The sequence below is a fragment of the Pinus tabuliformis genome, chromosome 7 (genome assembly GCF_031772625.1).
Source record: "Pinus tabuliformis cultivar Carrire ecotype Pingquan chromosome 7, CPIR1, whole genome shotgun sequence".
In the NCBI taxonomy this organism is placed as follows: Eukaryota; Viridiplantae; Streptophyta; class Pinopsida; order Pinales; family Pinaceae; genus Pinus; species Pinus tabuliformis.
The window spans coordinates 759540639-759612727 of NC_142293.1; the positions used below are offsets into that span (position 1 = coordinate 759540639).

Below are 72089 nucleotides of genomic sequence, written 5' to 3' on the forward strand. Positions count from 1 at the left end.
GTTCCTTTTTCAAAAGGAACAACACTTGTGATTTTTTTGCTGTTCCTTTTTCAAAAGGAACAGCACTTGTGATTTTTTATGTTCCTTTTTCAAAAGGAACAACACTTGTGATTTTTGCTGTTCCTTTTTCAAAAGGGACAGCATTTCTGATTTTCGCTGTTTCTTTTCTAAAAATGAACAGCACTTGAGTGTTTTTGTTGTTCCTTTCTCAAAAAGAACAGCATTTGTGTGTTTTTGTTGTCTCCGAAAGAAACAGCACGGTTTGATTTCTGCTGGTCTTTTTCCAAAGGAACGACATTTGTTTGATTTTATTGAACTGCACCATTGATTTCCACTGCTCCTTTCTCTAAACGAACAACCGTTGTTGTATCTTTCCTTGAAACTGCACTACTCATATGATTTAAAACAACTTGTTCCTTCTCAAGGATGCAGAGTGCTAATGGTCTTTAGAATACAGCTATCTACTTATGTGATGGAAACAAAAGCACAGTATACGAAAATCGGTAAATCATAAATCGCTATCCTTATAAGCAACTGCCCTGAATTGATGAAAGGATGTAGGGAAAAGATATGCTTACTTATCACCTTTTGTTGCCATTGTTCTACTAACTCTGTTCTGATTGGTAATCTTTATCATGCTAATTTTTTATCTATTTTAATTATCATTCGCCAATAAGATCAAAGAGTTTATATCTTCCTATTGGGATTTTAAGACTTCTTCCACCATTCCTACTCTTAAGGAGTGCGGAACCACCCTTTGTGTATAAACAGGAAAGGTTCTCTATTAAAACCAAAGAAAAAAGAAGCAAGCAAAGCAGTTTTGTCAAATTGTAGGATAGGGAGTCTCATTACGAGCTGGCCTACCATGATCATCAGGATGGAAGCGAAGTGGCATTCCCATTAGGGCCACCACACCCGGGAAATGGTCCAAAAGGTATATCAAAATAAATAAATAACCCTTGGAACAGGAGGTCTCACCACGAGCCGGCCTGCCCACTATTCGCTCCTTCCTCGTGAATGGCACTATGACTAACTGGTTACCAAGCCTACATAGTGGCCTACAGTTTTGACATCACATAGCACTTCCTCGCATACACAAAGGACTATGGTTCCCGGGGTGAAATAAACAACTCTGCCAAGGTTATGGACACCTGTTGGCAGCAGAGCTCTATTAATGGTATCGAAGTCGTAACCTTTACACCAATGGGTAAGGAAATTATAACCTTTGTATCTTATAACGTGATAATTTAATTACCGAGCCATATACCGCATGACTATTTATTACCGCCAATCATTACGGAGCTAGTGACAGTGACCGCATGGGGCTCGCTAATTATGGCAAATGTCTATTCCCGAACTTCCATCAACTCACCACAGTCGCTTACGTATTAAAAGCGATTTAACTTTTCACCTCGATTCCAGTAATACGTTGTTTTTGCGAACATGGCATATTTTCATAAGTTGCTCCATAAAGGCCTCGTGGACAAAGCAGACGCTGCTCCTTTATTTGATGGCTGGGACAGCCTATCATATTGCGGGGGGGGAGTAACCTCATTATTCCCCAGAATACGTGCCAGCCCGTTATTTGAGAAGATCTTGTACTTGAGCACAGCACGGCTCAACGGTATGATCATTTGCCATTTTTGTTTCTTCTGCATGAATCGTCGTTCGAAGTTATTTCCATTGCATACGCCGTTGTATTTAAATTTGAATGAGAAACTCGCCACCAGCTTCTCTGCGTCTTAACGAACAGCTGCTGTTCCTTTGAGAATTTGCAAGTGAAGCCATGGGTGGAAGGTCAGTCCGTAGAGAACCATAGACATTGACTGTTTCAGCTGCAGCCCGAAGAATTCTGAAGAAAGCAGGATGGTTGACCTACCTCAACCGCCTGAAGGAGTCTAATGAAACTGTGGCGAAGGAATTTTTACAAAACCTGCAAGAAGAACATTCCACAATCAGAGGAAAACGAATAGAGGTCACGGATGATATAATAGCAAAAGTCACAGGACTACCGGCCACAGGGCCTGTATGGACAATAAAGAAGGAAAGGCTGCAGAAGATTGTGGAAATCTTTCAGGACGAGGGCCAGAGCTTAACAGTTCGAGGAAAAGGGGTGCTACCAGCAACGCTAGGAGAGCCATGGGCGGAATTGGCGAAAATTGTCCAGAGCTACATTACTTGCGAGGGCAGAAAAGACGTGGTAAGACCACAACATCTAAAACTCCTAGCTGTCTTAAAACAAAAATGTTCTATGAATTTACCTGCATTGCTTAATTCGCTATTGCATGATGTGGCACGAAGCATGAAAAAGGCACAGCACAAAGAATCTGTGGTTAGCCACCACGGATTAATTCGTTTGATAGTAAACCATAGTCTTACCCAGCAGCAGAGCAGCTGGGAAGAATTAATTGATATTATTAATAAAGGGACGGCCACGTCTGGATGCCTAGAAAAACGAAAACAAATTGATAGCACACCCCAATGCCCAGAGAAGCGAAAGAAGGACGCTTGCACAGAAGTGCAAGCTGAAAGACAAGCCGAGAAACAAGCAGAAAAGCAACTTGAGAAACAACTCGACGCTGGTACATCTAAGCAACCAGCAAAACGTAGAAAGTCGGCACGGCTTGCAGGGTTACAAGCAGAGCTGAAGAAACCCCGGGCTCGCACGAGCCAAGCAATAGAAATTATAGATGAGCAATCGGCAGAGACAGATACAGAAGAAGAAAGTAATGAGGACGTAGAACAGTCCACAGGGACAGAGGCAGAAGAAGAAAATAGCAAAGAAACAGAGCAGTCCGCCAAGGCAGAAACAGAAGAGGAAGACGAAGAACAGTCAGCGGAAACAGAAACAGGAGGAGAAGAAGAACAGGATGAAGAAGAAGAAGGAGACGAGAAAGAAGAAGTTGAGCGGCCTGAGCAGGAGGAAGAAATGGAACAGTAGGGAGGAAGCCCAGTACAAAACCCGATAGGGGAAGATGAATTGGCCAATATTCTGGCCAATATGGGCGAGTATGGCCAGCCCCTGAGTCCATCCAACCTCCAGGCCGAAGAAGAAACCCAGGAAAAAGATGCACCCAAGGAAGTGCATACGGAAGAAGCAGAAGTAGAAATTTCACCCGTCCATGATGAGAAGGAAACAGAAAATATCAGGCAGGAACGGCCCGTTCCTAGTCAGAAGGCACCAGAGGAGAATCCGGAGGAAATAAGGGCAGAGGAAGAATTGGCCCAAGAAACAACAGAGCCAAGAAAGGTTCTTACCCCGGATCAGCCACCTCAAGAAGAAAATCCGGAAATTAGTCACACTCCAACCCACGGCAAACAGTCAGCTATTCTTTCTGAGAAGTTGATGAAAATAAGGGAATTGCAAAAGGAAAAAGGGACACTGTTAAACGTGATAGTCAGGCTTCGCCAGCAGATTAGGCTTCTAAAAGCAAGACAAAGGGGGGTAGGGACCTCAACAAGAAAAAATCCGGCCACGCCAATAAGACCCCGTAAGAATAAAAGGCGAAGAACCGGGAGCCGTTCCACTACTCAAAATCCTGACAGAAGCCAAACTGCTGTCCCTAATGAAGCAAAAAGACAAACTGTTGTTCCAATTGAAACAGAAGGACAGACTGCTGTTCCATTTGAAAAGGAACAGCAGTGGGCTGGAGTTCGTGTTAAAATTGAAAAAGATAATAAGGTGGTTCAGATGGAGGCACCACCTTCGGGAGTAATAAGGGTTATGAATTCAAAGCAGCATCATAAGAAACTCCAAGTAAATCTCCCAGACTCCACAGATGCATGGAAAAAGGACCCAAGAATAAGAACCCTCCACCATCATTTGAAGCAGGCTCAGCAAGAAGCAGAAAAGCTCAGGGAACAAACGGTCCCCCGTGAAAAATATGAGGAATTACAGCAGCAGTTAAGGAACGTCAACCTGTCAGAAAGCCAAGCCTTCGAAGGATGGCGAAAGGAGCAAGAGAAATTTGCCAAGGTAACCCGTAGATTAGATGTAGTTATTAAACAAATGGATACCTTGTGTGCTCTGTACAATGATGCCCTAGCATGTAGAGCTCCTGCCAAAAATTATGCCCTGTTTCTAATGGAAAGATACTTACAATTGAAAATTAAAGCCGTTAGGGCAGGTGCTCCCATAGAAATTAACACTATATACGATTTTATAAACTGCTGTAAGCATTATGGGGTAAAAGTACAAAGGTTATTGTGTGAATTTTACCTGCATAACCTTGTACTAGAACAAGAGACCGAGCTGAACCCTGGCCCTTTTGTCGGAGATATTCAATTACAAGCATTCATTTCATTTACAGTTAATCAGATTAAATGGCTCAAAGCCTACAATGCATTTCAGAGACAAGAAAATGGATTAGACCTATGGGTAAGAGCTGAGCCTAGAGACCCGGAACAGTTATGGAGAAGTCATAGAAATCTCATGAGGGCTCCAGGCATGATTGAAGCATTAGGACCCATGCATGAAGCAATCATTCGGCAAGGGCTTGAATTATTTTCTTCTATTAAAGACCCTGCCATTGAAGCAGCTAAATTTCGATATCGGGTATCTAATCCAAATATTCAGCTCCGAGAGCCGTTTAAGTATGAAAATTTTAAGCATGCTGCTAACCGATTCCCCCTCTATGGTGAAATTGTTTTGAGGGTAGGGCCATCCTGGTTAGGATATAGGTTCGGAGTCCAATCATTTGGTATCCTACACCCGGATACCAAGCCCTGTATGAAATGCCCGAGGGCCAGACAAGCCATTTCTTTGATCATCTAGTTTCGCATCATGGGTGTAGGCCCCCACACGAAATTCCATCTCCAGCCTACTCCCTCACTGCTCTGCATGTCAACTACAATGTTTTCATGAGGCCATGAAAAAGGGTAAGTTGGGGGGTGTGTGGAGTACCAAGGAAGGTATGTTTCGATGGTCATTTTGGTATCTTTTCATCAGAACTCAAAAGCCTTTTGCATGAGAAATCTAGATAATGATAAGAATTTATAACGAAACACGAGAGATTAATGAAAAGCACTGATAGTCGTCATTTCTATGTGCAGGAGGGAGGAAATACGAGAGGTGGACATTCCAAAAGTAAAGACAAGGATGAGCTAACTGCTGTCCCTTTGACGGAAGACCGAAACGAACCAGATCACAACGAATCAACCTAAGAAAGGACGCGGAGATACCAGCACGAAACAGAAAAGGGAAGAAGTAACGCAGTATTAATGATTCTGCGAATCCCTCAGGATCTGAGATCCTGAGGGATCGCTATTTTACCTATTTTCTGTACCTAGATATCTCCGCCATCTTCCCTATAAAAGGGGTAGCACTGTTGGCTTCAGGGAGGGATCTTTTTGGGGGTGTAATTTCTTTTAAGGAAGATCAGGACTATGATCTTTATGTTCGGTTGAAGACTTGAGTTCCTGTAATTTTATTGCATGCTTTAATACAGACTTGTTCACTCTTTTATCTTTGAGCCTGGATCTATCTTAAGCGGTGTACCCCTGGAGGCTAAGGGCCCGGCTCTGGAGGACACTTGCTCTTGTATTATTACACGTGGTTTCCGTGTGGTTTGTTCATAGACGTAATCTGGTAATCTGTTGTGTTTTGAGAATATTCTATTACATGCTCTGTTGTGATTAAGTCATTTCGTGTTCTTGAACTTTATATCGATGCTATGTTATTTTACCAATTCTTTAAGCATTGATTAATCCCTACAGGACACTGTTACTTTATTACAGAATTCTTCACGATTGTGTTTTGCATTATAACAAGTCATCTGGAAAGATTTGTTTTACATGGGTATCGAATGTGACTATTCTTTATTATGAGATACAGTCGTATGTGTTTTAACAGAAGCAGATTAAGTATGGTGTGTTTCTAAGGTTCTATAGTATTGTTCCATCATATAAGATTGAGGGATTGGTGTTTTGATTGGCATGGTTAAATAGAGTTGTAGCTTAAAGAACTCAGTTATTACTTATTTCGATTACTGTTCTATTCTTGAACTGCTGTTCCATTTACTTGCTGTTCCATTTACTTGTTGTTCCATTTATTTGTTGTTCCATTTCAATTTGTTGTTCCATTTCCAGATTGCTAATTTGCTGTTTCTTGAGGACGGACTTAGGCTGTAGAGGACCCCAGCATCTGCTACTTGGCCCCCAGACCTCTGATCTGCTCCCATCAGCTATGAAAGGGATGTGTTATTGCTACCAAGCCCTTGGCTGATGTTCCATTTCATTATCACTTCTTTTATCTGTTGTTTCATTTCTAATCATTAAGAACGATCCTAGGCTGTAGCGAGCCCAGCATCTGCTATTTTGCTCCCAGACCTCTGATCTATTCTCATCAGTTATGAAAAGGATGGGTTATTGCTACCGAACCTTTGGCTGATGCAATACTTGGTGTGATTTACTCCTTTGAAGTAGTTAAGTTGTAGACTTGCATTAGTTTACTTTCGTAGTTGTAAATAGTTGTACTACAAGCATTACTCTGGCAAATGCTAGCCTCAGACTGAGACACCGTTTGAAATAACCAGACGATCCCGGATTGACATATTAATGTGAGGTAACTAGAGGTGAAAGAGACCCTTTTTATAGCTCTACAGGTATGATTGGTACGGTTAACACCAAAAGTAACAAGAAGTCTTCCAAGAATTCTTCTCCTATCATAACCTTGCCAGATTCCCCGACAGGAGATTCTTCCCCAGAGATTTCCACCGATATTCACGTTGTAGAGTCATATACAGCCAAATCAAAATGCGGTGGTAAGAAGAAAGGGAAGAAGAAAAATAAAACGGACAAAAATTCAAAAGAGAAACCTGAAAAATCGGAATCCAACGATGAAAAATGCAAACCTCATTATCCTTGTCTCGTTTGTGATGAAGAAAATTTTACAAGAGACTGCCCTCATCGTGCAGAGGTTGCGAAGATTGTCAAAGGTTCCCAAACGCCTGCTGTTTTGAAGGATCCTTTTCCAAGTCAAGACAGTAAGATGATAGGTTCTTCCTCGAGTGCCAATGAAGAACCCATACTGATGATGTCCCATGTTAGGATTGCGACTCGATCGCATGATTATGGTAGTAAAATTCCTGTTGATGGTAAAGAAGCAGAATCTTCTCATTCTAGCCCATCAACCTCTGCTCCCGGTTCCGATCCACTACAGATCGAGAAACCTAATCCAGACTTGGTAATCAAACCGCCCGCCAAGGGTATACTTCGAAAGTCAGATTTCAATCCACATGTGAGAGCAGCTCAGAACTATAACATTGTTGAGGATTTAGCTGTTTCACCCTCAACAATGTCGGCTTTGGAAGTGCTGCAATCATGTCCAGCACAGCGTAACTTAATTTTGTCGGCTATAGGAGCTGTTGATGTTCAGGACTCGAACCTAATAATTTTCGATCTAGAAAATAGTACACCGCGCTTACCTCATCAAATGGCTTTCCAGATTCCAGTGATAGTCAAAAAAAGGCCTATTCATAGGACTGTGATTGATGAGGGAGCCTCAACGTGTATTATGTCGATACAGTGTTGGAGATCGCTTGGTTCTCCTTCACTAAATCAATCCCCAACGATTCTAAAGGCCTTTGATGGCCGTGGGTTTCATCCTTTTGGCATTCTACAGGATTTACCTATAGGGGTTGAAGGAAAAACCGTTAATCTAGATGTGGAGGTGGTTGATGCCCCTCTAGATTACAACCTTCTCTTGGGTTGTAGTTGGTCTTACGCTATGACAGCTGTCGTTTCATCAGTGTTTCGGGTTAAAAAGTTTCCTCATAACGGAAAGATCATAACAATAGACCAGCTGGCTTACTTTTCATCTGACCCAGTCTCTTCTGAAAGTATTCAGAATGTCGGTAAAGCGAATATCCCGTATAAGGATGTTGGAGTAGGACTAGTTAAAGATGCTAGTTTACTGGGAACTTTTCCTTTTCCTTCGATCAATGCATCGTCCTCATTTGCAACCATTCATATGATTTCGTCAGACACCATTTTTTATGATGATCCTTGGATCGTTCCTTCTGAATCTGAGATACTCATTTGGTGATGTTATGCCTTTGAGTCCATATGAAATTGCGTATGAGGCCGTGCAATCGTTTACCGACCCATCTTCAACCAAAATTGACTTAATGAATGTGGTCCGTGAGGAATCACTTTTGACATCAAGCTCGGATTCAATCACGTTTTCTGAACTTGTTCACTCTAATGAGCAAATTCGTGAAATCCAAAGGGACAATAAGAATATGTATCGATTATAGGGACATTAATCGAGCCTGTCCAAAGGACAATTACCCAACTCCCTATATCGATCAAATCATTGATGATTGTGCCAGCAACGAAATATTCTCCTTCATGGATGGTTTTTCTGGATACAATCAAATCAATATTCTACCTGCCGATCAACCAAAAACGGCTTTCATTTGTCCATGGGGGACATTTTCTTATTGCAAATTACCTTTTGGGCTCAAGAATGCCGAAGCAACTTTTCAAAGGGCCATGTCTTATGCGTTTCATGACATCAAGCACATTGTGCAACCCTATCTCGATGATTTGCCTGCTCATTCATTACATCGACCTGATCATCTCATCCATTTATGAGCAATCTTTATGAGGTGTAGGCATTATCGGATTCGGTTGAATCCACACAAGTGTTTTATGTATAGAAACGGTTCGATTGCTAGGGTTTGTTGTTTCGAAAGCCGGCATTCGCGTCAATCCCTCGAAGGTCGAAGCTATTGTCAAATTGCCTCCTCCTTCGAGTCTTCGCCAACTCCAAAGTTTGCAAGGGAAAGCAAACTTTTTACGACGATTCATTCCTAACTATGCCGAGGTTACCAAGGGTTTTACCCGGTTGTTGAAACAGAATACTCCATTCTATTGGGATGAGATAGCTCAGAAATCTTTTGATGCACTAAAACACGCATTGACCCATGCATCGTTATTGCATCCTCCCAACTACAACCAGGACTACTTCTTGTATCTCGCCACCTCTCATTCCACCATTGGAATGGTCTTAGTTCAGGAAGATGAATTCGGTACTGAACATGTGATATATTACTTTAGTCGAACTTTAAATCCAACTGAGCTAAAATACTCACATGTGGAAAAATTGGCATTGGCAGCTGTTCAAGTTGTCCAACGTTTTCGTCACTACATTTTACTACGTAAAACTACAATAATTTCTGATTGCAACCCTATGATCTACATTTTGACCAAGAAATTGCTAGGGGGCAAGTACTCTAAATGGATTTTTATCCTGCAAGAGTTTGACTTGGAGTTTGAAAAATCTAAATCTAAGAAATCTTTAGTTTTTGCGGAGTTAATGTGTGACTTTCCGCATGCTGACATGGAAACTGTGGCGGAAGAGCCCATTGCGGATGAATCCTTGTTTCTAATCAGCACTTTACATCCATGGTATGGAGATATCATTGTTTATCTCCAGACCCAATCCTTTTGGCTAGAAATTTCAAGGTCAGAACGTCGGAAAATACGATTCCAGTCCCAACAATTCAGGATTATAGGAGATACACTTTATCGCCGTGGGGCAGACTCTATTTTTCGACGTTGTTTAACTCACAAGTAAGCTGTAAGGGTTCTAAATGACTGTCACTTTGGAGCGTGTCGCGATCATATGTCTGGGTATGCCACAACCCAAAAGATATTACGCGTTGGCTACTTCTGGTCATCTTTGTTTAAAGATTGTATTAACGCGGTCCGAAAATTCCACAACTGCCAAATTTTTGATCGAAAGATGCGCGCTCCACCTGCTCCTCTCCACCCTATAATTGTCGTTGGTCCTTTTGCAAAATGGGGTATCGATTTTATTACATGTAACCCTCACTCGGCTGGGGGGCATGTGTATATCATCCTTGTGGTAGATTATTTTACCAAGTGGGCCGAGGCGATGCCTACATTTGAGGCGGACAGCAAGACAGCTGCAATTTTCATGTTCAATCATATAATTGCTAGGTTTGGTGTCCCACAAGCGATTATCACTAATCATGGGCGTCATTTTCGAAACATTATGATGACTAAAATTACAGGCCAGCTTGGTTTGCGTCACGATAGTTCAACTCCTTATTATCCACAAGATAATGGTCTGGTTGAATCCATCAACAAAGTTTTAGTCATCATGATCTGACGAATCATTGGGATTCATCAGTCAAATTGGCATAACATGCTATTTTCAGCGCTTTGGGCGTATCGAACCTTAGTAAAAACATCAACAGGGTTCACTCCTTTCCAACTAGTTTATGGTCTGGAAGCTGTGTTACCCATTGAATGCGAAATCCCATCATTGAAAATGGCCATCGAGTTACTTCCAGCCACTTCCGAAGAGGAAAAAAGTTTGTTATACTTGGCTCAATTAGATGAGAATCGACGTGATGCTGCATTGGCAATCGAAACTCACGCAAAACGTATGACAGCTCAGTATGATCGAAATGTGACCCCTCGAAATTTTTCGGAAGGAGATCTAGTCTTAGTTTACGATCAAGCTTATGATGAATTAGGCACTGGAAAATTCGTTCCTATGTGGCATGGTCCCTATGTTGTCAAGCGAAAGCTAGCGAAAGGGGCCTATGAATATGTAGACTTTGATGGGGACTCTTTAGGTAAACCCAGAAATGGTCTTTACCTGAAGAGGTATTATGCTTAAAGAATGGGTATGGAGATTTTTAGTTAGGATAGTTTTTCTTTCTAGCTGGTGTGTTTTAGTTTAAAAAGTGTGCTTAGCTTAGAGAGTGTTTTTCGTCATCATTCCTGCTTATCTTGGTTTTACTCTTGGTATTGCAGATGTCGATGCCTCTCCAAACATACATTGGTTTCGCTGATGGTGCTTGTCGTAATACACGGAACATTTCTTCCGCAGCTTGGGTTATCTATTCGCCCTCTGACAAGTTGGTATCTATGCATGGGGTAAGCCTCGGTCAAACAACGAACAACATTGCCAAGTATAGTGCAGTGATTGAGTTATTATCTGAATCTATTTCATTTGGGATTCAGAGTTTGATAGTGAGGTTAGATTCTAAACTCGTTGTCTTATAGCTTAATAGAGTGTATGCCATTAGAAATCCAGTGTTATTGAGATTATTTTTGAGGGTGCGTCTCTTGGAACGTGAATTTGATTATATTGAATATCAGCATATTCCAAGATCTTTAAATACATTAGCAGATGCAATTGCTTCTCGAATGTTAAGTAGACATTTGCAATAATCATACATGTAAATTTAAAACCATTCCATAACATGATTTACAAGATAAGCCGGTAATAGTCATATATATATATAGGAGTGTGTCAAAAAATACATCGTCCTCAATCATAGGTTGAAAAACACCTTATGATCGGCAAAAATGATAAGTACAAAAAGCAAAAATGTCATATGTGCCTACAATAGGCAATCATCCTATCACTGGTGATGATCTCAATAAGAAACCACTACACAGGCCACCTTGCAAAGGAACCTCCTAAAAGGTCCTGGGACCCCAATCACATAGCGCTGAAGTTGACGAGGAATGTCATCTATGTTGGTCTCCAGAATATCTCCTGTCAAGCGCTCTAGATGACTCTCCAACTCGGCCAAAGTCTCTGCTGATTCGTCCTGTGGGGCTGGCGCGGCTGCAACTGGTTGTTTCCTCTCGTAAGGCCGGAGAGCGGCTGGTCGCTGTGGACCCACATCTGCATTTGAAACTTTTACTATCAGTTTTGGGACGATAGAAAAAAAAAAATAAAAAAAAAAATTAATAGGAAAATGTTGAAAACAATTTTACCTGAGTCATCCCATTGCTCTCCTGGTGGAAGAGCCATGTCTGGGTCACCACGAAAATCTACCCTAGCATAAGGGAAGTCCTGAATAGAAAAAACTTGGTTTTCCAACCATTGGAAATACTCAGGTTTGAATCGAACAACCTCTGTCCCCTCGTCCAGATGATGGGGCATAACTGCAACCCATCGTATCAGTTTGGGCTCTCGAGGAAGCCCAGCTCCAAAAGTAAGGTGCTGCGGGATCAACATTGGAACCCTCTCCAGACAAAAGCTCACAACCAAAGCCCCATAACCAAAGGTCTTTAGTTTTCCGTTCATGGCTCTGGTCAGTTGGCCTTTTACATTGGCCAACACAGCATCACACCAGTTGAAGATGGTGCCTCGAAAGCAGTCAACTGCCATCTGCATCTGGGATTCGATGGCAATATGTAATGCAGCACTCCCGCAAATTCTAGTGACAGTAAACATGATCACCATGAGTTCAGGAAGGGATATGGTTTTAATGTCTATCCCTTTGTCTCTAGCCTGGCTATTGCAGAACTCTAGCTGGAGGCTATCGACAGACTGGCCACCTGGCCTAGTCCCGAATAGAGTCAAGTCTTCGCCTCTCTTAGGCAAACCGGTCAAGAAGTATATGTCTGCCAGCTTGATTTCGAGCTGGTGGCCACCAATGAAGAAGCACTGGTCCTGTATGCTCCATCTGTCAACCAGCCACTGTAAGAAATCCACCTGGGCCCTCATGCCAGGTATGGCCCAGAATTTGTACAAGCCGCATGCCTTCAATGCATCAATCGAAGGTTGGTGATTCAACGTGGCAAGATCCATGTCCTCATGCTCTCGTTCACGCCAATCTAGCATGATGTACCCTCTACATCCAATAAAAAGACAAATTAGAATGCTAGAAATTAATTTGTTTGGGTCAAATTTGAGAATTTTTGGGTTAAAAACCCTTGCTGCGGGGACCGCACCCTCTGTGTTAGAGACAGTGCGTGGGTCCACACCTTGCCTACATGGAAGGTGCGGACCCCTGACTTTTTCCCCATTGAGAAAAAGTCGGGGTCCACGGGCTGCCAGTGTTACGCCTGCGGGCCCCCGCGCGCGGGTTTTTAGCCTAAAAACCCTCCAAAAAATGAAATAAAAGCCTAAAACAAAAAATGAAACGGTTAAAAATGAAGAGTAGGATGATGTGGATTACCTGGAGAAGACGGCGTTCGATTCCGACGGTTGGATTTTCCGCAATATTCACGGGAAGTTTCTGAACAAAAGCACTATTTTCTCACCCAAATCTCAAACGGTAAAAATGAATTGACGAAAGCCCTTTTTATAAGTTTTTTGAGTAAATAAATTACAAATTTGTTTATGTTTCACTTTGGAAAGGTAATTTTTGCAGCATTTTTATCCATTTCAAACAGGTATGAGCAATGTTTGCATTTTTGTTCAGGATAACGGATTATTCAGGCGAAATTTATCATTTTTGATGAAAAAACATCTAGAGTCACCTTTAAGCTCTTTTCTGACTCCTAAAACATGAAAAGATCGCCGAGTTTTTCTTTTTAAACTTGTTAAAACGGAACTAAAAAGACGGTCCACTTACAACTCTTTTCTGACCGTAAAAACATGAAAAGATTGTCGGATTTTTGTCATTTCAAATTCGATATTGGTTATAAAATGACGTGTTGTTGATCGCTTTTTTACTTTTTCGGATCAGGGGCACTAATTACAAAAAGTACTCCTTGGTCGTAGAGATCAAGTTGTTCTCTCAAGTATTATTTTATACTTTTTCGGGCTTGGGGGACACAAATTTACGAAAAAGGTCAACCCTGGAGTCTTCTTAAGTTTTTTCAGACTCTCTAAAATTGAAAAACGCCGAGTTTCTCCTATACTGGACTCGTTAAAATTTCACAGTAAAGGACCTGTTCAATTACAAACAGGAACGAACCACTCCTTCTTAGGGTTCAAATTTAAACTAAGTTGGACTCATCCGAAGGATGAGCTTATAATCAAGCAAATGTTATCCTCCTCAAGCTTGTCAAAAATAAAGAGGTACTTGCTAGAAATGGTGCGGGAAAAGAGAGAAAAATGAGCCTGTTTGTCATACTTTGTAACCACTCTTGAACACGACACTTTTATTCACCTAGGTTGGGAAATCCTTTTCCTAACAATTTATCAAACCACATTGAAAGTCTTCAGCCGGTTTCTGGATATTAACTTTGGGTCAATTGTCACCAAACCATTTGTTGTGTCATTATGTGTTCAAGAGGTCATTGCCAATAAGCCATTCATCTACAAAATATCTGTCATCCATCTTGACCATCCCTGAGTCAGTCCTTGCAACTAAATTTCTTCAAATTGATCCATGATTTCGTGTTGTGGGCTTGCCTGCGACGGATCGCTTTCTATCGACTTCAGCTCATTATCTAGAAAGATGATCTAGAAATCATCAGTACCTTAGAATCTGCATGCCTCATGGCAGGTTTCTCGCCTTTGACGACAGGTTGCATCATTGACCTTCGATCAAAGGATTCCGTGACATGTTCGACATCAACACATTTATTCACATCTCATGGATTGTACTGGGTACTTTAAGAGCCATTGACATCACTAGTGGTTTCTCTCACACTTGTTAACAGTTTACATCATTGATTGGTAATCAAGTGGTTTCTACCATGTTCGACATCAACACATTCATTCGCATGGATAGAATCGTACTGTTTCGAGAAGTAGAAATGAAGACCCTGGATCTAGTTTCTGCAATCCAGGCTACGAGGAATTTTGTATTCATTATATGATGGACTATTCATAAACAGATGGCTGCGTCCATACTGTGTCCACATGAGTCTATACTTGTGATGTATTACAAGATCACTCCTATATCATAGCAATAGCTAGTTTTCTAAGTCAGTTTTGATCTGAGTATGGGAATGCCTACCTCAACGATGATATGATCTCATATATATATATATATATATATATATATATATATATATATAGATATAGATATAGATATAGATATAGATATAGATATAGATATAGATATAGATATAGATATAGATATATATATATATATATATATATATATATATATATCGCATTGAATGTTTTTACAGGTTCCGACTGGGCTCTCCACAAGATGATCCTAGAAATGATAAAGTACTTCACTCTTCCTAAATGATGAATGAAATCCTCATCTACTACAGACTTTGCACTTTAGGGGGCAATCTGTTACACAAAAATATCGTCACCATGATTATTTGCAGTCAGTATGGGTCTATCATCACTTGTACTGTCCTCCTAAGCAAGTCTCAGGCCTCAGCTCTTCAAGTCAAGCTTTGAAAATGAGAGAAAGACATTGAAAATCAACAAAGCTCTGGTTCCGCACTTTCTCTCACTGTTGCCTACGGTCCCGCACCTCCTGTTTACAAAACCTGCGGACCTACCCGCTCTGTCCCTAAAGGAGTGGGTGTGAACCCCTGTGAAAGTCAAAAAGGCACAAGTTTATTCTAAAAAACTCACTTTGGGTTAATTCTAGATTATTCTAGAAGGAATTTTGACGTGGATTGGTCGCTCTTAGGTGGTTCATGCATCCCAAAAGAGAAGGAGCTAATCCCTTGATGAGAGGAGCTATCCCTTTGAAGGAGGGCTTTATCCCTTTGAAGGAGGACCTAGTAACTTCCCTCCATTGCACTATAAATTAAGGCATTTGGCTGGTTGCTAAGGAGGTTAGAAGCTGAACATTTTTTAGGGTAAATGCTGGTGGAATTGAGACTTCCTAGTTAAACTTGAGAGGAGAGATCACATACCTTTTTGGCTTCATTGGGAAGAGAGTGAAACTTGTCAAAGTAGAGGAGACTTCTTGTTGGACCCTGGGAGGAGCTTGTACAGCGTCAAGGCACAGGTTGTAAAGTTCTTCTTTGATTTGAATTAATACAATCAGATTCATTTTTCTCAACAAATTGTCTTATGTCATTTGTTTCATGAATTCCTTGATCTTCATGTTAAATATGTTTTATGATATTGGCTTTTCAGGTGCTATTTAATTTGTTTGCTTATTTGTGTTTGCAGATTCGCAATGAGGGAGCTCATTTGGATCGAAGGAGCGAGGCTTCCACAAACTTGCATTGGACCCAAGGTAGGCCTAAAACACTTGTTTGCCTTTGTTTATAAATGCATATTTAGAGAAAGATAGTTTTTGATTGGCTTGCTTGTCACTAGGTCTCTTTAGATTCTAGGAAGGTCTATCTTGTCCGCAAGATCGACTCATTCTGTGTGACAGTTGGTGATCAAGTCTGGTTGTACATCAACAAAGAAAGACTACAAGGAGAAGGTAAGAAGTTGAAACCAATTAGATATGGTCCTTTCAAAATACTTGACAAAATTTGTGACAATGCTTTCCGCCTAGCTCTACCAGCTTATATGCAGATCTATTCCGTCGTAAATGTTGAAAACTTGCGATTGTATGAGCCTTCATTGATTAAAGATCCCGAAGAGCAAGGTTAGTTGCCTTCCATTGAATATTTTTCACCCGAATATCTCAATGAGCTACAGGAGAACACAGTTCTTGATAGGAGGATAAGGACTTCGCAACGAGGAAATGTTGTGTATCTTCGAGTTGGAATCAAAGGTAAAAATCCAAGTAAAGCACGATGGATCAAGATTGGAAAAGTGAAGGAACTTTATCCTCACTTACTCGACAGCTAAAACCAACTTTTGGTGGTCCAAAAGCTTCCAGTTCGGTGGAGTGATCCAAAATGGATTCAATTTTTCCTCCATATAAAAGTCTTCAAATGCAGTTGAAAGTAGAATCAAGCCGAAGTGCTCGTCAATATGATTCCAACGGTGTGAACAGCGTGTAAATATGAGTTTGGATGAAGAAGTTAGGGCCAGCCAAAGTTTTTGGGAAAAATTAGGGCAAATGGTAAAAAGGTCAACAGGTCAAAGTGAAAGTCAACAGTTAATGCACGGTGACGTCAGCAGAACACATGGCATCCCGGGAACACACCACCCGTCCAGGATGACGTCAGTAGGTGTAGTGACTTGGAGGCATGTGATTGGACAGAATGGGCAAATATTGTGCTGACACGTGGCAACCCGGATTTGCCCAATGTTGGCATGAAATCCCAAAAATTTGGGGTCAAGGGGGATCGAACCCCTGACCTCTCAGACCGGCAGCGTTTTGGATGGAATCCCTCACCGAACGGGCTATGGAATGACTTGTTATGGATGAGGATAAGGTTACATTTATTGTTTGTAGAATATAGCCACCGAAAGAGAGCCGGACAGTCGGGGTCAACCCCACGACCACCGTCACCTTACCGGATTATGAGCTATGTAATATATACGCAACCATATTAAGGGTCAAACCATATCAACATGTTAACATATGAATGTCACATACGATATATAATATCGTAATATATATTACGATATATCAACTATATCCAATTCCACGATAAATGCAATAACCGTTCCATGTAAAATGCCAAGAGGTCGGGCGGGGGTTTCGACCCGCCGACCTCCATCCTCCATATAAACGCCTTCACACAAAGCCTCTTGCCAATGCGCCAAGCCAGACAGACTTTCTAACAAGTCATCACAAACACCTTTTTAGTTCTGTTGCAAGTACAATCTGCCCAAAGGAGCGTGCACGATTTTCGAGGTGGTTTTTCCTCCACAGAGGTAGTTTTTGTCAGCAGAAAGTGGTTTTCACGGGAGCAGAGGTGGTTTTGGATTTCTCCAGGGGGTTTGGAAGTCACAGAGGCCAAATATGGGCAAGTTTATACTCGTTTGACTTGAAATTTCGAGTTGAACACAATGGTGAGATCCTTTTTCTCATTTGAGTCTTTGTTTTTGAGCTCATGTCTATAAAAGCATTTTGAAGACTAATAAAGTGGTCACACTGGAAGCTAAGGACCCAAAGAGGTAGCCAGGAAGTTTGGTGAAATCCGTTGTCAAATTGTCGCTGTGTTGATGCGTATGTTTATGTTTTCAATTTACTTATGTGTTTATGTTATTTGCAATCTTTTCGATCTATTGCACTAAGTAACATGAGCAAATTTCACATAAAGTCTATAATACCTTTTTCAATTACGGATCATTAAAAGGCTTAAATCATCAATGTCACTCGGGGATAGGATGTCTGAGTGGCTAACATGTCTCCTGAGGGTGTTGTTGCTGATGTGGGTGAGTTTGTTTGATATGTTATGTCGGTTCAATTTCCTTAAGGTCACCAAGGAAGTTGAATCCCTTATAGTAGACTCTCTCGTTGCATGTTTACCTCGGCTGGCAAGTTGCTTAGCTGGACTTAGGAGGAGGGGGTGTTACACTTATGGGCAGCGAAGAAGGTTTCTTCTGGGGCAATGAAGGAGGATTCTTCTGGGGCAGTGAAGGGCAGGTTCTTTTGGGAAACAAAGAAGGTTTATTCTGGGGCAACGAAGGAGGTCCAAGATTCTCTAGAGGAAGCCAGTGAGATCATAGAGACCAAGTTTCTCTAAAGGAAGTCAAGAAGAAGCGGTGAGAAGGATAGAGACCCAGTTTCTTTAGAAGGAGTTGAGGAGATAAATTCAAGATCAAGAAGAAATTCGAGAAAGAGAAGAGGTAGAGAATCAATGTTAGTGACAAGGTTCTTGGGAGGATACTAGAGTCAAGGGTCTGTGTCATGGTCATGATACTCATCAATTGAAGATCTAGAAGAAGCATTTTGATCGGGTTTTCCTCTCAAGAGGTGAGAGGTTTTGGCCCTGGATGTGCATATTTGTAATTGTCTTGATGTAAAGAACACAATAATAACATAATGAAGAAAATAAGTAAGAGTATATCACAAGCAATTATCAAGCAGATAAATCTTTTAATTATTCATGCCCTAGATTACTTAAGAGGGTATCAGAGCTTGGTGATGAAGTCAACAAAGGACATTCAATCAAGAAGATATCAATAAGTGGAAGAAGGATCATAGTAGATTCAAGGGAAAGATCTTCAAAAAAAATCTAGATCGAAGAAATCGACACCTACAAGAGTCTTGAAATTATCTTCAAGAAGGAAGTAGGAAGAAAGAACGAAACCCTAGAAGCACCTCAGAGATCATCACTCATTCATCACCAAAGAAGTGGAAGCTCTTCAAATCTAAGAAAGGTTAGATCGAAAGGAAAGCTTCTCTCTATTGAAGCAAGGATCTCATTTGAAAAGGATCATTTGAAACAACAAGTTCGTCATCAAGTTGAAGATTCTATCTTCATAAGTAAGTACCTTTTATTATAATCTAATCTAGTAAAAATGACTTCATGTTTCAAGGAGAACCATAAGATGGTTGGGATATCAAACTTCCTTTCATGGAAAAGAAGAATAGACATAATCCTCGAAGTAAATGAAGTCATTGATCATGTCAATGGAAATGTTTCCAACCCATCTAAAGAAAAATAATTATCTGAATATATGGAGAGGGATCTCAAGGCTCAAAATATTCTTAAAGAATTTATTAAAGATCCTCTCATTTTCTATGTAGCCGAGCTAGAGACATCTAAAGAAATATATGATAACCTATGAGAAATTTTCTTTGAAAGCATGATAGGAAATATCATATCACTTAGATATCATCAATATAAATTGAAGGTTTCAAAGGATGAAGGATATCATCATGCCTCTCAAAAGAATCTCAAATAAAAGGTCAGTTGCATTATCTAGGAGAGATGGTATCTGATAACAAAATGATCTTCGTTATTCTAAATGCATTGATTGATAAACAAGGTAACCTCATATCTACTAGGGAAGAGGAACCTATCTCAATCATCAAATTGTGGTCTCTCTATAAGGAAGAAGAAGACATGTTGAAGAAAGGAAGTAACAAAAGACCGAATAGAAGGGATCAATCAACAAAAGGAAAATTTGGAAAGTTTGATCCTCAAAAGAAAAAGAAGAACACGACTAAGGAAATATGCTATGATTGTTAGAAAATTGGGCACTATAGAAGAGATTGTCCTAAATGCAAGAGGGATAGGGAAGAATCCCACATTACTGAAGAAGTGAAAGAGCATGAGTCAAAGAAACTTAAGAATGAAGAATTAAAAGATCTCTACTATGATTTAGATGATCTTCTTCACTATAAGGTACTTTTCACTTGTAATTTATAGATAGGAAGCAATGTAAATAAGATAGGATGCATCAAATTAGAAAATTACATCATGATAGAAGCATTAGAAGTAAGATCTCGTGACATGGGAAGCAGAAAGAATGTCTGGAATAAATTCTATTGTTTACAAAGAATGAGAGCTCTTGGAAACATCATTGAAACCTCCAGTGATACTTATAGAAAGAAGTAGAGGTCATCATCGACTGGGATCATCATACATTAGTCAATAAAGAAACATCTGTTGGGTGAGGATATGAAAGATCCTCAATTTTCTCTGATGGAATCCTTATCAAAGGATTCACCGATTTAGAAAGCAAGCAAGATTTTCATCAGGAATTTCAACTCACGGGATTCAAGAGATGATGGTATGATGACATAGTAGGAAATCATGTTTAAAGGTTAAAATTCTTTCATTCAAATTAAGCTACTACAGGAAGTCTGGATGATCAAAAGGAATATGAGGTATGCATGCTTACATAGGATATTATGAAAAGTCATGTCATATCGTTGTAGATAATATGGATCACTATTTCCATCTTGGGAAACATGATCAAAAGAAAAAGGCATCTCCTCCTCTGGACAATTGCAGAAAATCATAAGTCACACTAGATGAAATCAACATTATATGTTCTCATATGAATCATGAGGAAAGATGACTACAATTGAGGAACTCTGTTTAGAAGTTCCTGACAATGAAGTGTGTGAAAAGAAAGGAAGGGATCGTAAAATATGCAACAAAGGTAGAGGGCATTCAACATCCTAGGTCCAAGAAGATTTTACTAGAATATCTCCTGGAAAGATATGAAGACTATGATGGAAGTCAGAAAAAGATAGAGACCCTTCACAATGTATATATGTGAGAGATGTGTAAATCTGCATATAGGATGCTGATACCTACAAGAAGATGTCATGAAGAAATACCATCACAAAGGTAATGTTGATTCAAGTGTTCATTCCTTATTTTTGAACTAATATCTGGATGGGCTTATCCAGGACTGCCAAAGGGAAGATCTGTGGATGACTTATAAGAGGACCATATTGAAGGATGTAAGATCCTTCTAGAAAATATGGTATGAAAGCAAAATGACATGAAGCAAATCCAGATGGAAAACTGATGGATCACTTTCTGATGAGATGAGGACTTGACTAACTCATGGATAAGAGTGATGGATTGGTTGTGCCCTATGAAGAAGTCCCCAAAAGATGAAGACTCCATGACAAAAGAAATTGATGACATCGAAGAAAACATGAGTTATTTAGGCAGCTAGTTGTTCCACGTGAGGAGATGTTGTAGGTCCCTAGTTAAGAGGGAGCTGGAAAAAGAAGTTTCTTACTTGGAAGAAACTTGGAAATTCCTAAGCCAAGAGGGAGCTTAGGTACATTCTTTTTTGGTAGGAATGAGTACATTTATTTATTGGAATATGTCCTCCCTATTTGAGAGGGAGATATAGACATGACATTCTAGTCTTCAGCTGGGAAGACAGAATGGAGGATTGGGTAATCATTTGGCATCTGATACTCTTTGAGGATGAGATAAGGCATCCAACAGAAAGAGTAGTCGTGGAGGACCAATATTCTTTGAGGGTTGGGGAGTCCAAGATAATAATATTCCTCATGGAGCGCACCCTAAGTACCTGGGCAGGGATGTTCTGAGAGACACAATAATGAGAGTGTCTATAAATCATTGGTCTCGCCACCACTGAGCTCAAATCTTGTGGAGATAAGGATTTGTTAGTCAAGGCCTTGCTATGTAACAATGCTGGTTGATATGATGCTATACAAATGAGTTACAAATCCGAATTATTCTTATGATAAATTCTTCAGATTAAGAAAGTCAAAGTACCATTATGAATACCTCCCTATTTAAGAGGGAGTGTTGAAAAGTGTAACTAGGTCCGGTCTTCATAATTACATGTAATTATGATTTTATGTATTGAGATGTAAATAAGAAAAATAAAGTTATTGTATTGACTTGCTTCATGGGTTTCATGAGCAAGAGATTTTATTTTTGAGTCAAGACTCCCATTGAGAGACTTTAGGATTTATTTGTCATCTAGTCATAAAATGTTGGAGTCATTGTCATGTAATTAAGTCATGTTACACTTTGTAAAAGGTCAAACTTGTCTATGAAAAGTATCATCCAAGGCCTTGTCACTTATCCTCTTCAAGTCGGCCTACAATGATGGAAGAAACTACCAGAAGAAGTCGGCCTAACCACAAGTGATCATGTTAGCCTAAAGGACATGAGAAAAGTGTATACAAGCCACACTTGGCCTCACTTAGTGCAAGAAACTCAACAAGCATTCGATCAAGAAGAAGTGTGAAGTAGAGTCCAGCAAAAGAAGTGTGAAGAAGTATAGCGAAGGAGGAGATTCTTCTGGGTATTGCAAAGTAGGGGTTATTTTGGGATCAAAGAAGAAAGGATTCTTTTGGGATCAATGAAGAAAGGTCCCTTCTAGGATCAATGAAGAGATGTTTCTTCTAGGGCAACGAAGGAGGATTCTTCTGGGGCAACGAAGGGAGGATTCATCTGAGCAACGAAGAAGGTTTCTTCTAGTGCAATGAAGGAGGATTCTTTTGGGACAGTGGAGGGAGGATTCTCCTGGGAAACAAAGAAGGTTTCTTATGGGACATTGAAGGAGGTCCAAGATTCTCTAGTGGAAGCCAGTGAGATCATAAAGACCAAGTTTCTCTAAAGGAGTCGAGAAGAAGCAGTGTGAAGGATAGAGACCTAGTTTCTCTAGAAGGAGCCGAGGAGAGCAGTTTGAGATCAAGAAGAAAGTCGATAAAGAGAAGAGGCAGAAAATCAAGCTTAGTGACAAGGTTCTTGGGAGGATACTAGAGTCAAGGGTTTATGTCATGCTCTTGGTACTTATCAATTGAATATCTAGAAGAAGAATTTTGATCAGGTTTTCCTCTCAAGACGTGAGAGGTTTTGGCCCTGGCTGACAAGCCTACATACTATGTCGCTTGTCTTTTATTGTGCATATTGGTAATCGCCTTGATGAAAATAACACAATAATAACATAATTAAGAAAATATTATAAGCAAAGAAGTAAAAGTATATCACATGCAATTATCAAGCAAATAAATCTTTTAACTATTCATGCCCTAAATTAATCAACACAACCCAGTATAGGGGAAATGTGTAGATGTAATGTGAGTGTATAAAAAAAAAATGTCGGCTCAATATGTTGAATTTAGAAGACTTAAATTGTAACATAATATAAAATTTAAAATGTTAAGTAATTTAAAATGTAAAATGTAAAATACAAAATGTAAAATGTAAAGTTAACATACAAATGTTTCTTTAACAATTTATTTATTTATATAATATTATTGGTATAATAATCAACAATATTGATTATTATTATTATTCCAATATATTTTAATAATAAGCATCTCCATTATAAGTATTATTATATTATACCTTACATATATTATTGAGTACACATAGTGACAATTCTGAATCATATGGATGGAGGACGGAGAGAGGGGGAAAAAGAGAAACAAATAGAGGGGAAGAGGTAGAGAGAGGAGGGGGGAGATAGTGACACAATTAGATGGCAAAGAGAGGGGGGGAAGTAGTGACATAGTTAGAGGGCAGAGAGAGAGAGAGAGAGAGGAATGGGGGAAGAGGGAGATAGAGGAAGAGAGAGAGGAGGGGAGAGAGAGTGAAGGAGAGAGGGAGGGAGATATTGATAGAGTTAGGGGGAAAAGAGAGAGAAAGGGATATAGAGAGTGATGGGAGGGAGAGTTAGAAAGAGGTGGGAGATAAATGGAGAGAGAGGAAGGAAGAGAGAGTGGACTTGAGAGAGAGTACAGAGGGAGGGAGAGAGAGATGTGAAAAATTCTAAACTGAAATTCTATCACTGCAACAACTGATTTATTTCACTTATTACTCACAATAAGTTATTTAGAAATTCCTTGAGAAAATATTAAAATAAATTCTACTGCTATTATCACACAATTACCCAGAGAAAAAATACATGCATAAGAATTAATCACATCAACACATTTATTTTTGGACAGTCATCCCCGGAAAAACCCAATGTGGGAAAACCAGTGCAGCAGATGAGGGCTTTATTGATCTTCAATAGAAATTGATTTTACAAGGAATGGTTTTACAGAGAAACTGAAAGAAAACACTTGAGAATTTCCCTCTGAGACCATCTGATACTATGGATATCTTGCTCCCACTTTTGCGTCACCCCTGTCTCACTCTGATTGACCCAGCATGGCTCTAAGTGGCTTTGTGTCCCTTTGCGTAAACCTGCGTAGGCTTTGTGTCTCTCCTCTGGACTGTGTCTCTCTTTCTGAGATGTCCTCCACTCTCCCTACGTCACCTTCTCCTCAGTCATTACCTGCTGCTGAAGCCCTCCTCTTCCTCCACCCTACAACTCCCTATGAAATCAATCTCCTCTTCCTTGAGAATCGAATTTCCTTGAGATACTGAGTATCTGTCGTGTCTCCAAATGACCCTCAAGTCTTATCTTATACTTTTCTGTTGACGAATCAACGAACAAGATTAAGTCACTAATCAACATCTAAGATTAAAACAGACTAGATCCTTGTCTCTTAGAAGCTTCTCATCCTTATCTTTATTAATACCCATTAATATTTTTATTTTCCTAAGTTTTAGACTTAGGAACCCATTAAAAATATTAATTATTTTAATAACTCCTCATCCAAATGGAATTTCTCAAAACAATTTATGGGTCTTGGAGATCTCATGTTCCTTATCCTCTCCTCCAAAATTCAAGGCTAGAGCACATCCGATGATACCAAAAATCAACACTCCCTCTTAGCGAGGAATGTGCTCTAGCAATGTTTCACTATAGAAACATCACACTGATCTTTTGCATCGGTACCTATGCTGATGCTTGGCTTGCTGCCTCACATCTCTTACACTGCTACTTCATGTACTACTGCTCATAATGCTGCCACTTCCACTGTTGCTCCTGTACTACAACTCCCTCTCAACATGTTGCATCATGATTCCCATAGCACTGCCACTACTAACTGTTGCACTGCAAATTCTGACACTTATCCATTTATGTTATTGAAATGGATTCTTTACCATCCCCAACCTCTCCCTGAAATGAACAAACTTTGTTCTTCCTAGAGCCTTGGTGAGGATGTCTGCCACCTGTTCTCCTGTAGGAGTGTACCTCAATTGTATTTCCCCTCGTTGGACATAGTCTCTAACAAAGTGACACCTAATATCAATGTGCTTAGACCGATCATGAAATACTAGATTCTCAGAGAGCTTGATGCAACTCTGATTATCACACATGATCTTGGTCACTTCCATCATTCTCCTGAATAGATTCACAAGCAATTTCCTAAGTCATATGGATTCACACGAAGTTGTGCTACTTGCCATATATTCAACTTCAGTTGAGCTCAGAGCCATGAATTTTTGTTTCCTATTGCACCAGGAGGTCATTCTTGATCCAATGTTGAAACAGTACCCGTTTGTACTTTTTCGATCTACTGAACTTCTAGCCCAATCTGCGTCAATGAACCCACTCAGACTGATGTCATTGCCTCTGATGTATAATAGTCCATGTTAAATTGTTCCTTGTATATACCTGAGAACATGTTTGGCTGCTGCCCAGTGCACCCTCTTAGGTTCTACCATGAACTAACTGAGGTGTTGACAACGTAACAAATGTCTAGCCTGGTATTGACTAGATACATCAGGGACCCTATAAGCTGTCTGTACAAGGTGGGATCAACATCTTTATCTTCTGATCCATCAATATTCTTCCAGTTGGTGATCATTAGAGTAGCCATAGGTCTACAGTCTTGCATCCTGAATCTCTTCAATATTTCTGTAGCATATCTCCCTTGTCCTAGGAAGATCTCACCCTTCTACTGCCAAACTTCCAACCCCGGGAAATAATGCATCTATACCAAATCCTTCATGTCAAATTTTGTGGCTAAGTTCTTCTTGCAGTCTTTGATGAGCCTGGATGATCCTGTCAAGAAGAGATCATCCACATATAACACTAGGATTAGAGGCACGTTATCTACAACCAGATAGTAGAGATTAGGGTCTGCATCACTCTTGACGAACCCCATATTCTGCAAGTAGCCATCAATTCGACCGTACCATGCCCTAGGTGCCTGTTTCACCCCATACAAGGCTTTCTTTAATCTGCATACATGAGATTTATTCTCATGTGTCTCAAAACCTTTTGGTTGTTTGATGTATACTTCCTCTTCTGTTACCCCGTTCAAGAATGTCCACTTGACATCCATCTAATGAATCTCCCACCCCATTTGCACTGCAAGAGATATCACCGTTCTAATAGAAGTATACCTGGCTATTGGGGTGAAGGTTTCTTCATAGTCTATCCCTTCCTTCTGAGCATACCCCTTAGCCACAAACCTGGCTTTGTATTTCTCCACACTACCGTCTGCATCATATTTGACCTTGTAGATCCATCTCGAACCTACCATAGATCTGTCTCGAGGCCTAGGTACCACTTCCTAGACATCATTGACCATTATAGAGTTGTATTCCTCCACCATAGCATCCACCCATACTTGATGTTGAACGGCCTCCTAAAAACTAGAAGGTTCCCTAACTTGAGCTACTAAGGCCTGGTATCTGTCTAGCTATCTTCACTCCCTTTTAGTATTTTTGGGTTTATCAATGAAGTCTTCTGCATCTCGTAGAATCTGTCGGAGCTCCCAACTCATTCTTCCATTGGTAGTAGGCACATCTATCAGCTCTTCTTATTCCTGAGATTCCCCCTGTTTTGAAGCTTTGTCTTCAGGAGAATTTCTGGTACTAGTTTTTGCTAGTTGAAGTGGTTTGACCAACGGATTGTCTTTCGACTACTCCTCGGAAGGCATTTCTCGAGATTTCTTGAAAGCTCTATCCTCCATGAAATTTACAACCTGTCGAACTACTACCTTCTTACTTCCTGGAATATAGACTCTATATGCCTTAGCATTCTCACTATATCCCACAAGATATCCTTTCTCAGCGGTTTGATATAATTTCTTTCTCTTCTCTTCGGGTATACGACAATATGCTAAACTCCCAAATATCCTTAAATGACTAAATTCAGGTGTCTTCCCAGTGAAGACCTTCTCAGGAGTGATTTTTCCCAATGCCCTATGAGGAATCATGTTCTGGAGATAAACTATGGTGATGCATGCTTCTTCCCACAGGAATTTACTCATATCTTGATCATACAACATTGCCCTAGTTGCTTCCACAATAGTCCTGTTTTTCCTTTCTGCTACTCCATTCTGCTCCAGATTGTAGGGAGTTGTCCACTCCCTTATGATGCCTTCCTTAGTGTAAAATTCAGTGAAGTCCTTGTCAACATACTCTCCACCATTGTCTAAGCGCAACACTTTTATCTTCTTTCATGTCAGATTCTCCACTAAAGCCTTGAAATCTTTGAATCGACTGAAAACCTCATCCTTGGTTGTCAGAAAGTAGATCCAAGTCTTCCTGGAATGGTCATCGATGAAGGTGACGAAGTATTCGGCACCACTAAGAGCTTTTTTAGATATTGGTTAGCAAATGTCTGAGTGTATCAATCCTAGCACACTCTTCGCCCTATTGTTACTTCTAGAAAACGCAGCTTTGGTATACTTGCCCAGAGCGTACCCTCTGCATGCATCATCCCGTTCAGTACTTAGTTCAGGAACTCCTGATACTGTTTTCTTGAGAATTCTCAAAGCCCCATGGTGTAATTGTCTCATCCTCCTGTGCCATATCTCATTCAAATATTTGTCTCCATTATTGCCTATCAGTGCCATTGGTGATTCTAGTTGTAACCTGTACAACCTGTTACTTCTAATTCCAATCTGAGCCTTCTTTTTCCAACTTGGGTGTTTGACATATACTTTCTCCTTAATGAAGAAAACGTATAGCCCTTGTTTTGAAGTTGAGATACGGAAAGTAATTTCATCCCAAATCTCCGCACATGCAACACATTGGTTGCCCAAAGTCACTCTCCTGCTTCGGTTTGAAAAACTATAGTACATTTTCCTACTAGAGTACACTTTTCCTTATTCCCCATGGTGATCTAAAAATTCATTCTTTCTTCATGATAATTGGAAAAACATTCTCGGATTCCTATCATATGCTAGGATGCTCCACTGTCTATATACCAAACCTTCGAGGAGGCAGAGCTTGCAAGGCAAGCAAATTCTTCTTCCAATCTGGAATCTAACATAGAATAATCGTCCCTTGTGCATTCTTCTAGAAATATGTGCGAGTCCCCTTGAGTGGATGCCTTTGCATCATGCTCTTGACCCATAATCATTTTTCCTTTCCTGTTGTCGGATCTCTGCTCTGATACCATGTGAAAAATTCTAAACTAAAATTCTATCACTGCAACAACTGATTTATTTCACCTACTTATTACTCACAATAAGTTATTTACGAAATTCCTTCAACAAATATTAACATAAATTCTACTACAATTACCACACAATTACCCAGATAAAAAATGCATGCACAAGAATCAATCACATCAACACAGTTATTTTTGGACAATCGTCCCCAGAAAAACCCAATGTGGGAAAATCGGTGCAGCAGATGAGGGATTTATTAATCTTCGGCAACAATTGCTTTTATAAGGAATGATTTTACAGAAAAACTGAAAGAAAACACCCGAGACTTTCCCTCTGAGACCATCTGACACTTTGGAGACCCTGCTCCCACTTTTGCATCACCCATGTGTCACTCTGATTGACTCAGTGTGGCTCTAAGTGGCTCTGCGTCCCTCTGTGTCAGCCTGCGTAGGCTCTGTGTCTCTCCTCTGGATTGCATCTCTCTTTCTGAGCTGTCTTTCACTGTCCCTGCATCACCTCCTCCTCAATCTCTTCCCACTGTTGAAGCCCTCCTCTTCCTCCACCCTGCAAATCCCTCTAAAATCGATCTCCTCTTTCTTGAGAATCGAATTTCCTTGAGATATTGAGTATGTTAGAACTCCAGGAAACTATCCTAGGTTGTAGAGCGGAGATGCCTGGTAACATGTAATCTTCAATATTGTTCTCTGAACTATTGGAATAAATGATGGTTTGGATCAAGTTAGATAACCATTCCAGCTCTATTCTCACTCAAGGCATGCATGAACACCCTCAACAACACAAGGCTTTAAACCACTAATTCTCAATAATTTGTAGATTTAATGGATAGATGGAGAATGCTTAATTATACCAGCAGATTGCATACATGAACATATATGAATGACTAGCTACAGGCAACAAAGAAGCTTGCTAATATAATATATCAAAGCAGAGATAAGATGACAGTTATCTAGCCTTACACACACAGAAAACCTGAACAAATTGTTAAATTGCAAGCGTAGAACAGCATAAAGGGAATGGACATTGAACATCTAAAGGCAAAAGAAGCTTGTATTACTAAAGGATGCAGATGAGATGCTTGAAGGAAAAGAGGAGAAACAGTCTCCAAAAGTTGAACCCTTGTTACATGTAGTTTTCTGCCTTTTATAGGCCCTTTACAGTGCTCCTGAGCTCTCTAGAAGGCTCAGAGTCTTAACCTTGTCTGATCTATCCCTTAACCGTTTGATTCCCTCAATAGGCAGGCATCGCTTGGAGGTTTTCCTCTTCTCACAGAGGAATAACCATATTCAGATATTTTGGGCAGCCTTCTATGATGCCTGGGAGCTCTCTCGTGCCAAAGATTCCCCATCATGTTTGTTAGGACGGCTGCTGCGCTAGAAGGACTGTTAATGCTCCATGATTTCATTTGATTTGGGTTGCGGCGTGCAGTGGCCCTTCTCCTTCCCTTTCCGGGCTCTATTTGTCAGCCGTTGTCTCTCCGCCGAATCCTTCTTCTGGTATGTAACATGACTGAAAGACTCCTCTAAGGATGGTTGGTTGCCTGAACATGCAATGGTGTGGCTATCGTGCCTATGAAATCCCCGCACCGATCCCTTTTAGATGATAGCCATGAATGTTTTTATGTTGTTGTGGATGTTCGGGTCATAAACAGCGAAAACGTTGCAATACTGCTAAATCCCACCCATCACTGTCATCGCTAGTAACACAAACCCTGCTCCTGTGTATTTTCCGTGGATTTCACCATGTGGGAAAAACATTAAAAAATGGGAAAAAGCGGCCCTTGCGGACCTCAACCTTAATAAAATATTACTTCCCAGACCCTTTCGAGTTCGTGTCTTATCGCATATCGCAAACCCGGCTTCCCTTTTTATTTTGCTCATGCAACGAAAATACACCAAAAACCACTAAAAAAGGCCTTAGCACGGACCTGAAATAATATGCAATAGAGTGTTATATAACTGTCAGGTCCGGTTATTGCATCGCAAATACGTATGTGTGAAAGGTCCCGACCCTTGGTGAAGCGCCATTGCGATACGCCGATTTGCAATCCTGCAATGCGAAGTGGACGCTCTGACCCTTGGTATGGTGCCAATTACCTCTGATAGTGATCCTTCATCACTGATCGCAAATCACAGTCCCACTTGGTCCACGTTTACCCCGCCAGCTTACCTCCGCCGATGCGATACAGTGATGTGATTTGATCGCAATCGCATATCGCTATATGTAAAGGCCCTGCCCCCTAGTCTTCCCGATCTACGATTCGCCGATTTGATCTGGGCCATTGATCGAAAAGATCGGGCGGTGACTATGCATTGTTGGGTTTACGCCTGCTGAAAGGTTTTTTTCTTTGTATCTTTTGAAGTGTTTAAACCTCCCGATAGTGTGTTGCCACCCTTCCAAGGGCTTTCCAGCTGCGACTATTTCGATCGGTGGATGACCTTTGAAAAAAATGAAGATTATATATACCATATTTTCATCCCATCTTCGGATGCTTCTAATTGTAACCCCTAAAAAAATGCACCAAAGTCCCATTGACTACTTTTGTTTTCCCATATATGCATGCATGGAATTTTGTAGACCTCTTTAACTTCATGTCCATCTTCTCCCATGATGTATTAAAAAATGGACTGGGAAATCTTGTATCCCTGCCTGAAACAATTCTCCTTGGAATTCCAAAGTGCACCGAGACATGTTCAAAGAAAAAATTTGTTGTTTCTTTCCTGTTGATGGTCCTTTTATAGGGCATGAGAATGCACATCTTATTGACCCTATCAACTACCACAAAAAAGTAGTCATGTCCCTTTCAGGTTGTTGGTTAACCTCCCACAAAGTCCATGGAAATTCTTTCCCAATGATGAATGGATACAAGTAAGGGAATGGTATGGACCCTGTTTCATGTTATTAGGCTTGATGATAAGCAAAACATATATCCTCTTATGAACCTAACTACATCTTCTTACATACTCTGTTTCGACCACTATCTTTCCTATACCAAAAAATATACCCTAGAAACTTGGAGGTGTGAGCCTCTCTAATCAATTATAGTGGCTCACCTTTAGGAACACATAACTTCTCCAACCTATAGAGTAAACCATTCTCGATATGGTATTCAATTGCGTTGTCACCGTCACGCAGATGACTCTAGCTCCACAATTGTTGAAACACCTCCATTAAATCCTCATCCTTTGTGTATGCCTTTCTATGTGCATCAAGGGTGAAATGATCCATGAGCATAAGAGTTTCCAAAGGTGTGTTATTTGGTGTGGGCGGATTTGAAAGCATGTTGGTCAACTCATTTTTGCTTCCCTTATTGTACTTGATCACTAAAAGAAACAGTTGTAAAAACCCCATCCACTTGTAATGTTTTGGATGTTGTAACTTACTCCTAGCTTGCAGGTATTGTAGTGGCTAGTGATCTATGTGAATTAATATCTTCTTTCCCATCAAATAGTGTTTCCAATTTTTCATAATGTGTAGCACAACATAGAGTTCCTTGTCATAGGTAAGGTAGTCGAGAGTTACCCAATCAAATACTTTAGAATGGTAGCATACATGTCTTCCTCCCTGCATCAACACCGCTCACATAACATAGCCACTCGCATCTCTCTCCACTTCAAAGTGCTATTGCAAGTTCGATAATGTAAAAGCAAGTGCATGATTTACTTTTTGCTTTAACTCCTCAGAGGCCTTATCATTAACCCTTTCCCCAATGGAAACTCTTATTTCTCATTGTTATGGCATCAAGTGGTGCTGCTACTAGTGAAAATGAGGCTATGAATTTCCAGTGATATTTTGTTGCCCCAACAAAACTCCTTACCTTAGAAATACTAGTATGCATTGGTCACTTCATGTTGGCCTCCATATTGGCAAGATCTATCTTCAACTCTTCTCCACCTATCACATATCCTAAATACACCAAAGACTATTATGCAAACTAACATTTCCTAATATTTTCCGGAAGCTAGTGCTTCTTCAATGTCTCTAGCAACTACATTAAATGTGAGATGTGCTCCTCCCAAGTAGCATTGTATACCAATATATCATCCAAATAAACAATGACAAATGAATCTATAAAAGGGTGTGGCGTATCATTCATTAATCTAGTGAGTAGATTTGGTACATTGCATAGGCCAAATGACATAACTAACCACTCATACAAACCTTGCCTATTTTGAATGCAATGTTCCATTCTTCTCTAACTAAAACTTGGTGATAACCTAACTTTAAGTCCAACTCGGTGAAGTATTTTTCTTGTCGAAACTGGTCCAACAAATCACCTATCCTGGACAAGGGATACCTATTCTTGAGCACAATTTTGTTTAATGCCTTGTAATTAATACACATCTACCAAGTCCCATCCTTCTTTGGTACAATTATGATGGGTGACCAACATGGTGAGGTACTTGGCTGAATGACACCCTATTCCAACAACTATTGCAATTGCTTCTTCACCTTGTTTGCTTCTATAATGGATTGCATGTGCATCCCAATGTTTGGCAAAGAAGAGTCCCACAACAACTACATCTCCTGCTCCACTTCCCTCTTGGATGATATCCCATTAGGCTCCTAGAACATGCTCTTGTATTCTTAGAGAAACTCTTCCACTTTTTTTTTCTATTCCTTAGTACACCCATCCATCTATGACTTTGTTGTCACAAACTCTTCTACATGTTGTTTTTCTCTTCAAAATAGTAAAACATACTTCTTACTAGAACTGATCAATTTCTTGGCTTGATTGGCACTTACCAACAAAATTTTGCACTTGTCAATGTGCATGTTGATGGTGAAGGATTTTTCATCCTTGATGAGGTTGTACTAGTTGGCTCTCCGCATGAAGATTGCACCCCACATGTACATATAGGGACTTATAAACACCACTCAACATACATGAAGTGGAACTACATCCAGTTCTTCTTTATCAACAAAGTCAACATTGATAACAAATTTGATTTTTGCATTTTTTGGTTACCTTTATTTCTGCACCCTAATTTACCCCTCCCAATGGATACGAGCTTAGACGATCACAAACTTCCAATCCCATTTTGTTGACTAGCTCTACTGAAATGAGATTCATTTGTTTTTCTAAGTCGAAAGGAGCATCAATTTTCATCTTCTCAACCTGTATCTTGATATGGAAGAGTTTGATCGTCTCCTTCTCTTCCTCTTGCAAAAGGCTACTTAGATTCACCCCCTTCTCCGTTGATATGCAGGAAATCTTCTCATCCATGTCTGAGTTGTTTTCCACCTAATTGATTGGATTTGTGACCATGAGATTTTTCTTCTTCCTGTCTTTCTTCTGGTTCTTCAAGTTGATCTCTAAATGTAGTTTCCAACACTTCTCCTCTGTATGACCATCAATGTTACAATGGTTGCAGTGACTGTTGGGATCTTTGCAGTAGTGTGTTGTGGTTTTTGTCTTTTGGTCCTTTCCCCCTTTCCATTTCTTCCTCCCTTCTTTGGAATCTTCCTGGTGTTCCTTCTACATAGACCCATTTTATTTCCCTTTCTTTTAGCCTATTTTTTCCAAGTATTATTGATCTGATAATGAGATCTAAGACAATTATTAAGGTATTACAGACTCATGTGCATGGATTTGCCTATGTTACTTTGTGCAATGGATCGATAAGATTGCGAAATACATAGACAATGAAGCAGTAAAAAGAAACATAATAGATAACACACATAAACACAACAAATTTAATAAGGAGTTCACCTTACACTCCTGGGCTACATCTCCTGGTCCAGCCATCAGTGGTGACCTTTCTATTATGTCTTCAAACAGAGTTTTACAACAGTGAGCTCAATTTGAGCCTCACACAACAGATACCAAACAATAAGGCTTTACTTGGATCCCCCAAGTCTCTTCTGAGTACACAAACTCTCCTCACTGACTCTCTATCTCTGTTTCTCTGTCTCAGCACTGCCTTCAATACTGCCTGTCTTTGTTTATTTTCAGACTGTGGCTTTTAAAGCCAATCTACGTTGTCTGTTCATTCTCCTTCTCGGGATCTTTGGCTTCCGACCTCTGTCTGCTCAATCCCCCTCTGGGCGTTAGCAATCATTTCTAAACGCTTTCAAGGATGGTGGCCACCTGTATTGTAACAGAATGGGTCATCGGACCTTTGAAATCCCAAAATTGATCGTTTTCTGTTAACACAGAGAAACGCTTCAAAAACACGGAAAATCCTCCAAAAAATTGTTCATCGGATTTGAAATATTATGAATCTGCTTTATAACTCCTATCGGGTCCACCTTTGTAATGATATCACATCTCCACCATTGATCTGGGAGATCCAGAACGGCTGTGGTCTATTTTAGGCGTCCCTTCCGTACGGAGGTTAACCACCTGATGTGGGTGGTTTTCTCTCTCCTCGGCCTGGACACGTGGCAGCCAATGTATGGGCTCAGGCAGAGCCCGGCCCAAACCACTTACCATTTTGTTCCTCCTGAAATCCCACCTGTTTCGTGGATTTCCTTTGCATTTTTTGAAAATACGTAGAAACACTAAAAAATCCTGTAAAAATGGCTTTGGGAAGATTTGAAATATTATTCATTTTCATTCCCAAACCCCTTCGGGTTTAGGTTTCATCGCATCGACACTTCCCTTTGTATTTCGTTTAATAAACAAAATACATGGAAATACATTAAAAATGCCAATTCACGGATCTCAAATCTTATAAAATAGCATTTATATATCCATCGGTCCGGCTAATCGCATCGCATATATATGTGTGTGTGTGTGCATATAGCCCCGCTCCATTGTGTTTGTCGATTGTGATTCTGCGATGCAACGTGGGCCGTCAATCTACGCGCTTGATCGACGGTCCTCGTTGACTCCGCTGATTGCCATCGCAAGTTCCATATGGTCTCTGCCGATAGCCTTTGCCGATTGCGATTTTCCGATCGGATCTGGACCGTTGATCGGCCAGATCCGACGGCTCTTGTGCATTCACTGTTCAAGCCGCCGATAGCTCTGTTTTCACTATTTTCTTGTGTTTTTCGCCTCCCAATAGTGTTTTCCGATGTTTCTAAGGGTTCTTCCCATGCGTTTGTTTTGATCTTTTAAACGATTTTTGAAGACTTAGAGAGTTCTTGGATCCATTTTGGATCATGCCTTCCCACTGAAAAAGGCTTTTGGACCACCAAAAGTTGGTTTTTAAGCATCAATCAAGTGAGGATACAGCTCCCTCACTTGCCCATTTTCCATCCATCGTGCATTGCTCAGTTTTGAACCTTTGAGTCCAATTCTGAGGTACTCAATATCCCCTTGGTGCGTAGTTCTCACCTTCCTGTACAGAACTGTATATTCCTGCAACTCATTGAGATATTCAGGCAACAGATCATCAACGGAAGGAAATTGACTTCGCTCTTCAAGGTCTTTAATCAATGAAGGTTCAAACAGTCTTAAATTTTCTGCATTTACCACTGAATAGATGTGCATGTACGCTGGCAAATCAAGGTGAAAAGCATTTTCACCAATTTTCTCAAGTATCTTAAAAGGCCCATACCTTATTGGCTTCAACTTCTTTCCTTCACCTTGCATTCTATCCTTGCTAATATACAACCAGACTTGATCACCAACTTGGAAGCTATGCTCCATCCAATGCTTATCATGCCTTGCCTTGTACTTGGCTTGGCTCTTTTCAACCTGTTCCTGCACTGCTTGGTGAATTTCTTGGATCTATTCAATGAACCTGGTTTCTTTGTCCACATCACTGTGTCCATCAACTGCTATGTCCTTTTCAAAGACAAAATCCAAGGGAGACCTTGGTGTAAAACCAAAACAAGTCTCAAAAGGAGATCTCTTTGTAGAAGAGTGCTTAGCACGGTTGTAAGCATGTTGCACATAACACAAATGTTCATCCCAAAGCTTGGGATGCTTGCTATAATAACCCTTGAGCAACTAGATCAGTGTCCTGTTGACCACCTCTGTTTGACCATCTATTTGTGGATGAAAGGTTGTGCTCTTCTTTAGTCTGGTGTCCATCAACTCCCATAGACTTGACCAAAACTTCCCAACAAAACGGGAATCTCGATCAGATACAATAGAAGTGGGTAACCCAAAATGAACCCATATATGCTGAAAGAACAACTTCGTTGTTTGTTCAGCTATAATTTGCTTGTTACAAGGTATTAAAATACACATTTTGTTGAACCTGTCCACAATAACATATAAATAGTCATGACCTTTTCTAGATTTTGGCAGTCCCCTAACAAATTCCATGGAAACACTTTCCCAAGGATGAGAAGGAACTGGAAGTGGAGTGTACAAGCCTAGTTTTCTATTGTTGGGCTTGCTCTTAGCACACATGGTACACCCTTTAATATATCTAGAAATTGTTTCATGCATTCTTGGCCAATAACAAAATCTGTGCAACTGTTTTACTTACACCAAAATGCCCTGATATTAGAGAAGTATGTGCTTCCCAGATTATGTTAACTCTTCCAGTTTAAGGAATGCATAACTTTCCCAAATGATATAAGAGTTGGTCCTTAACATGATAATCCAATTCTTCTACTTGTTTTCCATGACTTAGAGTTGCACATACATCTTTAAAATATATATCTTGAGCATATTGTTCAATGTAGCTTTCATGCAATATTGAGTTATGTTTAAGTATAGTAGATGCATTTATGATTGGTCTTGAAACATATCTGCAACTTTATTGTGTATGCATTTCTTATACCTGATGACTAGATGAAACTGTTGTAGAAAACCCATCCACCTATAGTGTCTTGATTGCTGCAATTTAGTTTGTGAGTGTAAATAATGGAGTGGTTGATGATCAGTATGTATAACTATTTATTTGCCCAATAGGTAATGTTTCCACTTTTTCACACTCTGTACTAATGCATACAATTCTTTATCGTATGTGCGATAATTAACTACTGCAGAATTAAATGTCTCAGAACGGTAGCATATGGGTTTACCATGTTGCATCAACACTGCTCCCATGGCATAGCCACTAACATGTGTTTCGATCTCAAATGGTCTTTGAAGATCTAGTAATGCTAGTACTGGTGCTGTACTAATTTTTTCTTTCAAGGTGTCAAAGGCTTTCTGTTGTTTGCCTCCCCACTGAAATACCTTGTTCAATCCTGTCAAAGCATGTAAGGGAGCTACAATTAGGGAAAAGTTAGCAATAAACTTTCTCCAATACTGTGATGCTCCTAGGAAGCTTCTAACTTCTGTAGTAGATTTGGGTTTAGGCCAGTTCACAATGACTTCAGCCTTAGAGGGATCTATCTTCAATTCAACACCCCCTACAATATGACCCAAATAATTCAAAGATGTTTTGCCAAATTCACATTTTTGATAACTTAACATAGAGATTTTCTTTTTTCAAAACATCAAAACTCTGCTTTACATGCTTCAAATGTTCTTCCCATGTTTTACTAAAAACAAGAATGTCATCTAAATATACAATTACAAAATCATCAATAAAAGGCCTGAATACATCATCCATAACTTTCATGAAAGTGGCAGGAGAATTAGTTAAGCCAAAAGGCATAACTAGCCATTCATACAGCCCTTGCTTTGTTTTGAAAGCAGTCTTCCATGCATCTTGTTCTGCTACTCTGACCTGATGGTAGCCACTACGCAAGTCCAACTTGGAAAAGTAAACAACTTCTTTCAACTGATCCAATAGATCATCAATGCGAGGAAGGGGATAACGATTCTTGATCGTTATTTTATTTAGCGCTTTGTAATCAATGCACATCCTCCACGAACCATCTTTCTTTCTCACCAACATGATTGGAGATCCGCAAGGTGATGTGCTTGCCTTTATGAATCCTTTTTCAAGCAGCTCCTGTACCTGCTTCTTGATCTCTGCATTCTCTAAAGCGGATAACCTGTACATTCTGATGTTAGGCAATGGAGCATCTTTCTGCAAATTAATATCATGTACTATTTCCCTTTTGGGTGGCAGGCCTTTAGGTTCTTGAAATAGGATATCATATTCTGAAACAACTTTTTCTAAATCAGCTCGTTGTTTAGCATCACAGCCTTCAAATACATTGGTTTTATCAGGTTTCTTTTCCTTTACAACCATTAGTAAAAATTTCTTGCATGAGTTTACAATTCTTTTCACCTTCCCTGAGTTAATGAGAGTGTAATTATTTTTGAGCTGATGAGCTCTTACAATATATTCTATTCCATATTTTGTGAGTTGATACTTATTTTCAACGCTATAGAAAATGGTTTTTCTATCATACAAGTAAGGACTTCCTAAAACAATACCACATATATCCAAGGGAACTATATCTAACTCAACCTCATCTACAAATGTTGACCCAAAATCAAACCTAAGTTTACATTGTCTAGTCACTTGTAGCTTTGCTTTATCACATACCCAACCTAATGGATATGGATTCTTGTGAGGTGTGGTTAGTAGTCCCAATTTCTTTACAACTGCTTCAGAAATCAAGTTTACTTGTGAGCCACTATCAAATAAACTATCAATCTTTTGATGCTTGGAAATAACTCTAATATGAAAAAGCTCATGTCTTTTCCTCTCATTTTCTTCATTATCGATAGATTGTGTAGAATTACTAGTAGATGCTTCAGAATTTTTACCTTTTATACCTGTAGCTGTGACTGTTGTTTCATCACCTAAGTTTGACCCCAAATCTTTCTGAATAGCAGCAACAGTCTTCTTCTTCTTGCCATCGAATTTCTTGGGTTTCAGCTCCAGATGCAAAGACCAGGGATGTTCATCATCATGTCCATCCTTCTTGTAGTGAGTGCATGAAGGTTTGTCTTTCTATACAACGTCTGTCTTCCTCTCTTTCCATTTCTGCTTCCTATTTTTCCTTGTTCTTGCTTGCAGTGGGTTTTGATGATCCCCCTATCTTTGGGTTCACATTCTTGCCTCTAGCCTCTAGATGTGTAGCTTGAACAGATACCTCATCTATGCTAGTAGGGTTAAACATGAGAATGGTGTGCCTCAAATAATTGTGTAGACCACCTATATACTTCAGCAAAGTTTCAGGTGAGTCTAGAGAAATGCCTAAAATTAAAGCTCTTTTTCTAAATTCCTGGGTATATCTTTGTACACTTTGCCCCTTTAATTAGAGAAGAGTTTTCCAACTCATCATGGCTTGCTGCATATAAGCTAGTGGATAGAATTTTTTTTAATGGCAAAGACAAATTCACTCCAGGTAGAAAGAATTTTACCATGCTTCTTCAAATCAGCTTGGGTCTTTCCTTCCCACCACACTAGGGCAGTTCCTCCAAGGCGAAGGTTGGCCAGCTGAATCTATCTCCTTTCTGAATTGATGTTCTGCACCCTGCAATATACATCATTCTATCTAATCCAGTTATCTAGCTTTTCTGCATTTAATTATCCATCATATATTGGCAAATCAAATCTTACATCTAATTTAATCAAATGGCTAGAAGGAGATATTGTTAGAGGAGGCTCTTTTCCTTTCCCTTTGCCTTCAGAATGGCCATCTAGAAGAGGCTCCTCTGTTCCTTTGTCTTGTTTGGAGGTTGAAGAATCTTCACTTCAACCTTTCTTAAATTCTCGATACATCTCTTCTACCATGGCTCTCATGGTCATGAAATTGTCCATGAACTGAGATTCTGATTCCAAGGGATTTTATTTTGCCATTTTCCTCCTAGGATAGACTCTTCCTATTTCTGGGTTAGTCTCAACCAATTCTCCTTCTCCTAATTTGAGCTTTGACCTAGTTATCATTCACCAATCCTGCACAAGCTTGTCTAACCTTAGCAACCTAAAGCTCTGATACCACTTGATCTGATAATGAGATCCAAGAAAATTATTAAGGTATTACAGACTCATGTGCATGGATTTTCCTATGTTACCTTTTGCAATGGATCGATAAGATTACGAAATACATAGACAATGAAGCAGTAAAAAGAAACATAATAGATAACACACATAAACACAGCAAGTTTAATAAAGAGTTCACCCCACACTCCTGGGCTACATCTCCTGGTCCAGCATTCAATGGTGACCTTTCTATTATGTCTTCAAACAGAGTTTTACAACAGTGAGCTCAATTTGAGCCCCACACAACAGATACCAAACAATAAGGCTTTACTTGGATCCCCCAATTCTCTTCTGACTACACAGACTCTCCTCACAGACTCTCTATCTCTGTTGCTCTGTCTCAGCACTGCCTTCAATACTGCCTGTCTTTGTTTCTGTTGGTCTGTGGCTTTTAAAGCCAATCTGCGCTGTCTATTCATTCTCTTTCTCAGGCTCTTTGGCTTCCCAATCTCTGTCTGCTCAGATCCCCCTCTGAGAATTAGCAATCATTGCTAAACACTTTCAGGGATGGTGGCCACCTGTACTGTAACAGAATGGGTCATTGGACCTTTGAGATCCCAAAATTGGTTTTTTCTGTTAACACAGAGAAACACTGCAAAAACACAGAAAATCCTCCAAAACACTGTTCATCGGATTTGAAATATTATGAATCTGTTTTATAACTCCTATCGGATCCACCTTTGTAGCGATATCACATCTCCACCGTTGATCTAGGAGATCCAAATCCAACGGCTGTGGTCTATTTCAGGCGTCCCTTCCGTACGGAGGTTAACTACCCAATGAGGGTTGTTTTCTCTCTCCTCGGCCTCGACACGTGGTAGCCAATGTATGGGCTCAAGCGGAGCCTGGCCCAAACCACTTACCGCTTTGTTCCTCCCGAAATCCCACCTATTTCATGGATTTCCTTTGCATTTTGAAAATATGTAAAAACACTAAAAATCCCGTAAAAATGGCTTTGGGCGGATTTGAAATATTATTCATTTTCATTCCCAAACCCCTTCAGGTCTGGGTTTTATCGCATCAGTGCTTCCCTTTGTATTTCATTTAATAAACGAAATACATGGAATTACATTAAAAATGCCAGTTGACGAATCTCAAATCTTATAAAATAGTGTTTATATATCCATCGAGTCCTGATAATCGTATCGCATATATATATGTGTGTGTGTGTGTGTGTGTGTGTGTGTGTGTGTGCATATAGCCCTACTCCATTGTGTTTGCCGATTTCGATTCTACGATGCAACGTGGGCCATCAATCTACGCGCTTGATCAATGATCCTCGTTGACTCCGCCGATCACCATCACAAGTTCCATATGGTCTCTGTCGATAACCTCCGATAACCTTTGCCGATAAGATCTGGACCGTTGATTGGCCAGAACCGACGGCTCCTATGCATTCACTATTCAAGCTACTAATAGCTCTGTTTTCACTATTTTCTTGTGTTTTTCGCCTCCCGATAGTGTTTTCCGATGTTTCTAAGGGTTCTTCCCATGCGCTTGTTTTGATCTTTTAAACTATTTTTGAAGACTTAGAGAGTTCTTGGATCCATTTTGGATCAATTGTGTTTATACACAAGTCACATCCAACATTTTGGATTTGAAAAACATCACTTGCTTCTGCAAATGGTTGTGTAGACCCCCTAGACACTTGAGGAGTATGTATGGGTTCTTGGGAGAGATACCCAACATTATTTCCATATTCCTTAATTATATGGTGTACTCCTATATAGTCAACCCCTATCTTTACCTGAAGTAATTCCATCGGATCCTTTGGTCCTCTACATACTTGATAGGGTAGAACTAGGAATTTATGAGAGTTTTAAAATCCTCCCACTTAAGTCACTAAAGGATTCCCCTCCAACCTTAGGGATTTCATATGGATTTCCCACCAGGTCAAGGCATGACCCTTTAGTTTCAAAGAAGTGAATGAAATTTTATGTCCTTCATTTATGTGATAAACATTAAAATAGGCTTATAACTACTACAAGCACTGATTTAATTTCAAAATGTCAATCTCACCTTGATATGTCTTGATGTTGAACTTTTCTTCTATCTTGAACAAGGACTGTGAATGATTCATGACACTCAAATTGGGTTTTTCTATTTATAGTTCTATCCTAGACTCCTTCTCTGGTTCTTCTCAATCCCCCATATTTACCTCTAATCTAACCTATTAGTCAGAACCTCTATCTTCTCCAATTCCAATCCTATTTTTTAGAGCCACTATAAGGAGTTTCATATTGCGGCTGATTTATACAACCTACTCTTCCAATGTTGAGAACCTCTCCTCTGTTCGAAATCCAGGGTTATTGGTAGATTCATCGACCATGGCTGGGGTTTTACGACATTCTTCTTAAACTAGTATGGATCCCCTGCAAATCCCCATAATGGACCCAAAGAAACATGGTTTGATACCAATATGATCTATAAATTGTCGTGGATATTCAATTTGATAGTTTGTCATAATAGCTCTGATAAAGAAAATTTTTGAACTCCAAAATATATACTATGAGGGTTAATTTATCCTTAGATTATGGAATTATTAAGCTATTTTTTACTGCATATGAATGCAAAAAATAAATATGCAAAAAGTATAAAATAGAACAATCATTCACAAAACCACAATAACACAAGATATGACCGAGGACACCCTTTTGGGAGAGAACCCAGCTAGAAGGTGAGGTTAATTTTCTCTCTCTTTCTCTGAATGGAAATGGAAGCAAATATGAAGGAGTGAGACCTCTGGCCCATGTGCTACTACAGAACACAAACCCTCTCTATTTGTTCTCTCCCTCTATCCACTCTCAACTATTATGCTCATCAAAGGAACAAAATGCACTCCAATAGAATGGAACCGCTTTTCCTCCTAGTGGGTTGATTATAACATATCCCAATAGTCAATTACAGGGTAAATTTAACCCATGCAACCCTTAATATGAGATACAACTCAACTCCTCTAGAGTATTTTTATCATGGTCATGTGGTTATCCCCTTTTCCATTAGTAATGGGGTTAATGTGGCATCCTCTCAAACCATAGTGGACAAAATATGTCAAGATCGTTTGTTTGAAGGTGGGGTATCCAATCCTAAAGACATGTATTTCATTGTGAAATTGAGTGCACATGCTTGTTTTTCCTTGGGCATACTTGGGAATGGGTTATTGGGTCACTTGGAAGAAGGAAGGGTTTCGGCTGTATTCTTGTTCCCTCACCTTAAATGGGGAGTTAATCCTCAACCCTAGTCCCATGAGATCTCCCCTACTAGCTAATAGCTTCGGGATGGGCACTATTAGGGAAACCTTGATATTGGAAGCGCAGTTTGGTTTTCCCATTTCATATTTTTCACCACCCTCCACACATTACATGCCATGTTTTGTCATCTTCCTCACTAGTTCCACATGACCACTGGGTCCACAAGGCTTTGGTACTCCCCCTCCCCTTGTCCACATATCTGGGTGGGCCTAGAATGTTTCCCCAGAGATTGATGCAACTAAAAAAAAAGATAAAATAATATCATGGCCAATACTATAAAATGTAAAAGGTGGTCGTGAAAATAAAATCTAGCACGTGGGCAAAAGCCAAACATGAGCTCTACCCTTTTATCATTAAGGTCATCATTATTGTTCCTAGGGCTCCTTGAGTGCCCCTTGCATCATTAAGGAACCCATGCATGTCCCAACCCTTGGTGGGCAACGAAATGCCCCACCTTAAAGGGGTAATGAATACTTTATCATACATAACATGCTCTCATCTCCTGGATCCCCGAGTAGTATAATAAAGAAAAATCAAGAAAAGGAAAAAGGAAAATGAAGAAGGGTGGAAAAACAAAGGCTGGGGTAACTCATGCAAAATTATTGCTCCCTCCTACATCTATATCCTAAAGTATATGGACATCCCCCATCATTATCACTGTTGAACCCATGGAATTTGGCCTTGAGACCCCTGTGTCCCAATCCACCTCATCATTATCTACATGACACCTACCACTTGAAGGATGTACCTTGGACATGTCTTTCCATTTATAGTATGGGAACACCTAATAGGGTTGTTTATTAGCCACTCCTACCTAGGGAGGTAACAATATTACATGCTCAAAACCCCAAATTTAGAAGGAAATCCCATTATGAAGTCCCATTTGAGCCCTTAACTAACAATCTTGGTTCACTTAGATGCACTAGTGAATTATCATACCTAATAGTTAGGAGATGCATTAGATCTTATATGTAATTGGAAAGTGGTTTCATCATGGGCTGGGAAACTTAACAAGGGCCTAATCCCACAAGAGGATCATATTGACACTTGTAGGGGATGCCTTGAGAGCCATGGGACTCCGTCATGTGATAGAGAAATATCTCATCTCATGGGCACCCTCAGCACCTTCAACGGCTTGTTCATTGCCCCACATTATTCATGAGATGATGCACTTAGACTAACCTTGCCCCCCAGATGGCTTAGTAGTGTACACATGGTTTGACATTTTATCCAAGGCCCAGAGGAGGTTTGTTTCACCCTTGATACATAAGAGGGAAATCTCCATCATCAATGCCCTCATTTGGAGCAATCTATAGGCTTATATTTCCCTAGAGACCCATGAGACCAGTATTTGTGCCCTACACCCACTTGAGGACCCACATGATGACTTACATGGAAAATTAGGGCCCTCTCACTCATCATGGCACCTAGAGGACTCAACAAGGCCCTCCAATGGCCCTTTTTCATCATTACATCATCAGTTTGGCTCACTTATGGATGGATTTTTCATAACTCGTGGTAGCTACTTGGTTGACTTATAACCAAGACTTGTTATTTTCACATTATTTTATAACTTAGGGGGCTCATCGATCTAAATTGAATTAGAAGAGACTCATATGAATATAGATGAGTCTCATTTGTGATAACTCATCATCATCACTTGGATTCTTCTCTTGTAAAAGAACTCACTTTTTCTTTGGAGACTATTGGATATTCTTAGACGCATTTTTACATTTGGAGCTGAAATTTTCCATCTTCTTTGGATATGTCTCATGATTTGTGGATGGATATATCATATTGTCATCTTGTAAGTGCTTCTTGTTGAATATTTTCTTGGAATTATGTCTAATGTATGGAATTGTTACAACTAGGTTAATTTTATTGTGCCCTAATTGTGGAAAATCATTTTTGGAAAGGTTCTTGGCTAGAAATTGCATATGTTATTCATTGTATGGAAAATGATGAATGTTCATAGTGGATGGAATTTTGTATTTCTTCCATAAAACTCCATATATATTGAGTGGGTAAATGTTAAAGGTTGGTTTCTAGGGCATCAATATTTACCCTCCTTAAGGACGGTTTTGGCCAATTTTAAATCATCTAAGACTCCATAGCCCAAAGGACTATGCACTAGTCTAAGAAGTTTGGTGATCAACTCCTCTCTTCTCCATATTTTCTCCTCCTAGAATTCAGTTCCCTAAAGGTAGCGCAGAAATCTAGCGCTTGTAGCAAAATTTTAGGGAGGTGAATTTTTAGAAATCCAAGAATTCACACATTAAGCTTAGGGTATAGGATATGTGCTCCAGGTTTAGTGGGCATCCACCCGAGTTTCATCCATAAAATTTATCACCCTAACTTCCACTCCAAGAGGGAAAATCTAGGTCTTTCTCTCTTACCTTGGGAACTTCTTTGAGGGTTGTATGAGCTTAGTATTCATTGGAATAAATCATAAGAGACCTTTCTCTTCCCTTTCCTTGACCTAGAGAGTACCTTGGAAGTATTTATTCCCATTCTTATTCATAAACCCTAGGTCTAGCACAAGCCTTCCTATTGAAAGTGCTAGAACCCACGACAATACAGGGAATCTCCCTTCTATGAGGTCCCAATTAGACCTCACACCATTTGGTGTAGGAGTCCCATCCAGTCATATGGTCTGACTGCCATTAACTTAAATATTTTCCTAAGCAATCAATATGAGAGAGTAGTGTGCATGTGCTTTTGAATGAACAAGAAAGTGTGCCTTGTGAAATGTTCAATTGTTAATGTATCAAGGTTCTTCTACTGCAAGGAAGGAAAGTGAGTCTCTAAAAGAAAAGTAATAGTACTAATCAAGTAAAGACACATGCAAATAACAAGGAAGAATCATTAAACATCAAGCGAAGTAGTCCACATAGACGCAACGATCATTAAAACATCACAGCATATTTCCAACAAGTTAAGCACCAAAGCCATTGAAATAGTTCAATTTATTTAGTACATATGAGAGCCAACATAAACCACAAACATTAGAAGAATAGTCTCAAAACATCCACGATCTATGCATGAAAATGTGTTGGCTGAAAGGCTTCATATATTAAGCAAAAGTTCCAAGATACATAACTACAATGAACACTACTAGCTCCAATAGTGGAGTGTTAAAGCCACTACTTGCTCCTCAAATGTACTATCTCTAACTCTCTAATGCATCGTGGGAGAAGCCAAGGTGAAATGTCATTTGCTTGAGTAATGAGGCTCCTTTTATAACTAGAGGTGTGACCTTTCATACCCTCATGAATCTTGGATTTTCAACTCCTAATAACTCATGGACTTCTATGACTTTTCAACTTCTACATGACTTTTGGAATTGCATTCATCTTTTGAACTTCTACATATGGCTCTTTTGTCCACATATGACTCTTGGACTTCCACGTCTTTTTCTTTACAATGATTACATAATTACATCATGAATTCCACATCATCATGTGGTGAGAATATGATAAGTCACCAATATGAATGACTTGGACTCATAGTGACTAATGATAGGGATTTTCTTTAATAGGTGACAAGGCTGCCACTTATGTCTTTGATCTTGCATGTGACTTTTGTTATGGATATAATTTAGACAAAATTAAATAAATGCAAATAAATAATAAATAATCGTAGTTATATTTTAATAGTCATTAGTTAAGTGAAAAGTCATGTCTAAAAGACATGCCCAATCATGAAGGGACACCTGCCTAGGTATATAAGAAGGCCCTCATTGTAACATTCCAACATACTTGTACATTTCATCTTATTAATAAAATATTATTTACAATACCTTTGTGTATTTACATTTAAAAGCACAACAACTCTAATTTTTGTCGCTATAGTGGTATCATATCCATTCAAGCCTTTGGACGTTATTTGCAACACAAATCTATCGTTAAGTCCATACCCTGAAAATCATGGAATTAAGTGAATATCGTAAATATAAACTTTTAAAGGAAATTGGAGAAGCATTACAACAACTAAAAGAAATAAAAAGATCATTTGCAGAATCAACAAAACATCTTGAAGCATATGCAACATGTCTAACAAAATAGAACATTGACTTGAAAGAGACTAACAATAAAGAATGTTCTAACCAAGGAAATGATGTTGAACATGTTGAGTTAGGATCTCCTTGAGGTGACATGAATGAAAATCAAAGTGGGTATATGACAACTGAGAATGTAAATACAATTGTAGATGAGGAAGATGTGGGTGCAGAGAATTCCAATGGAAGAAATAAATCCACTAATGGTGAAGGGGAGAAAAAAAAAATGATGACGAAAATGATATGAAACATAGCGAAGTCCCACAAGTTTCAGTTAGCCCAAATGATTCAACAATTGGAAATTCTCATAATAGAGGGCCACCCAGTCATGCTCAATAAAATCCACTTGTAGTTCAAGAAGAACATGCACATAATGGAGGACCTCCCATTCATGCTCAAGAAACTCCACATGTAGTTCAACAAGCACCCAAAGAGTCTTATGCTTCAATTCTTAAAATAAATGCAACACAACCCACTATTACACTTAAGAAACCACCTCTTGTGAGAACTAGGGTTGAACCAAATTCTACTTAACGTTCATAAACTGCTTCCATTTCTACTTCACCAAATTCTACTCTTGTCAATATGCCAGCTAACAACACTGGAGATGGAAGCGGGTGCTCTATTTTTATTGACAAATCACCTTTCAATATTACTCCTTCCTAGGTTGAAGAAGAGTTGATGAATTTTTGGGAAATAAAACCTTTTGGCATTCAAGTTAGGAGTAGGAAAAGCGGTAGATCCTGATTTGCTTTTGTAGAATTTGTAGAAGCAACTTTAGTCTAAACTGCACTATAGGATTCCCTTATTCTAATTCAAGGATGTAAGGTGGTTGTCAGGGAAAAACAAACCAAAGTTAGTAAGTCCACTTCTTTCAATAATAATTCAGATAACAACATTACAGAAGAAACTGGGTGTTCTATTTTTATCAACAACTTGTCTGCCAATTTTTATTTCAGTGAAGTTGATATTGGAAAAAACAGGGCAATTGCTTGTTGTAATAAGTTGCAGGAATTAAACACTGTAGTTGCAGTTTCAATTTCTACTGAATCTGAGATATCACTACAACACCTGTCTTCTTTTCAAGTGGTGGTGTTTATAGACTCAAGTGTGGAAAAAGCAATTGAATACAATGATTTGACTTTGGGCCAAAGTTTACTGTGTTTGATGTGAATGGTGAGGAACCACACATAGGTATTGTTGCTTTTGTTACTAATGAAAATCCTACTTTGGTATCATATGTGGACGATAATGAGAGGCTCCAAAATGATGATGGGGATCTTGTTGAAATTAAAGGTATGAGTGAGCTCAGTGATGGCAGGCCAAGAAAAGTTATGAATGTGAGACCATACTCTTTCCACATCTAGGAAGACACCACCAACTTTGAATGCTATGACAATGGTGAAATAGTCACTCAAGTAAAGAAACCCAAAATGTTGAATTTTATGCCACTTCGGGAAGCACTTGAAAATCTTGGTGAATTTCTTCTCAGTGATTTCTCCGAGATTGACTGCCCTCCACTTTTGCACCTGGATTTCCGAGCTCTAGATAAATTTGTTCATCAATTTGGGCATTTCCCTTTTGCTACTTCAGAGGAAGATGCAAGTAGATTCATTTATGTGGCAAAGGCTTTAAATTACAGTGACAACAACCTGATTAAGTTGGATGTCAATGAAATTGATAAAAATGTAAATGTGCTCAAGCATTTTGCTAGTGGTTCCCGTGCAATGTTGAATTCCATGGAAACCATGTTCAGTGGAATTGTTGGGCAAGAGGTTGTTAAAGCTTGTTCTGGCAAGCTTCATAGACTTTTCTAGCTCTTCTATTTCAATTCATAGGAATCTCTTCCTCTAGAACCCCTAGAGCCAGAGGACGTGGCGTCATTGAATTGTTGTTACAGTACCCAAATTTTTGTATTTGGAAAATAGATACAAGAGAAGTTGCAATATGTGAAAATTTGTTGTGGTTTCTAGTGCTCTAGGATGTGAACTTTTAAAGAACTTAGTCATTATGGGTGCCTCCTGTAGAATCCAAGGGAAGTTGACTATAACTTGTCATTATTGAAATTAATCTTAGCAGACAATTCCTCTTTCAGGATTGGAATATTGGGCAGATCATAGCAGTAGAAACGACGAACGTGATAGAAATACTGGGAATGTTCTTGTTGAACCTCTCAGACTTGCTATCTGTTTTGAAACCTTCGAATTCCTACGTATTTCTGTTGTGAGTCGTAATGGATCAATTGAAAACATTTTTAGAGGCAACATAGATACTGACAAATTCGTTTGACAAATTCGAAATAAAAAAAGAAATTCAATGAAATTGGTAGCTCTAATTTGTTCTGTCGGCCCTCTCATACCCCCGACATTCCTAGATGGACGTAATCCCGAAGATATGGAATCCATGGAAAATTTTTGGAAAAACATAGACCTCATCGATTGCCTGAACACGAAGGAACCCACAAGTGTTGTAAACATTTACTTTGACAACGTTTTCATTGGCTATTGGGACATTGAAGGCTCTAAGTTATTGACTAATTTTTGGGTGTGCCTAGAACAAGTGTGTCGTCAATATATTAAGTCAAAGAATGCAAGGGATATCAACCACAAACCATCCAACATGAGAGACGTGTGTACGGACATGACTGTATAGATTTGTACAGTGATTATTGAATAAAAAAGATAAATATTACAACGTTAACAACCTAATTATTGAAAGCACTTTATAAATTATTATAAAGTCGCTTTATTACATTAGAAAGTTCCTTTATAAATTTTTATAAAGTTACTTTCTTAAAAAATAATTAATATATATAGATATACAATAAATAAATAAATAAAATGAATAACCCCAATTCCAAGGGAGTATTACAAACAAATGCAAAGTGAAGACAAATGAAATGACAAAACACATAGTGAAGAAAATTGTCAGCAATAAAGCTTTGAGGACAAAGCTTTTTGAAGAGAGGGGCAATGTTATGGATACAATTTAGACAAAATTAAATAAATGCAAATAAATAATAAATAATCATAGTTTTATTTTAAATAGTCATTACTTAAGTGAAAAAGCATGTCTAAAAGACATGTCCAATCATGAAGGGACACCTTCCTAGGTATATAATCAAGCTCTCATTGTAACATTCAAACATACTTGTACATTTCATCTTTTTAATAAGATATTATTTACAATACCTTTGTGTATTTAGCATGTGGTTTGTTTTGTGGAGTCGTCACGGTTTAAATATATATATATATGGCATATAAGCAACTGGGGGTGGTGAACTTTACCCTTTGCGATTGCGATATGCGATCTCATCGCATCCTGACTCTGCTGAGGGTCGATTCATAAAGCACTTCCCCTTTGCGATTGCGATATGCAATCGCATCACATCTTGACTCTACCGGGGTCGATCCTGTACCACTGCCCTTGCAATGTGAGATTGTGATTTATCACATCACACCCCTTCCCTGCTCGAGACCGATTCCTAAAGCACTTCCCCTTTACGATTGCGATATGCGATTGCATTACAACCCTGATCGTGTCGGGGCCAATTCTTTAACACTTGATCCACCTTCTATCCGTGATATGCGATATCGAAATTGCAACTTGGATCCTGTCTGGGCCGATTCATAAACACTTGCCTTTTACAATTGTGATGTGCGATTATCTCATCGCAACTTCTCTTGCCTAGGGACGATTTGAAACTGTTGACCTCTGCCTTCTACAATAAGTAAAATGTGGGACCAATGTTATCCTGCCATTTGGCACTTCCCCATTCGCTGGGAGTTTTTCCACGCCATCTTCTCCTGCCCCCTGTCCAAGTCAAACATGATCTTTGACTTTCTCTAACTTCTTCATATGAGCTCAAATTCGAGTGTTGTTCGCATCATTGGAATCAGTATGATGAGCACTTAGATTCAATGCTAAGTTTATCTAGATTCTGCCACTTTGAGTTTTGAGCCTTTTTACCATGTCACTGGTACTTTTTAGAGATCCACCTAGATCACTAAAAAAGAGAGAGAAAGCTCAAGGGAGGGTGCAGGTCCAAATGACAAAGGAAGAGCATTCGGGAGACAGGAAAGGTGTAGGTCCAAAGGATAAAGGAAGAGCATTTGGGAGACAAGAAGGGCACAGGGTGCAGGTCCAAAAGCTGGATGGATGAAGGTTCAGGCTTCCCAAGTGCACCATGTGCTCAAGAGAGACAAGAAGGGCACAGGGCATAGGTCCAAAAGCTAAAGGGATGAAGCTTCAATCTTCCTAAGTGTGTCATGCGCTCACCGAGGAGGAAGGCTCTTGTAAGGGTGTAGTTTGGAACAAGGAAGGGGAATGATGCTTGGAATGGCGCTATGCGCTCTTGGAGGGTGCAAGGTGCACTTCTAAACATGGAAGGGGTCCTTCTCAAGGCTTAAGAGTGCACCATGCAATCCTAGCCTTAGTGGATTAACTTGTGCAATCAAAATTTGTCTAAGTTTGAAAGATAGAACAAGGGGCGAACACAATGAGGCTAGACACTAAATCAAGTGTGACACATACCAACTCATCAATAAGACTTAGACAGGCTTGGATAATGAGGAATACACAAAAAAATTCCAGTTTACAAGCACTCCCCAAGTACAATAAACAAAGTGTGTGCGACTATGACCAAAAGTGTCGTTTTACAACAAACAAAGGTGTTATGACCTTGAAGTGCACTAGAGATCTTCTAAACAATGTGAAGACTCTTAGTAATGATCAACAACACTTGAAACATGTGGAATGAATTGAAACAACACTTGAAGATGAAAGAGACACTTGCCACGACAATTTGGTAGGATCCAAAATTTGAGTGTGGGAAAATTTTGGAGGGTGTTGTGGTGGCGACAACACTTGGCAACACATTGGGTGAACTTCAGCTTCTCTGCCTAGGAATACCTTTCAGTTAAGGGTCAGCCCTTCAAAAATTATTGATTCACTAATTTGGTTACCTTAATTTCCCCTTTTGACCTGTTTATAAACATAGTGCCTTGCATCCCTTCTTTTGGTTTAACACACACAAAAATATGCCATATCACAATTGTTTCAATCCAGGAAAGGGTAATATGCACGACAAGTTAAAGATATTAAGAGTATGAGTTTTATCTCTGGTGTTGCTCTACAACAAGAAGGCTTGAACATTACCCCGATGGAGTCACTACAGGAGCACAAGCGTTGCTTCATTTTCGGTGAGCCTGAACAGTACCCCAACGAAGTCTTTTTTTTTCAATGGGAAGAAGAGGGATCCCGACTTATTGAGAGCAGAGGAGGTTCCCCTTCAGAGAAGTATTAATATAACCTATGATATTGGTTTGTTGCTATATATTTTCCCCTTATCCTTTCTCTACTTGATTGGATAAGCATGTATAATGCCAAGTAGATTCAGTACCAAGTTAAGGAGTTAGGATACTAGAATAGATGCGGGTTTTATAGGTTCTCTTCTTGAATTTATCATATTATTTGTCTGAACTTAGCTCAACCTAGGGTATCTTCCCAAACAAAGAAGAAGAATTGACAGATAGCCAAGCATTGTAGTTGTCATATTCCCTCTTAATTCCACCACAAATCCATTCAAATCCATGCACATTCACACAAGGTCTTGTTTGTGTATAATGACCAAAACACAAAACATGACAGGACATGAATCGACACAACAAACATACAATGGATGTCAGATGAAAAAGAGAGAAACTGTACAAGGAACACAACTTAGTATTGGTACTGAAAATAATGTTTAAAATCTTGACCATTGATGGGAAGAGGGTCATTCCTCCCATATAAAGATGTCATCTTGAAATAATTATGGCAAAGCTTCTCTTCGATGGTGTATGGGCCTATCCATAGGGGCTGGAATTTTGTGTGTTTTCCTTTCTCTTCGTGCCCTTTATCCCACTTCAATACTAAGTCACCCACATCGAAAATCTTAACCCCTGTGGATTTCTTATTGAACCATTGTTTGACACGGTTTTGGTGTACGAAAAATATTTCTTTGGCTTTGAGCCTTTCTTCCTTGAGTTTAAGTAAGTTATATATTATGCGTTGAACCAAAAGGCAAGGTCTACCTTGGAACTATTGGGAGAGATGTAACGCTGGGAGATACAATTTTGGTGGCAAGATAACTTATTTACGATATATAAGGAAGTACGGTGAAGTTTTGAGACAAGGTTTGGGAGTTACATGGTCAAGCGCAAAGTGCATTCACCAAAGTATTGTGCCAATTCCTTTATTAAGAGAAAATGGTTTTCTTCATTATGCGAATGAGATTCTTGCTTGTTGATTCAACTAAACCATTTCCCTATGGGTAATAATTTAATGCATTCTTTAAAACAATCTGATTTTCTAATGCAAACTGACAAAGTTTCAATGAAGAAAAATAAATTGCATTATTAAATACAAGAGACGTTGGAATGCCAAACCCGGTTATGGTTTGGACGACTTCCTGGCCGTTAACTTGTATTAAAGGAATTGCTTTGATCCACTAGGTGAAATAATATTTTGCAGTTAGAATTTATCAATGTTGCTTTGACGAGTGTCAGAATATTTCTCCAATAACATCGAGTCCCCACTGTTGGAATGGTTCCTCGACTATTATTCGTAGTAGTGGGGCGACTGGCCTCTGATCTCGACCAACGCATCTTTGATAAGTTGGGCCCTTATAGGTATAAGAATGTGCATCCTTCAATAAAGTGGACCCATAATAACCAACCCTCATTACTTTATGTGCAATCGTGTCACCCGCAAAGTGTCCTCCTGTTCGTCCATCATGCAAATCTCTTAAAACATTCTCTGTGTCATGTGGCTCTAGGCATCTTAGCAAGACACCATTGTGGTGCTTTATGAAAATCACTCCATGAATGAGTTGATAAGATAGAGATTTAAGGTGAATTACCCTTTTCTGCTTATTCAATAAATGCTCAGGAAAGGTTCCATGCTCTAGATATTACTGAATATATGAATACCAATACATTGTTGAATTTGTCTAGGGAAATTGTTCAATGTTATACATTTATATTTCTTGCTCCCATCCTGAAATATTTTGTTCTGCTATATCTCTAGCTTCTGCTGCCAGTTGACAGAGGCCATGACCCTTAATAGTATGAACTAATTTGAAGTCTAGATCATATTCTTGCAAAAAAATCATCCAATTTTCCCTATTCTCACCCAACTCTTATTGCACAAAGAGTGTTCTAACCACTGGTTAAGGCACATAAATAATTGTGTGATCTTTAAGAAGATAGAGCCTGAAATGTTTAACAACCTTATAAACTGCATAAGATTGTTTATCAATGGCATGGTAGTTCAATTCTGACCCCTATAAGCTAGCGCTCATAAAATAAATAGGTTGTCCATTTCCCACATGATCCTTTTGAGTCAAGAAGACTACGATGGGTGAATCAGAAGAAAAAGTATAAAGCAGGAAATTCTTGTCATAATCAGGACTATATAGTGCAGGTGCATCAACAATAGCTCATTTGATATGAGCAAAAGCATCCTTCTCCGTTTTATCCCATTTATAGATTGCATCTTTATTAATCATCTCTTGCAATGGTTTAATGATCTGAGCATAATCAGAGATGAACTTACATAGGAAGTTAATCTTCCCTAATAAGATTGCATAACTTTCTTGTTTACTAGGAATGGGATTTGATCCATAGTTTTGACCCTCTCAGGATCAACCTTGATTCCGCTCTTTTCAATGATGTGTCCTAAGCGAGTGCCTTCTGACACACCAAAGATTCTTTTCTTGGAATTGAAATAAATCCCATACTTTCGACATCACTCAAATACTTTTTTTACATGACGCACATGGTATGATCTTATTTTAGGAAACACTGTTACATCATCCAAATATACCATTACGCTTTGACCAATTAGGCCACAAAAAGAAATGTCCATTTCTCTTTGAAATGTACCACCAACATTGATAAGTTCAAATGGCATGCACTTAAATGCAAAAGTTCCCCACTTGGTTCTGAAAATGGTTTTTAGTCGGTGTCATTCTGCCACTAGCACTTGATTGTAACCAAAGAAACCATCTAATAGCGAGAACATCTCAGACACAGATATTGTTTGGAGGATTTATTCCATATATGGCACATGATAATTGTCATTGTCTGATGCTCGCTTAAGATTACGAAAATCAACACATAACCTTATTTCACCAGAGTTCTTCCTTACAGGGACCAAATTCGAAAGCCAAGTAGAATGTCTAGCCCTAAAAATGATCTGAGCATCCAAAAACATCCTTAATTCCTTTTGGATTAGGGGCTCCAAATTTGGATGAACTTTCATTAGCTTTTGCTGAAATGGTTTCACCACTTGATGGGAATGCCATGTTGGATAATCCAAGTATCATATGTTTTTAAGTCATCATAAGTCCATGCAAACACATCATGGTACTGCTTGAAAAGGCGAATGAATGCTTGCCTTTCTTGTGGAGAACAACATGTACCAAGGTTTACATATTTCAGATCTTCTTGAGTTCCCAAATTGACTTTCTCATGAGATAGCTTTGAAATCTGAGTCTTAGCATTAATTGGTCCTTTGAACCAGTTTCACAGGTCATAACTATTTTCCAAATACACTGCACCTTAACGCATAATATTTCCTTTCAATGTATCAACAACTTCCTACAAGACTTTATCCTTCTCATCTTCTTCAATAGTTTCATCCTTGAATATGTTTGCATTAGCCATAGAACGCAGTATCTATTGGTCGTCATTGAAAACATGAAAATTAGTCACATTATCAGGCATAGATGGTTTATATATAATCTCTATAGAAAAATCATTTTTCAAAGGTGACATTCTAGTGGATGCATTAGCTAATTTGTCTGCAACGACATTTCTAATTCTAGGAACAAAAACAATATTGAAAGCTTTAAAGTAATTAATCAATTGCCATACCTCCTGTTAGTAGTTTTTTAAACTTGGTGAAACACAGTGGATAGTATTTCGTACTTGGCAAGTAACCACTTTTTAATCACCAATTACCTTGAGAATTTCTACCTTCAGGTCGATAACTTTATTTTAACTAAGAACGAGTGCTTCATATTCAATGGTATTGTTTGTGCACTCGAACTCCAAATGAAATGAAAGGATGCACTTCTTGTTTTCTGGGTTAATGAGAATGCAACCAGCTCCAAAGACATCTTAAGTTCTATTGAGAAATCTAGGGGAAACAAATTGGGTGATTTCTCTCGCTTTGATAACTGCATGTGACGTATTTTTACTTAACTTAATTAGCTTCTTCTTTTTATTGATTATGTTTAGTGTTATTTTCGTCAAACAACTACCAAACCATAAAGAATAATAAGACAAGAAGACACAAGATATAGACGATCATCCAGGGCCAAGACCTCTCCAACTGAGAGGAAAACCCACAAGAATTCTTCTCTTCTTATAGAACTTCAATTGATGAATTCCAAGGCCTATGACCCTTCACCAAGACCCCTCCAAGACCAAGTCAAACCTTTCCTCTTTAATGAGTATTCCTTCCAGCAACTTTGACCACAGTAGCTTCTTTAACAACTTCGACCCCAACAGTTTCTTCTAGAACTTCGACCCAACAGATTCTTCTGCAATTTTGACCGAGAAGTTTCTTCTAGAACTTCAACCCAATAGTTTCTTTGGGAACTTTGACCGAACAGTTTCTTCTGGAAATTTGACCCAACAGATTCTTCTGCAACTTTGACCCCAACAACCATCCAACACTTTGAATTTCCCAACAACTGTAGAAACCCTAACACAAGAGAGAGAGAGGCACAAAATATTCGATCTTGCTCTTCTTCTTCTTCATCATCCTTTTCCAACTTCTATCTTGAGGAAATCCAACTTTCTTGAGTATATGTCCTAACATGTTCGAGTTCCTTTTTATATGTAGGCTTTTGAGGGGTACAAATTGTTATCTTTATGTTGACTTGTCCCTTCATGTAGGTCGACTTGTTGCTACTTGTTTGACAAAGTTTTGGAGGGCCTCTGTCTCTATTTTTGGTTCAAATAAATTTTCTTTACAATATGAAACATGCCGAAAAGGGTCTTCAGTACATGATAATGACTCAATTGACTTGTAGGCTAAATGAAAAGCCCTAGAAGCACTCAATGGGTGCTTGACGTAGAAATGAATTTCCCTTGAGCATGAAACCCATGCCTCAAGAATAATAATAATAAATTTATTTTCTCTTTACATAAAATACATAAAATCATGACTACATGTGTCATTATGAAGATCGAACCTAGTTACATATTTCAACACACCCTCTTAACTAGGAAGGTATTCATAATCCATACAAGGTACTTGGACATTCTAAATCTTGAAGATTTTTCATAAGAAAAGTCGGATTGGTAAGCCATCTCTCTACATCATTTCAACTAGCATTGTCACATAGAAAGGCCTTGACTAATAGCTCTATCTCTCCATAATATCAAATCACAATGTTGGCGAGACTAATCACTGATAGAAGCCATCATCATTGTCTCTCAAGGCACATACCCCCCCCCCGGGTGTTCACAGGGTATGTCCTTCCAGGACTATTCTTATCTTGGATTCCCAGTCCTCAAAGAATATCAGTCCTCTTTGACTACACTTATCTTGGATGCCCTAGCACATCCTCAAAGAGTATCAGATGCCAAATTCTTACCCAATCCTCCATTCTTTCTTCACGAAGTGAAGACAAGAATGATGTTTATATCTCTCCCTCTCAACTAGGGAAGATATACCCATTCCTATAGCAGGAATCTACCCATTTCTATAGAGGGAATGTTCCCAAGCTCCCTCTTATCCACGGACTTGTCCAAGCTCCCTTGTAACTTAGGGATTTTCTTCCAACGACTTTCTGCCCTTTGGTGGAGATCATGGTACTGTTAGCTTCTTGTGGGGCTCCTTCTTTCGATGTTATGAATTTCATCGTAGGGCATCGGTCATCCATCACTTTCCTTCATGAACCATATCAATCATGTCATCCTTCTCTTCATCAGAGAGTGATCTTCCAGTCAACATCTGGATTTTCTTCATACAACTACCTCTTCCAAGTCATGTTTCCTTCAGGATCTTCCATCTAACCACATGAGTGCTAGTTGTAGGTGACATCTACAACTCTCTTTCAGTAGCCCTGTATCAACCCATACAAATGTTGTTCAAAAATAAAAATAAAAATGAACATCAAATCAAAGTTACATTTTATGATGGCCTTTCATCATGAAATCTACTTCGTGCAACATCATCATTATGCACTTTCATAAAAATATCTCCAAGATTTTCAATGTCAAGGGTATCCTTCCTTTCCAAACTTTATCAAGGTCTTCATACCTTCCTCATGGAGATGCCATACCAAATTCTTCTAGTCATCGGATGTTGATTCCTTATCTTATGTGACCATAGTTGCAACTTTTCCAAAAAGCCTTCTTCTTTTCCTCACATATTGTACCTCAGGAACATAGTTCTTTCATCTTGTCAACCACATCATATTCCATTTTAGGACATATTATGTTGACTTCATCTTATCAATATGTCAACTAGTTTAAGGTGTATACCTTTATGTATCAAGCAAAGATTCTTCTTTTTCCATCATGCTCATATTCAATCATGCTTTCTGCAACTATATGATGACATGACTTAATCTATCAAATACATGCATACATACCTCTTTTCTTCTTTTGGTCATCTAGACTTTCTTCGGCAGCTACCTTTCCTTGATTGAAAGTACTTCAATTATCTTGACCTGTTGCACTTGCTTGCCACCATACCATCATCCTTCTAAACAATGTATCCCACACAAGGTGGAATGATCAACGAGACACTTGCTTCTTCCAAGTAGAGGTGAACCTTCTAATGAAGATTCCAATGGAGGATCTAGATTATCCTTATCCAGTAGAAAATCCTTTCTCATGATGATGATGTATGATGAATTCCTTCTATCATGCTAGATGACTTTCTTTCAACCATATGTACTATATATGCTTTCAATGAGGTTACCAAGAGCTACTTCCTTTATATGATGACTACTACATCCATGTAGACTTCTACTTCAGTTATTCTTTCAAGCTTCTCTAAAGATGTCATGAGCTCTCGCTTCAATGGTATGCTTCTAATATGATGCCATATTTTACTAAGATGCATCTAGTCATAATTCTTCTCATATTTACTGCCATGGTGGAGGTCTCTTTACCTCCTCCTTCTCCTTTCTATGCATTGGGGAAACCATAATAGTGAAGATCTATCCCTTTGGACTTCTTCTCATCACGTTCTTCCACTTCTTTAGTGATATGAGCTTCATTTCTTTCTTTCCTCTTATTGTCCTTCTTGAATTTCAGAAAATCTCTTTTGAAATGCCCATATTCCTGACATCCCATAACATTGGATCTTTGACATATACTTCTTCTTTTTCTAAGAACCAGATTTCCCAAACTTTCCTTTTCTCTTAGCCATGGAAGCAAATGCTTGAACTTGTTCCCCTCATCCCACATCGCTCTTTGCTTTTAACTTGGTTTCTTCAATCTTACATAATGACCAAAGCTCACTAAATGGGGTTGCTTCCTTCTTTCCACAAATGCTTGATACAAAGTTGCCCCATTCATTAGGTAGTTCATTGAGTACAATTGCGGTCATCTCTTTATCGAACATTATTTCCCCCAACTCTTACAGTTGGTCTCGTATTTCAGACACCCTCATAAAGTATGAGGTTGTTCCTTCTTCCTTTGATATCTTCTTCTCATATAGCTCGTTTCTTAAAGATATGACTTCTCCAACAGTGCTTCCGGAGAACATTTCTACTAACTTCTCGTAGATTTTTTCTTATGTCTCCAATTTTGTGACATAAGGTATGAGGGGATCCTTGATGGATTTTATAAGGATCCTTTGAGCCCTTATCTCCCCTTTCATATTCTTGGCTAGAACTTGAGCTTCTTACTTTGGAGGTTTAGTGATTGAACCCTTAATATGTCCAATGACTTCATTTTCTATGAGGATCAAATCTGTTTTCTTCTTCCATGCAAGGAAGTTTGATGACCCAACCAATTTGTTTCTCTCCTTGCAAAATGAAGTCATTTTAATAGATTCAGACATATATATAGATATACTTACTTGTGAATGTACTCCTTGATGACAATATATTCAACTTGATGCCTTATTGATTTTGATGATGATGTTGATAATAGAAGATGTCTTCTTGATGAAGATGTCTTCCTTCAAAAGTGATCCTTGGCTCAAAGAGAGGGAGATCACCTTGATTCCTTGACGATGATGACAACACCTCTTCTTTCTTCTTCAGATGATAGTGTAGAATGTAATGGCCTTCTCAAGGTACTTCAAATGTAGGGTCTTTATTTGGATGCCAGGTCCTCTAGGTCTTCTTTTCTTTATGATGAAGATTGTAAGCTTTCCAAGAATGCTTCAATTGAATAACACTTCTTTGAACGAGCCAGGGTCTTGAGGTCTTCTTTGATGCTCTTAATTAGTTTCTTCAAAAAGATGAGAGGGATAGTCCTTCTTGATGATTGATGCTCTTGATGTTTCCCGAATGATCTTCTTGTGCTTCGGCCCTTGAGTATCCTTCTTTAAGTTGCCTTTCGTTGATGTATTCACCTTAGCTCTCATACCATGTTGAGAAATCTAGGGGCAACAATTTAGGTGATTTCTCTTACTTTGATAGCTATATGTGACATATTTTTACTTAATTTAATTAGCTTCTTCTTTTTCTTGATTATTTTTAGTGTTATTTTCATCGAACATCTACCAAACCATAAAGAAAAATAAGACAAGAGGACACAACAAATAGGTGATCAGCCACGGGAAAAACCTCTCCAACTGAGAGGAAAATCCACAAGAACTCTTCTCTTCTTATACAACTTCAATTTACGAATTCAAAGACCTATGGCCCTTGACCAAGACGCCTCCAAGACCAAGTCAAAACTTTCCTCTTTAATGAGTGTTCCTTCCAACAACTTCAACCCTAGTAACTTCTTCAACAACTTCAAACCCAACAATTTCTTCTGGAACTTCGACCCAGCAGATTCTTCTGCAACTTTGACCCCAACAACCATCCAACACTTTTACTTACCCAACAAATGTATAAACCCTAACACGAGAGAGAGAGAGATGCCCAAAAACTTCGATATTTCTCTTCTTCTTCTTCGTTGTCCTTTTCCAGCTTCTATCTTGAGGAAATCCAAATTTCTTAAGTATATGTCCAAATGAGGTCAAGTTCCTTCTTATATAAAGGCTTTTGAGGGGTACAAATTGCTATCTTTAGACCGACTTATCACTTCATGTAGGTTGACTTTTTGCTACTTGTTTAACAAGGTCTTGGAGGGTCTTTGACTCTACTTTTTACTCAAATAAATTTTCTTTACAATATGTAACATTCCCAAAAGGGTCTTCAATACACGATGACTCAATTGACTTGTAGACTAAATGGAAAGCCCTAAAAGCACTCAATGGGTGCTTGACCTAAAAATAAATTTCCCTTAAGCATGAAACCCATGCCTTAAGAATAATAATAATACATGAATGGATCCCTTGGCATGTTTTTAAGCAAATTTGCACACTTTGGGAGTGTTTTGAATCCATTTTTGATCCCTTTGTCAGCGGAGCTAACACTGGCTCCTTCTGGGGATGAAAGCCTCCCTGTGAGGTTTCAAGAATCATAGATCAATGCCTTTCCTGTGAAAACAAAATTAAATCTTCGCCCTAGTGTTCCATTGGGCATGGAGTCTATTTTGCAAAAGAAAAAATAAAAACTGGAAAAACATATTTACAATGACAAGGCTTTAAAGCCTTAAACGAAATAAGGTTTCAAGAACCACCCATTTACTGGGCTACCAAAAGTATCTCTTCCTTCCAGATTGTGCAGGATGAATGTATTGTTTTGCTGAATTTGAGCGATGACCAACATACTTGTCCATAAGGAGTCAAACTTGCCATGGTTACCTTTCTTTTCCTTCAATGCATCCCATTTGGGCACCCAATCACCAACTTGGAAACTTGACCCTTTTTACCTTTCTATCAAAGGTTTCTTTCTCTTGGTTAATGTGTATGTCAGCAAAATCATCAAAGACTTACAAAAGCCTATTGATTTGATCATCTACTTCAAAAAAATTCCAGCATTTGGTATTATCAGGCAGAGATGGCCTATATTCCACCTCATCTCTGTATGCTTTCAGCCTTGGATGTTTTTCTTGGAAGGTTTTGTACACCTCCTGAATGATAAGGTCTGCTTCATACTCTGCTGTGTCATTTGTGACCTAAAAAGTTAATATAAAAGATGAATCAATGTATTCCTCTGTGATCTGGAAAACTAGTTTCTTAAGCTGAGTAGAGGCCAACTGAGACTCTTCAATCTGAAGAAAACAAGCTCCAAAATTAGTGTCAACAGCATAGATGGGATGATTGGTGGGATTCCTTTCATCACTGATTATATAAGCCAACTGAGCTTCTCTGTATAACCTCCTGCTTTCACCTCCAAAAACTGGGACAGTAGCATAAGATAGATCATTTTGCAATGTTCCACCTAATCTCTTGATCCAACCTCTGGAAAGTAACATGCCAAACTTGGGGGGGACATCTGCTACCACAATATCCATCATCATGCTTTTCATGGGCAGCTGAGACAAAGTGATGGCTAGATCCTTGATTAATCCCAGGCATTCCACTTTTCTAAAGTCAAAATAAAACAGGTCATGGTAAGGCTTGGTAATGTCAAGACCCAATTTATCCATGATAGCCTTGGGAATTAGATTGTGGTTGGCTCCAGTGTCTAGAAGGAAATTGTGAAGTATTTTATCATGAATAGACAGAGAAACATAGAATGATGGGGAGTTGTCTTCATAATTTTCAATCATTGGGTTGAGAATAACAGCTGGTTGGTCATCTTGCAAATTTACATAGTCAATGGAGGCTTGGATGGCTTTAGGCTCAAGAGCTTCAAGGATAGATTTCTTGAAGGACTCATTCTTCACTAGTTCAATCAGAGGCATAGGTATTCTTAGCTTATGGATTTCTAATTGAAAACTGAAAGGAGAAGGAGACTTGTCAAGGCCTCTTACCTCTATGGCCGGAGCTTTAGGGACGATGGGATCAACTGCAGGCTGCTTCTGCTTATTAGCTTGATGTTCTGCAGGGACAACAACTCTTTGAACAGGAGTTTCCTTGGCATTATTCATCTTTGACCTCAGATTATATTTGTGCTGATCTTCAGTTTGTAGAACAGCTTCACCGTCCCACTCTTGGCTGATCTGGTCATTGAATAATGACTTCTCATAGGCAGCTAAGGTCAAAAAAGGGGCACTGCCTTTGTCTTCCATACAATGGATCTCATCATCCTCTTCAAACTGCTCTTCCTCCATGACTACATTTTGAAGAGGGGTCTTCACCCTTTGGTCTTCATTGGCATCTTTGCTTCTTTGCAAGATCTGCAACTACTCATTAGCTCTTCTATATGGATTTGGATCTCTAGGAACAAAGGTATTAGGAACCCTTCTTGTCCCAGAGTGTCGCTCAACCTTTAATTTGGAGATTTCAGAGGCTAATGACTCTATCATCTTGGTCATTTTATCAATCTTGGGATCAGAGGATGATGAAGACTCACCCCTTTGTCTCCTTATATCAGCATTTCCCTTGAGCTTCTCTGCAGCCATGATGTTTGATTCTACTTCCAAGGTTGCATCCTGCATATCAGCCAAAGTAGCACATTTCCTCTCCCTCAACAGTAAACAGAAGTTAGAATCAAAGGAACTGGCATAGATGAGTCTAGCAGAGGTAGTGGTGGGTTTTACTTCAGCTGGTATCTTGTTGTACATGCGGTTAAATCTCTTATTAAAATCGGACAACAATCCACCATTTTCTCTCTTCAAGTTCCCAAACTCAGTGTGGTAGTAGAGGAGATCCTTCTTATCCCCCCAGTGTTTTAGGAATGCATCATCTAAGGCTTCAATATCTGCTATAGATCTTGGGGCTAGTTCTCTGAACCATTTTCTAGCCTCCCCATCTAGGCTTTGGACAAAAAATCTCATCCACACATCATCTTCACTAATGTCCAGATTATCAGCATAGTTATAAAATGACTCAAGATGTTCTTCAGCAATAACACCTTCAGTCTCGGTGAACTTAGGCATATACTTCTGGTATTCTCCAGTAGGCATAGCATTCAAAGGAGTAGGTAGTATTAGGGGTCCATACCTAACAGCTATGATTCTTTCCATTTTGGTAGGTGCTTGTGGACCTGCCATAGCTGTGGTGATTAAAAGAGTAATGGTAGTCTGAATGAAAGAGGGCTGAGGAGTGACTCACAGGTGATGGATAGGAGGTGAGGTTTCCTTTGGGCTTAAAGCAAAAGGAGAACCTAAAGAACAAGGAGCTTTATGAATCTTTGAAAGTTTTTCTTCACTGCTAGTGTTAGATGTTATTCTCTCAACATGTATTTGTTCTATTACAAGCCTTTCTTGATGAGATATAGGAGATTGTTTAGGTTTACCTGAACCTGATGCTCCTTTCTGCAATAACTTTCTTTCTTTGATGATCTTTTCAGGATCAGGTGCTAGGTCAGCTTGTAGTTTTTGAGGATTTCTCCAAGTATGCCTCACAAACTGAGCCAGAACTATGAAGTGGAGTCGCCAAGAGGTTCGGCCTCTAGTAGAGTCGCCAGATAAGATGATTACAACCAAAAAATTCCCAGACTTTGTCTATCATCAAAGCTGGATCTATGTCGTTTCCCAGGGAAGCTGAGCTTCAGTTTCCTCTCCCCGGTAACGACGCCAATTACGTTAGCACTCTAGGAAACTCTCCTAGGTTGTAGAGCGGAGATGCCTGGTAACATGTAATCTTCAATATTATTCTCTGAACTATTGGAATAAATGATGGTTTGGATCAAGTTAGATAACCATTCCAGCTCTATTCTCACTCAAGGCATGCATGAACACCCTAAAAAACACAAGGCTTTAAACCATTAATGCTCAATAATTTGTAGATTTAATGGATAGATGGAGAATGCTTAACTATACCAGCAGATTGCATACATGAACATATATGAATGGCTAGGTACAGGCAACAAATGAACTTACTGACTATACTGGCAGATGTGTTGGACACCTAATCCTAAAGGGTTAGTGTGGAAGCCGAAAAGACTAAGCAGTCCAAGAGACCTTGGGATCTGAAACCCAAGAGTCACATATTTGTACTATAAATGTATATCTATTGTTAATAAAAAAATGCACTCACTGATTTATCTTTCACATTCTTTGCTGACCATGTCTGTTTAACATGGTATCAGAGCCACTTGTTTTTCTGTGGCCTGTTATGTGCATGTCAGTCCTGCACCTCTGCCCATAATTCTGTGTCTGAGCTGCCCATACCTGAGCGCTGCCTCTGTCATGCGTTTCATTCTTTGCTCTGTCCTGCGCACTCTGTCCTGTCTGTCCTGCGATGCTCTGTCTCTGCCTGGCGCAGAAAGAATCAATGCCTGGCCTGACATGCCTAGCCATTTCATTCTCTGCGCATCCTGACTGTGTGAACGTTTCATTCTCTGCGCATGAACGTTTCATTCTCTGGTGCATTTTAAACTGATGCATGTGTTTAAATTGTTTGTGACTTCAAAGACTATGTATGGTGCGTTTGAGATCATGCTGTCTGTGGCCTGAGATTTTGCTGTGGCGTGGCGTTTGAGATTTTGCTGTCCGTGGCCTGTATGGAGAATTCGCTGCCCTGGTGCGCTGTCGGTTATAATGTGAAGTCGAAGAGCCTCCGTAAAGAGTGAAGAAAAGCCTGTGGGTTAATCCTGGGACGTCGGTGCAGCGTGGAACATCGTGGAATTGGTGTGAGGTTTGCATAAGAGTCTTTGCTGTGTGTTTAACATGGTGATTTATTAACCGCATAGTTGAAAAGTTTTAAAGTTGCGTGTTCGTGCTGGTTGCTACATTGCTCAAATACTGGTGATATATGTGAGTTGGAGCGTTGGTATATGTTGGGTTATATGACCATGTGTGTCTAACAATGCCGCTCGCAGGCTTTTGCTGGTGTATGATTTAATCTGCATCCGTTGGAATGAAGTCTCCTGTACTGTGCATAACTATTTGGATTGAGATTAGCTTCGTTTTGATGCACTGAGTACATTCGACTATACCCAAGATTGTGTGTTGAAGTTGGAAAGTGCGATGGAATGTTGAGCCATCCTAGCCTCTCTTGAAACTTGTGGTTGGCCAAGATTTCGTATGCTTCGGCCAGATCGGCAAGCCCTCTACCAGCATTTCTTGGGAGTTGCGCCAATGATGAAGCCTTCGTTTGAAATGGTTTAGATGGTGTCGAGATTCCCGGACCATTGTTCTTCAAATCAATGTCAAATTGGTTGTTCTACTTTGCTCCATATATAGTCGGATTGATATTGAGAATCAAATGATTTTATTGAGCATCGAATCTGGAGAAGTTTGTGCAACCACTGAGATCTTCTTCGTCTCTGTGGTCGAAAATCTCATCACAGATTCTGTGGAATAATCTCCTGACAGATAAAAATTGCTCTGGAACCATCCAAGGACGAATTTGGCCACTCGGGTGCAAAGTTTGAGGTGGATTCAGATGAGGAATTTGTAATGGTGCTCATTGTCATGCGTTGTCTTTCCAGAATTCATGTCACCTAGCAATACACGGGGATTCTCCCCTCGCATCGGCGTTCATCAGATTGTGCATGCGCCATAAAAACTGCAAGTAAAAACAATCAAAATTAATTTCATTGCCAGGAATTTTGCAATTTATTCAATCTGCAATCGTGGGTTGATCCTAATAATTCTCTAAATTAGGGATTAACAATGCAATCCTGGTTTTATAGGCAACCCCTAAGTCGCATTTGGTGACAGAGTATATTTAATAAATATAAGTGCATGCGTTAAGTGCTTGGAAGCTTAATATTATTTGATCGCATCATAATTTACCATGGTGTGTTGTTCAAAATCAGTGCGCTGGTCCTTTTATTAAGTGCTGGTTTCTCTTCTTAGAACCAATCCCCTATGCATTTTGTTGAACGATGATATTTTCTCTATGGTTAATTTCTGTTACGATGTATTGTTAAACGTCGTGTGGTATATGTGGTATGAATGCTGGTCATTTCTGTTGGGATCCGAGAGTGAAGTACTGACTGTGTATACTTTCCGGAGCTGCGTTGAAGACCAATGCCTGAAGTTTATATAAACTGTAATGAAGACTGCGTTTTATTGTAAAATGCGACTGCGTTTTTATTGTAATGAAGACTGTGTTTTTATGACTGCGTTCTATTAATGAAGACTGCGCTCATTGATTCCTCTGAAGCCTGAAGCGTTGATACGTTTCTGGTGACTGCGCTTATGGTATTGAAGACTGAAGACTGCTTTTGGTTCTGTCAAATTTACAATCTTACCAGCTACCAAACGATATGATATGCTTGCCTCACCATCAATAGTTCAGCCGAAGATCGAGCACTGGAAATTTCTAAAAGCAATATATTCTTTCCATTCCACTTCTTTATTGCATCATGAGATATGACCGCATCACGTTCAGCTGGATCTTGTACCCAAAGGAATACAGCTTTCTCAAAGTCACTTGAAAACTCAGATTCCAATTGCTTCAAGAGATCCTCTTCATACAGTTGAAAATAACGTTGACGGATTACTTTGCGCTGCAGTTCTGTGTCCTAATATTTGTATGATTGACTTCTCATTTGTGCCCCACTCTTCAAAAGCCTTCCTTAGGCGTTCAGAGTCTTCAGATGGGGTCGGTATTGGAACTGGCACTGTAGTTGTTGACATCTTATCGACAAATCAGATAAGCTGAATACGTTGCATATATTATCATTGTGGTGTTTTCTCTGTGATGATGGAGCTTCTTTGATGTTATAACACTTATCTACAGCCACTGTTCTTCCTAACATTTGCTGGTATTTGCGGATCTTTTATTCTTTTTGCATTCCTGAGCTTCCAGAAGGGATATAGAGGCAAGTTCTATAAAGTTTGAAGAAATCAGCTATGTAATTTAAAAAGTCTAGTCAGATGTGAAATTTCTACAGAATTTAAAGAACAGAATCTCTGAAAGTCTGATGATATTTGTATAATTTTGATAGTTTCAAGATATCTCTGGTTGATTTTTCCCTTTAAGCTATAGGGCTCTCTTGTGCAACTTGAAGATGTTTAGCAGCTTACATTTTTCTGTGGGATTTGGAGATTTTTAAGGTGTAGAAAAATGGCTAAGCTTGAAAGAATATTAGAATTATTGAGAACTCTAATCATGTCCACTGCTAATAGCACAGTCAAAATTAACAAAGCCTCTCTTTCAGACATTCAAACATGTCTGCAATATGCACAAGAAAAGATAGAGTTTTTGCAGCTTGAATCACAGCTACAACAGGAAGAATTACAGCAGTGGAGTCATCATTCTGAACCTATTTCTGTTCAGAACAATGAAGCAGACTCCCATAAACAGCAAGTCAATATTGTTCAAGTTCATTCAGATTCAGTACCCAATAAAGCAGCAAGTGTACATGCAGATGCAGAAACTCAATCTGCACTTCCCAAGCCCATCATCAGACCTTGGGAACAGCTTGTCCACAACAAGCACAGAACTGGTCTTGGATATGACAAGGACTTGTCCTTTCATATTCCAGACTATGCCAAGCCCATTCAGTTTCAGAGTGCTGGATTCATTTATGACAGTTCACCTGCTCCTCATGACAGTTCAGCTTCAGCTGTTCTAGACTCTGCCCCTCTTCCACAGCAACACCAACAACAACAACAACAACAACAGATCATGAAATGCCAACACTGTGACCGAGTTGGCCATTTGAAAGATCACTGTTTTGATCTTCATCCATGTAAGCACTGCCATAAAACCAGCCATTCTTCACACAGATTCTTCAGAAATAAACGTCCTGCAAGAACGAAGATTCATCTTGGATGGATCGCTTCTTGGCAATGGGCATCAACAGCCAAGAAGATATTCCAAACACATGTCAGAACTTGTTCCAGAGTATTGAACAGTCTTGCAGTCGAGTTTTCTCCATCATCTCACCTTGTATCTGACAGGGGGGGAAATGATGGTCATCTACAAGCTTCAAAGCCACATCAAGCGAGCCTGAGCCACAACCTGCCACACCAGTTTCAGAGTTGCAGCCAGAGACAAAGATGCCCGTGAACACAGATTGAGAACACTTCCTCTAGCAGAAGACTCCAGCTTCTTGCCAGTTTTGGAAGAGTTCCAGAGTTGTTGGTCATCCTTAAACCATCACAGATTAAGAACACTTCCTCTAGCAGAAGACACCAGCTTCTTGCCAGTTTTTGGAAGAGTTCAGGAATTGCATTAAGCATTCCAGAGTTGTTGGTTATCCTTAAACCATCACAGGTTGAGACTTCCCTTTTCAGGTTGAAGTTTTACCTTTTATGCGGGGTGAGACCTCCCTTTTATGGTTGAAGGTTTCCCTCTTTAAAACAATAGGATCACTTCCTCTAGCAGAAAACTTTAGTTTCTTGCCAGTTTTGGAAGAGTTCCGGGAACTGCACTAAGCGTTCCAGTGTTGGTGGTCATCCTTAAACCACCGCCCTTTATACCAACATTTCATAGAGCACATTCAGCCTAGTGCTGCCATGCATTTTTGCACATTTTGTATTACAGCTCTCTTCTTGGACTCATACATAACCCTTCGGATTAAGGGGGGGAATGTTGGACACCTAATCCTAAAGGGTTAGTGTGGAAGACGAAAAGACTAAGCAGTCCAAGAGACCTTGGGATCTGAAACCCAAGAGTCACATATTTGTACTATAAATGTATATCTATTGTTAATAAAAAAATGCACTCACTGATTTATCTTTCACATTCTTTGCTGACCATGTCTGTTTAACAAGATGCATATATAATAACACATATAAATGGCTAGCTACAGGCAGCAAAGAAGCTTGCTAATCTAATATATCAAAGCAGAGATAAGATGACAGTTATCTGGCCTTACACACACAGAAAACTTGAACAAAATGTTCAAGTGCAAGTGTAGAATAGCATAAAGGGAATGGACATTGAACATCTAATGGCAAAAGAAGCTTGTATTACTAAAGGATGCATATGAGAAGCTTGAAGGAAAAGAGGAGAAACAGTCTCCAAAAGTTGAACCCTTGTTACATGTAGTTTTCTGCCTTTTATAGGCCCTTTACAATGCTCCTGAGCTCTCTAGAAGGCTTGGAGTCTTAACCTTGTCTGATCTATCCCTTAACCGTTTGATTCCCTCAATAGGCAGGCATGGCTCGGAGGTTTTCCTATTCTGACAGAGGAATAACCATATTCAGATATTTTGGATAGCCTGTTGTGATGCCTGGGAGCTCTCTCGTGCCAGAGATGCCCCATCTTGTTTGTTAGGGCGGTTGCTGCACTGGCAAGACTGTTAATGCTCCATGATTTCATTTGATTTGGGTTGCGGTGTGCAGTGGCCCTTCTCCTTCCCTTTCCGGGCTCTATTTGTCGGCCGTTGTCTCTCTGCCGAATCCTTCTTCTGGTATGTAACATGACTGCAAGACTCCTCTAAGGATGGCTGGCCGCCTGAACCTGCAATGGAGTGGCTATCGTGCCTATGAAATCCCTGCACTGGTCCCTTTCAGATGATAGCCATGAATGTTTTTCTGTTGTTGTGGCTGTTCAGGTCATAAACAACGAAAACGCTACAATACTGCTAAATCCCGCCCATCACTGTCATCGCCAGTCACACAAACCCCTCTCCTGTGTATTTTCTGTGGATTTCACCATGTGGGAAAAACATTAAAAAGGGGAAAAAGCAACCCTTGCAAACCTCAATCTTCATAAAATATTGCTTCCCGGACCCTTTCGGGTCCGTGTCTTATCGCATATCACAAACCCGGCTTCCCTTTGTATTTCGCTCATGCAACGAAAATACACCAAAAACCACTGAAAACGGCCTTAGCATGGACCTGAAATAATATGCAATAGAGTGTTATATAACCGTCGGGTCTGGTTATCGCATCGCAAATACGTATGTGCGAAAGGCCCCAACCCTTGGTGAAGTGCTGCTACGATACGCTGATTTGCGATCCTGCGATGCGAAGTGGGCCCTCTGACCCTTGGTATGGCGTCGATTACCTCCAATAGCGATCCTTCATCGCTGATCGCAAATCACAGTCCCACTTGGTCCACGTTTACCCGCCAGCTTACCTCTGCCGATGCGACACAGTGATGTGATTTGATCGTAATCGCATATCGCTATATGTAAAGGCCCTGCCCCCTGGTCTTCCCGATCTGCGATCCGCCGATTAGATCTGGGCCATTGATCGACCAAATCGGACAGTGGCTGTGCATTGTTGGGTTTACGCCTGCGGAAAAGTTTTTTTCTTTGTAGCTTTTGAAGTGTTTAAGCTTCCTGATAGTGTGTTGCCACCCTTCCAAGGGCTTTCCAACTGCGACTATTTCGATCGGTGGATGACCTTTGACAAAAATGAAGATTTCAAGAGCATGAAAGGATCCATTGGCGCGTTTTTAAGCAGATTTGCATATTTTGGGAGTGTTTTTAATCCATTTTTGATCCCTTTGTCAGCGGAGCTAACAAGACCATTTGACACTTTGGAGACCCTGCTCCCACTTTTGCGTCACCCATGTGTCACTTTTATTGACCTAATGTGGCTCTAAGTGGCTCTACGTCCCTCTGTGTCAGCCTGCGTAGGCTCTGTGTCTCTCCTCTAGACTGCATCTCTCTTTCTGAGCTATCTTTCACTGTCCCTGCATCACCTCCTCCTCG

General features: G+C 39.5%; 1 pseudogene; it reads left to right on the plus strand.

Annotated features, from left to right (window-relative positions):
• Positions 1 to 3001: 3001 nt before the first annotated feature.
• LOC149249745 (ubiquitin-activating enzyme E1 2-like) lies at positions 3002 to 49565 on the plus strand (annotated as a pseudogene).
• Positions 49566 to 72089: the final 22524 nt, after the last annotated feature.